The 70430-nt window shown below is 39.1% G+C and overlaps 6 protein-coding genes and 1 long non-coding RNA gene across 10 annotated transcripts in view; 2 read left to right on the forward strand and 5 right to left on the reverse strand.

The window, feature by feature from the left end:
- LOC101736031 (alpha-N-acetylgalactosaminidase) overlaps window positions 1-2365 on the forward strand; it is a 79663-nt gene extending 77298 nt beyond the window's left edge. For all 3 annotated transcript variants that reach the window (XM_038015380.2, XM_012697248.4, XM_062672012.1), the window contains exon 10: window positions 684-2365. In XM_038015380.2, the coding sequence (XP_037871308.1) occupies window positions 684-793 (110 nt within the window). In that variant the 3' untranslated portion in view covers window positions 794-2365. The remainder of the gene's footprint in view (window positions 1-683) is intronic.
- Window positions 1610-9805, reverse strand: LOC101736168 (uncharacterized). The gene is made up of 3 exons (XM_004922777.4): window positions 9567-9805; window positions 5691-6220; window positions 1610-4200 (listed from the first exon to the last, which is right to left on the reverse strand). Exons 1-3 carry the CDS (start codon window positions 9576-9578, stop codon window positions 4086-4088), a joined length of 657 nt encoding a protein of 218 aa, XP_004922834.2. The 5' UTR covers window positions 9579-9805; the 3' UTR covers window positions 1610-4085.
- Window positions 9806-17372: 7567 nt separating this feature from the next.
- Window positions 17373-18936, reverse strand: LOC101736304 (uncharacterized). The gene has a single exon (XM_038015514.2). It carries the CDS (start codon window positions 18774-18776, stop codon window positions 17568-17570), a length of 1209 nt encoding a protein of 402 aa, XP_037871442.1. The 5' UTR covers window positions 18777-18936; the 3' UTR covers window positions 17373-17567.
- A 16006-nt stretch (window positions 18937-34942) lies between these two features.
- LOC101736556 (uncharacterized) lies at window positions 34943-39289 on the reverse strand. Its single transcript, XM_004922779.5, has 5 exons — window positions 39088-39289; window positions 38901-38978; window positions 37849-38017; window positions 36435-36528; window positions 34943-35306 (listed from the first exon to the last, which is right to left on the reverse strand). Exons 2-5 carry the CDS (start codon window positions 38963-38965, stop codon window positions 34969-34971), a joined length of 666 nt encoding a protein of 221 aa, XP_004922836.1. The 5' UTR covers window positions 38966-38978; window positions 39088-39289; the 3' UTR covers window positions 34943-34968.
- Window positions 39290-39639: 350 nt separating this feature from the next.
- LOC101736697 (WD repeat domain phosphoinositide-interacting protein 4) lies at window positions 39640-58030 on the forward strand. 2 transcript variants are annotated; one of them, XM_038015282.2, is made up of 8 exons: window positions 39640-39883; window positions 42561-42635; window positions 46333-46510; window positions 50648-50822; window positions 52067-52278; window positions 52852-53003; window positions 53841-53929; window positions 54665-58030. In XM_038015282.2, exons 1-8 carry the CDS (start codon window positions 39829-39831, stop codon window positions 54692-54694), a joined length of 966 nt encoding a protein of 321 aa, XP_037871210.1. In that variant the 5' UTR covers window positions 39640-39828; the 3' UTR covers window positions 54695-58030. The 2 variants fall into 2 exon arrangements, with proteins under 2 accessions (XP_037871210.1, XP_004922838.1); XM_004922781.5 differs by having other exon boundaries at window positions 53844-53929.
- Window positions 58031-58237: 207 nt separating this feature from the next.
- LOC101736915 (small integral membrane protein 20) lies at window positions 58238-59320 on the reverse strand. The gene is made up of 3 exons (XM_004922782.3): window positions 59025-59320; window positions 58882-58938; window positions 58238-58382 (listed from the first exon to the last, which is right to left on the reverse strand). Exons 1-3 carry the CDS (start codon window positions 59137-59139, stop codon window positions 58330-58332), a joined length of 225 nt encoding a protein of 74 aa, XP_004922839.1. The 5' UTR covers window positions 59140-59320; the 3' UTR covers window positions 58238-58329.
- Window positions 59321-63030: 3710 nt separating this feature from the next.
- LOC105842937 (uncharacterized) lies at window positions 63031-64193 on the reverse strand. Its single transcript, XR_001140284.4, has 2 exons — window positions 63751-64193; window positions 63031-63674 (listed from the first exon to the last, which is right to left on the reverse strand). It is a non-coding gene; the product is annotated as an uncharacterized LOC105842937 (long non-coding RNA).
- Between the last annotated feature and the right edge of the window lie 6237 nt (window positions 64194-70430).

Raw genomic sequence — 70430 nt, forward strand, 5'->3', positions numbered from 1 at the left:
ACATATTCATTCCGTATTCTATCCACTCTCGTTACTCCACACATCCATCGCAACATTCGCATCTCTGCTGCATGCAATCGCCTTTCAGCGTAAACGCTATAAGAACGATAGAAATAAGTGTCCTGGTGGCCCTGGTCAAGACACGTGTGGGAATTTGAAGTCGTCGTGGCCTAATGGATAAGACGTCCGGTGCATTCGTGTTGAGCGATGCACCGATGTTCAATTCCCGCAGGCGGGTACCAATTTTTCTAATGAAATACGTACTCAATAAATGTTCACAATTGACTTCTACGGTGGAAGAATAACATCGTGTAATAGAAATCAAACCCACAAAATTATAATTTGACCTCTTGTGAGTCCGCACGGGTAGGTACCACCACCCTGCCTATTTCTGCCGTGAAGCAGTAATGCGTTTCAGTTTGAAGGGTGGAACAGCCGTTGTAACTATACTGTGACCTTAGAACTTATATCTCAAGGTTGATGGCACATTTACGTTGTCTGAACACAACTTAAGGTGGGCTGTGAGCTCGTCCACCCATCTAAGCAAATAAAATATATAAAAAAACCTTGCCTATTGCTCTCTGGTCACTAGGTGCCATAGTGTTTATAAGTGATCATTTGACGCTGGGCTGTCTGAAAGCTGGTCTTCCCATGATAATTAGATTATCGTATTTATCTTGCAGGTGTGGTGATTTTGAGGGCAGACGCGCAACCGGGCTACGCTTTCAACGCGATAACGACGCGGACTCCGTACACGCCACTCAACGACGTGTTCCGACTGACCAAGAAATAGGTTACAGCGCTACCTATCTCCCGCCTGCGGTACTAAATGAAATGACGCGTGATTGGTTTGATGAGTTACAGTTTTTGATTAACAGAGAGCAGTGATGTAAATTATTTTTCAGATCCGAGTAGGTAGTGCAGTTTTCGTTTTACTTTCTATTAACAATTTTAAAGAACAAATCATTTGAAGTTTACGTGTTTTTACTTTTTTTGTTCAATGTAAGTTTACGATCATTTTTTAAATCAATTAAAAAATTCAAATTTTATTCAGATTTTTAAATAAAATCAATACGGAATTCAGTGCAATCGTGCAAATATTTATGAAAATTATTGACTTAATACAGCGCCATCTAGATAGCGAACGCGGTATTTTTATCATGTAAATTAAATTACAATTAGCGCCCTTTATACTAACGAGTTTGATTACAAACAATTTTGTGAAAACTTTACCATTCAGTGGAAACAAAATGTTATTTTCATTTTAACTCTAAGGCCCATAGCCCAGTGGCATTTTATATTTCTGTCAATCCATAGATCGTACATATAAAGCGAACATGTAGGTATAGCTATACTGCCTATTTCTGCCGCGAAACAGTTGCCGAATTTTACTTTAAGGAGATTAGCCGTTGAACAATAATATATTCGAAACTTTGATCGAATATCCTGAGATGGGCCACCGTGTTAACCTTGATAAGTCCATCCAAAGCCAAACTATAAATGAATGAGTCGAACCGATTCGAATTTCAAATAGAATGCCATTTTGAAAAAATAAAATAATATTTTTTTTGTACACTAGAATCGACGAATGAGTGTATTTTTAAAAACTTGAATGGATTAATCGATATCAGGGTGACCACCGCGGCAATCGTAACTTGTAAATTTTAGAGTCCATTTTGTAATAGTTATTTGACAAGTTAAACGTCAAACTTCGCTTTCCCGCGCTCCGTGGCGCGACTCGACATAGTTACCATCGTCTAACACGTCTCTTGCCTACAAACGACATGTTATTTATATTTCATCCTTATAAGTGTGAACGGTTAAGGCCTAAAAATACTAAAATCGTATGAGTTGATAAAAAAATCAGTTTGTTCATTTTTCTAATATTTATTGGCCCATAATTTGTCCTTAATAATTCACTGATGCTTCTTAGATAATCTTAAATGCGAATAAAACGCTGATGGCAATATAATATAGATAATGCAATTATATTTTTTAAATTACATTAACTTCATAAATAAAATTTTTAAACATTTTGAAGTTCGATGTGACATTTATACTTAGATTGAAGGTTTTTTTAATCACGCTATTTTGAGAAAAAATGGGAAACAAATCATCGACTTGTAGGTATTTATTTTTAAGACGAAGCAAAAATGTTTGTTTTTTGAAAGGAGGGTGGCCATACCAGAAAAAAATATATTTTGTGGTACGATTAGGCCTTAATTCGTATAATATTGTAATTATTTACTTTGCCATTACTTCGTACCTAGATTTTAAGAGTGTACATTTTAGGTACCTACCCGTAAATTTTAAGAATTTTTATGTAGTAAAAATAATAATAAAAATGAATTTGAATTTAAGTACAGTTTGTTCGTTTTATTTTTATTTAACTAAATTAGAATTATAAAGAGATAGATTTTAAGTTGTTTTACAAGTAGATTTAAAAAAATGCTTAATCTACATTAAATTTTAAGTTGATAATGAAGATTACAATTAAGCATGGGATGGTCGACCTCATGCATCAAGGTAAGTGACTTATCGGCATCTTGCTAGGTATACAGGCTTCGATGTCCACGTAAATAAACAAAATAAAAAAAATAACTTAGCGTTTAAAAAAAAAATTTTTATGAGTGCCTATTTAGACGAATCATACGGGATACTTAATGATGAGTGGCTATTATTGGACATCAGAAATGCCAGGGACTAAGCCGAGCCGTCTGATAATGCCAGTTACGAACGAGATAAAGGTTCAAAAAAAAGTAAGTACAAAATAAAGGTTCCGTGTTCAGTTCGTGAGTATAGCTATAATTGCTCCTTAGGCTGAGCGATTAGGAAAGGAAAAAATATTTCGTCGTTTCATTGGACACGGACGCTTTCAGTAGGAGGAGTAGTAATATATTTAATATACATGTCCTGCTCTATTCGAGGCGGTTAGATAGTGCTAGCAGCTTTGTCATGATCAAGACATATTCTTGAAAGTTTACGCTACATTTCGACATAATTGTTAAGTTTTACTTGTACGAGAATTAAGATTTTCTTATTCGTTTTTTAAGTATGGCAATTGGCTTGTTGCGACGCCATTGTCTCCAGTATGAAGCTTATAAAAAATATCAATTATTAAAACTTACTTAACATCGTATTGATTTCAAAATTGAGTTCATTTTCTATATCAGATACCACAACAGATACAATCTGTTTAATTATTTGTCTCAATATTAAGCGCTGTTCATCTTCCATTTCTAGAGACACTATGCACAACGGACAGTACCACTACTTTGAGCTTCTTCCTAAACACTGTGTAAACGGAAGACTACTTAACACTTGAGACTTATCGCGTTAAGTTAACGCTTAACACTTATCACTTCACACTTCGCAAACTGTAAACCGGCCTTTAAATTAAAAAATTATATGAAGCGAAATGAGATGAAGTTGATTAAATTAAGACTTTAAACAATTAGAATGAAATTAAATGAAACGTATTGAGTTGAGATGAAATAAAGTTAGTGTAAAAGGATGACTATTTACTGAGACTTCATTTGATAAGTATTTTTTTTAAGAACCAGAGCTGCAACGTCTAATACATCCGTTTAATTTTGCCATACTTGTTTACTTTCACAGAAGCTAAAAGGTTAACCATGGCTATCACGCATTTAAACCTGTCATAAGGAACACAAAATTAACAGAAAAAAAACAATTCATTTCCCTCTTCGTGCTCCCGCCAAAAAGTTCTACATACTTAATTTAATGTCGTTATCTTCGATCAATTATTGATCGAAGGTCGTTATCCATTTCCGTATGTCCGTGTTTATTGATATAACGAATATCTGGTATACAAAATCCCCCACGGCCCTTGAAGCTATAAAAGCGTCATATTAAAATAACAATCATTTACAGCGAGCGCGCGAAAATTGTAAAGTTTTCAATACGTCAGAAACAAAATGGCGTCCAATAAAAAACGCGAGATTAAATTTAAATGTAATTTTAATTATGCCTTCGACTAAGACATTAATTGGTCCACTGTTAAAAGAACAATGAAGGCTTTGTGGCCCTCGCTTCACATTGTATGACCAGAATACTTGGAAATGTTAAGTATGTACATTGTTGAACGATCTAGTATCGCTAAATTTCATATCCTTTACGGAGATCTTGTAGCTGGGAACGGTGACCGCGCGATTCTCCTCCTCGATAATGTTCACACTCCTGGAAACGAAAAAAATCTAGCTTATACTAACTTATTTTACTGGTAGTAGGACCTCAAGTGAGTCCGCGCGAGTAGGTACCACCACCCTGCCTATTTCTGCCGTGAAGCAGTAATGCGTTTCGGTTTGAAGGGTGGGGCAGCCGTTGTAACTATAGTTGAGACCTTAGAACTTATATCTCAAGGTGGGTGGCGCATTTACGTTGTGGATGTCTATGGGCTCCAGTAACCACTTTACACCAGGTGGGCTGTGAGCTCGTCCACCCATCAAAGCAATAAAAAAAACGGTCAATTAGACTGGCACAGATTTAAGTGAACAGTGCTTTTGGCCTAACGACGCCTATAATTATATTTCAATAGATAGTTATGCAGCTAATTGCTATTGCTGAATTCCATTAACGACCGTGAACACTTATGGCTATATGGTTGCTCTTTTGCCAACATTTAAAAAAAAACATTGATAAAAGTATGATTGTAAAAGCGTTAGTGCAGGGAGTCGTTTAGAGAGTTGGGCCCTAAATTCCATCCCTTTGGTCCACGGTCCACTTCAAAAATATGCGAACCAGTTCCCCATATCTCGCGTCCCCCCTAGGCGCTGGAACCTCGTAGGAGGTTTGACCCCCGGCCCAAAAAAAAGCTATAATTTTAGAAGTGATTTTCAACAAAATATACTAGTCAATTCTTATGTCACAAAAACTAATTAAGCGACTATAAATTTTATATCGTATTTTATGAGTAACAATACGGAACAATAATTACTGTATACATTAACAATGAACAAAGAATCAAATAATATTCCTAGGAACCACACGAATGATTCAACTGTAAACATTAACATTATTTGAAATGATGTGATAATAATTTTAAATTAAACTACTATATATAGCACATGCAACAATGTCATTAGTCTTCTTTCTGTTAGTGTTTCTTGATAAGAATATAAAGAGATATGAGGTCGGAAAGTCAATAGCACGAGCTTTTCTTCCTTCTGATAACAGTTTATACAGTTTGTCGATGTTATAGCCCACTTACTGCTAAGCAGATAGACCCACGTAGATACGTCTATAAGTAAATTAAGATAGACGTCACTATCCCGGTCACCGTTCTCGACGAACCCGTCGCTTGCAACGAAGGGCTCAGCTAGTAAATTAAAACACAGCCCACTGAGTTTCTCGCCGGATCTTCTCAGTGGGTCACGATTCCGATCCGGTGGTAGAATCTGCGAAGCACTGCACTTGCTAGGGCTAGTGTTAGCCACGTCTTCGGATTAGAATCCCGTGAGCTCACCTACTAGCTCGGTGACGCTGGCATAGTCTTCTAAGACTACCAGCTTAGACAAGTGGTATGGCGTTGTGTATAGATATTTTTCACCACTTTTTCCAAACCAATACTATGACGAGCAACGCTGAATCGTATTCACAACAGATAATCTACGACCAAACCGTCGGTGTTGACAATAAATCATTGCACATTTAAATTGATAAAAACTCACCTTTTAAATCGAGACGCATCAAGAAAGAAATCGTTCGCGTCATCGTAATACTCATCCTTATATTTACTTTGAATATCTTCGTTGAATATGAACTCATTAAAATCCAGTTCAGTGCAGTTTTCTGGACAGTCTATGATCGGGAAGATCGAGGGATCTTCGAAGAAATCGTGGTTGGATTTAGGCTCAAACTCGTTTTCTTTTTCATTAATATCCTCCGTCAAGCGATCGGTTGGGTTTTCGACAACGGTTTCTCCATTATACTCCTTAACCACTCTTGCTGTGTTACCAAAATCAATGGCTTCAATTGGACTTAAGCTGTCTTCAATATTCTTGGGGCTCCTTGGTTTTAACACATCACGTGACTCGGCTTTACTGTCAGATTTATTATTGCTTCCTTTTAAAACATCATTAGCATTATCATCAATAATAGTCTCAGTCTTATTCACTTCTCGATTCATGTTCAATTGTGTTTGAAGACCGCGATCGATGACAGCTGCATGTACAGTAAGTGCAAAAACACATATAAGAATCTGTAAATAAATAAAAAACAATTTTATTATTTACTAGGTTTTGCACGCGGCTCCGTCCGTGTGGACCTAGGAATTTTTATTGTTAATTAATAAATACATTAATCGAAATAAAAACCATCCTATCTTTCAAGTTGGATCAAACTGCACACGGTGTGGAAATTTAATTTAAAATTGGTTAAGTAATTTAGGAGTCCATCACGGACAAACAACGTGACACGTGATTTATATATATTAAGATAAGATAAGTAATAAGTATAGATTTATTTATTTAACTTTATGCATCAGGATACAGTGGTGAACTTAATAAGGCTTTCTCTACCCGTCAGCCAAGGGTGGTGTAGAAAGCGCTCTGGGAGACCTTAGAGCATCGGGGCTCGAGGATCGAAAGAATATTGATTGAAAATATATTATTATATATTTATTTATTTATTTATTTAATTTACTTCAGATTTTACATCCATATTACACGTCTTCATTACATTGCATTAACATTTCATTTATACTAAAATTAAATAAAAATAATAACTAATCTCGGACTAAAACAAAAACAATAATAATAATAATAAAAACAAAAAATCAAATAATAATAAAACAAAACGCACACGGTACACATACAAACACCGTATATATAATAATATAATTTACAATTTATACATTCATATACTCATAAATACGTATATAATACATATATGGGTACATATAACATATTATTATTACGTAATATTCTGACAAAAATACACATAGTAGTTATATTGTACAGAAAATTCCAACAATAAGATTTTCCTGCGAATTCGTTCAGAAGGAGTTACCGAACCCTTGTTTTGGAAGCTAGGCTATCATTAAGAGGAACTGAATTCCAAAACTGAAAAGATTGAATTAGAAAAGTCCGACACACCAAAGTAGAGTTGTGCGTATTGAATGAATGAATGAATGATTTATTTTATTTCAGACAACAACAACAAGTCAAAATAATAATAAAACCAATGAAATAAAAAAGATACATTTATTAAAAATAATTATCAGTTGAATACATTTCAAATATTCCATTCAACTGATACTTACTTCGAACCAACCATTATTATTATTATTATTTTAATTTAGTCCGCAAGTGAACTATGATACAATGGTTCAAGTACCTACAGTCATAACGGTCTGTTGATGCTAATTAATTAATGTTAATTTATTTTGCGATGCATCGATACCACAGGTGTATATTATTAATGAAAGAAATACTCGTAAATTTAAAAAAAAGTTTTACTTTCTGCTTACAATATAATACCTAATATTTAAAGTACCGTGTCAAACATGAGGAAGGAGTTGGGCCCGTCAGTATGGAGCTAAGTGTAGTGAGAGCATGTACATTGCGTCGCTGAGGTTATGGGAGAAAAGTTATTTGAGGGTGATAAGTAGACACGTGGTCATACTTGTAGTGTTGAATTTACACTAGGGGCAGTCGGGGCAAGTGACTAGGGCGGCAAAATTTGGAAAGTGGGAAAAAATATTTTTAGTCCTATCAAGATTGCTTAATATAATTATAATAATTAATTCTATTAATTAATGATTTTCTGTTTAATTGATAATTCAAGAAATTCAATTAATCCATTATTTGTGAATTATAATTCTGGCACATTTGGTAAAAATGAATAATCAAAGTGATTTAATCAACTTATTTCCTTGGAGATTTAAAATAATAATCGATTTTTTCTATTTTCTGGAATTAAAGAAATTTAATTAGTTTTTTTTTTTTAATGTAATATAATTATGAGTTACCCTTAGTGCCGAATTTATAATTGTTAGGGCCTGTGCACACCACGTTTTTTAAACGCTTTTATCCCACAGGGCGGTTTGTTGTCGTTTGTATCGATTCAAACGCGATGCCAACGCGCATGTGTGTCGATACAAACGCGCGTTAGCATCGCGTCTATCGATTCAAACGCGTATTTGAATGTGTACAGGTGTGCAAAGGTCTACAGGCTGCGTCTGACTTGCGTGCGTATCGCGTCTGTATCGCTACAAAAGCGCGTCGACAGCGCGTTTAAAAAACGTGGTGTGCACAGGCTCTTAGAAAAAAAACAAATAGTTATTTATATTTTCGGTGTATATATCATATAGGTAATAAAGTTTCTGCAATAAATTAGTTATTTTAATTTTGAAAAATAAAATATATCAACTACATATAAGTTTAAGTAAAGTTCCAGTATTGGGGCGGATTTTTTTCCGATTCCCAGGAGTGGCGTTAAGTTTAAATCCGACTTTTTTTTTATGATTGAAGAATTACCGGTGGCCCGGAGGCCTTTCCAGTTTCACCAGGACAGGTGGGCGAGCAAAGGCTCAGCCAGGAGGGGTGGGATTTGCTAACAGCTACCCGAGCGCCTCCGAAGGAGACCTAACAGCTCAAGAGCAGCTGCTTCGCGAATTTCCGGATCGGAATCGCGACCCGCTGAGAAGATCCGGCGAGAAACTCAGCGAGCTGATTCATGGGTTAGGTTGCATTAAATCCGACTCTGCATACTTGCGTATATAAAAACATTATTATTGATTGTACTTCAATTTTTTAACTGATTGGCATGAAATTTTCTTTATATTATATTATACTAATCGTCGATTCTTGAATTTCTTAACGGCACTAGACTCAATTTCCGATAACACAAGTAGAACTTAAAATTACAAAGCTGTTTAGTTAAAATCTGTGAATCATATTAAACGGTCGAAATTAATTATTAGATGACAAGGGCCAATGTCATTTATTAAATAATACTGATTGCGCGAGTTTATTCAACTTTCAACGATTAGCCTATTGAATTTATTTGAAGTCGTCGTGGCCTAAAGGATAAGACGTCTGGTGCATTCGTATGTAGCGATGCAACGGTGTTCGAATCCCGCAGGCAAGTACCAATTTTTCTAATGAAATACGTACTTGACAAATGTTCACGATTAACTTCCACGGTGAATGTTGTAATAAAAATCAAACCCGCCAGTTATAATTTGTGTAATTACTGGTGGTAGGACCTCTTGTGAGTCCGTACCGCCTATTTCTGCCGTGAAGTACTAATGCGTTTCGATTTGAAGGGTGGGGCAGCCGTTGTAACTATACTGACACCTTAGACCTCATATCTCAAGGTGGGTGGCGGCATTTACGATGTAGATGTCTATGGGCTCCAGTAACCACTTAACACCAGGTGGGCTATGAGTTCGTTCACACACCAAATGCAATAAATAAAAATGTATAATATAACATTATTCGAAAATAGTGTATGGATCTGAGCGTGACATTGAGTGGAAACCATAGTATACTTAATTTAGAACTGAATACAAACAATATTTTAAATAAATGAATAAAACTCACCACAAAATGCATTTTGAAACACACCGCATCCAACGAAGGATCAGTTAGGACTGAGCTTCGTTCAAACAACGTTAACACAGGAATGAATTACTGTAATTTTACGTTCATTATCGGTAATTGATCATTACCCAATCGACTATGAGCATACTAGTTAGTTCGTCATGTCGTGCGAATGTCGCGTTAATTATCTACAATGGTAGTTTATTTAGGGAGTTGCTGGTATAGCGCCTGGGCTTGTATACAGGATGTCCCAGAAAGAATGGATAATCCTGAAACACCTCATAGTAAAGCTATTCGGGATACAAAAAAATATCTCAAGTAGTACCCAAATTACGTATTTAAAAAAAAATAATAATAATATATTTTCCATACTACTGTGCGTTTCTGGAATATACCACAGCTACAAATAAATGAAATCCATAGGCTTTTTGGTGTTATAATATTCTACATGGACTATACTAAGGAATATGCAGGAAATTGTATGAGTAGCTAATGTAATTTTTTATAAAAGTTAATCTGAACATAAATTTTAATCATGAAATTTGGTATTTTTTATTTTGAGTCCCCAATAGCTCTACTGTAAGGTGCTTCAGGATTATTCATTCTCTCTATATATACATAAATTTTGTAATTTAGTCCGTATATGCCGTATTTTAGGCCGAAACGAGATCACGACTTATATTCTTAGAAGTTACCGGCCCTCAAATTACTTCGAGATTGTTTTTTTATGATTAAAAGCTTACTGGTGGCCCGGAGGCCTTTCCAGTTTCACCAGGACAGGTGGGCGAGCAAAGGCTCAGCCAGGAGGGTTGGGATTTGCTAACAGCTGCCTGAGCGCCTATAAAGGAGCCCTAACAACTCAAGAGTAGCTGCTTCGCGAATGAATCTACTACCGGCTCGGAATCGTGACCCGCTGAGAAGATCCGGCAAGAAACTCAGCGAGCTAATGCATGAGTTAAGTTGCACATCGAACTCTTTGTCGAGTTCGACGAGTACGGTTTCCGGGGTTCCTTATCCTGATCCGAGACGGATTACTGTTTGGCGCCAAACTAGGCGGAACGGTGCTATCTAACCGTGCGGGTAAGATCGCAAAAACCCGTAAAATTTTTGTAAGAACATTTAGTATCAATCATTTAATTTTTGGATGAGTGGGTGATTAACCCTCTGCACCCTAGGTTTCTAGTAGGGCTGCCACTTTTGAGTGCGAAACCACACTCCGTTATGTATCGGGTATCGTCTCTACCGAGTTCGGATCGGTTTTAAGGCGCCGGCCACTGGAGCGCGACCTCAAAAATATCGGCGTCAAGAACTGGAAGGAGAAAGCCCTGAACAGAGCAGTCTGGAGAGACATACTGGACCAGGCTAAGGCCCACCCTGGGCTGTGAGGCCTCAGATGATGATGATGATTTAGTATCAAGCACTAACATTATATTTCCCCTGAAAAGCAATCATGCGTTCGTTTGAAGATCTTGTGCGTTCTTGTAGCACTTTAGGGGCGAATCTCAAAATCATGCTGAGGTTACAATAAAGATAGAGCCAAGACAAGTTGGAAAGATGTAGTGCTGAAGGACAAAAGGAAATGCAATATTGCTGACGAGGATGTCGAAGACAGAGCGAGGTGGAGGAGTAGAATAAGGAAAGGTGACCCTACCACCATGTACGATAAACAGCTAGGAAGAGAGAGAGTTACAATCCCGCGAGCAGATACCATATCTTTTCCAAAATATGCACGTTCTTGTCTTTACAAACGACAACCACGATGAAGGTCGGTGGGTCCATCGGTAAGGTAAGACATAATGAAATGATTCAATTGATTAACAAATTTCGCATCATTATAAGAGAAACAATAGACGGATTGTCGATAATCCCATTCTCGCGGATCGCTTGGAACCTCTGGGTCTGCGGAGGGACTTCGGTTCCCTCTGTTTTTTTTTTTTTTTTTTTTTTTTTTATTTTTTTTTTTATGATTGAATGTTTACTGGTGGCCCGAAGGCCTTTCCAGTTTCACCAGGACAGGTGGGCGAGCAAAGGCTCAGCCAAGAGGGGTGGGATTTGCTAACAACTGCCCGAGCGCCTCCGAAGGAGACCTAACAACTCAAGAGCAATTGTTTCGCGAATGAATCTACTACCGGATCGGAATCGCGACCCGCTGAGAAGATCCGGCGAGAAACTCAGCGGGCTGATGCATGGGTTAGGTTGCACGTCGACCTCTTTGTCGAGTTCGACGAGTACGGTTACCGGGGTCCCTAAGCCTGCCCCTAGTATTAGAGCTGAAGGCATCTAATGCAAAGGTTATTGGATCTGATGGATCCGTAAGGACGTGTCTAGGGCGTCGACGGTGACTGGCTCCTGCATGATCAGGATTCGGGGAGTAGTCAGCGGCGGCAACGATAAGGCGATTATCATGACGCATAGCCTTATCGAAGTATCGTTCCGACGCTGACTTCATGTATTTCCGAATTGATTCGAGGCCCAGGTCGTCGTGTAGGTCAACGTTCCTCACGAACCACGGAGCCCCGACAGCTAACCTGCAAAAGCGGGATTGTAGGGATTGGAGGGTGTCTATGTGTGTGCGGGCCGCGTGAGCGAACACCACACTCGCGTAAGTCATGACGGGCCTTATGCAAGTTTTGTAAAGTGTCACCTTGTTCCGAAGGGACATTTTACTCCGCTTACAGATCATGGGGTAGAGTCTACCGAGAATAAACGCGGCACGGTCACGGACTGATTTTATATGCGGGCGGAATGTCATCGATGCATCCAGGGTAACGCCCAGGTACTTGACCTTCCTGGCCCAGGGTATGGGTTGTCTAAAGAGAGTAATCGGGGGTGTGAGATTCCTCCTCCTAATCCGGGAGGAAATCCGTGTGGAGCTTCCCCTCTGAAATAGCACCGTAGTACTTTTCGCTGGGTTGATGTCTATGCGCCATTTTCGGAACCACTGTCCTAGGGCTAGGGCTGCGCTCTGAAGCTTCTTCGCGATTAGGGACTTATTTCTACTAGAATAGTAAACAGTCGTGTCGTCGGCGAATAAAGCTAAATGGGTCGGCGGCGACCGGGGAATATCGTTGACGAATAAGCTAAATAGGAGGGGTGAGAGGACAGAGCCTTGCGGGACTCCAGCTGTGAGAGGTCGTGGGGAGGAGCGGGTTCCCTCGACTCGATATCGAAAAGAGCGGTTCGACAAGAAGTCCCGTATGATGAGCACGAGACTATCCGGCACGCCCATGTTGAATAGTTTGAAAATCAAACCATTGTGCCAGACTTTGTCGAACGCTTTTGCGACGTCGAAGAAGAGAGCTCCCGTGTATAACGGTTTTGGTCGATTAAGCCCCACAAGAATGTGCTCCGTGAGGCGGTGCACCTGTTGAACGCATGAGTGATTTGTACGGAATCCGAATTGTTCATCGATAAGAATGCCCTTGGATGAGACGAAGTCTCTGAGGCGTTTGTAGAGCAGACGCTCATACAGTTTGCCTAGAGACATGAGGAGGCTAATCGGGCGGTAGCTCGTCGGATCATTTTTTGGTTTACCGGGTTTATGTATGCCGATAACGTCCGCTTCTTTCCACACCGCGGGAAAGATACAGTTCGCCATAGCGGCATTGAAAATAGATGCCAACATCACGATGAGTTGGACGGGTAGAAGTTTAATAACGCGGTTGGATATACCGTCGGAACCGGGAGCCTTGCGAGGACGTAGGTCTTTGATCAAGTCTTTAACTTCCATCGGGGTGACGGGTGGTAACGCATCAGAGGGTGGCAAGGAGGCTCTGCGTTCTACCTCACTGTCTACTAATTCTACATGAACAGGGTCCACGGATTGAGTGCTGGGCGTGCACTGGGTTTGCAATGTATCGGCCAGCAGCTCTGCTTTTTCGTCATCATCGAACGCCGCGAGTCGGCCTGAGGGGCCTACGAGGGGGGGCATAGTTACTACCGTATCCGATTTGAGAGTACGAGCTAAGCGGTAGTAAGACCTTTGGGAGGGCGCGAGTCCTTCTAAGAAATCAGACCATCTGGCATCTCGGACTTCGGCGATGCGAGACTTTACGTCGCGTTGTAGGGCACGCATTCGAATACGATTTTCCGCGGTAGGATACCTGTCGTAGGCGCGTATCGAGGCGTTCTTAGCTCTAAGAAGTTCCCTAATATCGTCGGACAATTTGAAGCGGTGAAGGAAGTCCTCCGCTACAACTTGTTTCGATGACCTATCTAATGTCGAGGTGATGTGTGACGTTAAGATGTCTATGGCTTCAGCGGTATCCTGAGGAGACTGGATAGAGTCCGGGTTAAACGGGAGCGATGGTGGATCAGATTCAGCCAGGCTGATGCCCAGCGTGTGCCAATCCACCACAGTCCTCGTGACGGGAACGGAATCGGGAGCGCGACCGAGCTTCATAACGACGGGACGGTGGTCTGAATCTAACTCTGAAACTACTTCGATCGAGTGTAAGCGCAGAGTTACGTTTTTTAATAACGCTATGTCGAGTATATCCGGGCGATGCGCGATATTTAGCGGGTAGTGAGTCGGGGTTAGCGGAGCGACGATATCGAAGGCGAGATCATCGACTAACGCGTCAAGCCGCCTGCCATTCGGGGTTGTGGTGTGTGAGTTCCACCTGATGTGTTTACAATTTAGGTCGCCCGCCAGAATGACAGAGCTCCCCATACCGAGCAGCGCCTCGATATCACTGCTTAGAACGATCTTATCCGGTGGAAGATAAACGGACGCGATAACGATCGGCGCGTGTCCCGTCAGTGAGATTCGGCACACTGATACTTCGATATTAGCGAGCGCGGGAGGATCGAGCGGGACGCAATGCAGGGCTCTTCTATAGTAAATGACGGTACCACCACCACGGGCAGAGAGCCTGTCGTTCCTGACCATGTTATAGTTCGCGATTTTAGGGTCACGGCGCGCGGGCTTAAGTAGGGTCTCCTGCACTAAAAAGATATCAATTTGGTGGTCACGCAAAAAGTCAGAAACCTGATCACGTTGATTTGCGAGACCGTAAGCGTTAAAAAATCCTATCGTTACGGATAGGGGCTTTATTCTACTTATATACGCCATTGATTACCGGCGGAGTGAGGGGAGGACGTACGTATTTAATGACGCGTATACGTCGGCGTATTCCTGCACAACGGCGATAAAGTGTTGTGCAGTGGAGGCAGCGCGAATGGCGTCGCCCAAAGCGTTAACGCGCTCAAAGTTGATCGACTGAAAGAAGTCGATCGCTAAAGCGAGATTGTCGGACGTGGTCGGAGGGCAAGTCGCGGGAGAGGGACGAGTCGCGGGGGCGGGACGAATCGCGGAGGAGGGAGTTGTAGCCGTGTTCGTGTACGGCAGCGGTTTTGCCCAGGCCGAGACACTGGGCACCGCCGCCGGAACGAACGCTGGCTTAGCCTGCGACGCAGAGGGTGCCGAGGCTTTGATGTCTGGGCCGGAAGCTCGGAGGCGGTTTTGGCGGGCGACGCGGCGATTTATTTTAGGGGCTCGGGGGCAACCACGGTAATTCGCGGGGTGACCCTGTGTTCGACACAGGACGCAGCTAGGCGGTTCCGTCGCGGTTTTTTGGTCGCGAGCGCAGAGGGCCGTGGCGTGATCGCCCAAACACTTAACACATCGGGGGCGCGCGTGACAGTTACGGGAAGAGTGCCCGTACAATTGACAGTTATGGCACTGGCTAGGAGTGCCTTTTTTATGGGGGGCTTCGACAGCGATACCAGAGAGCCTACAGACGGTCTGTGTGTTAAAGATTTTCTTACCCTCGGGGGTAGGCTGGAGAGCGACTAGAACCATATTATATGGCTCCCTACCGCGACCGGTGTGCATACGGTGCACAGAATTCACTGGTAGGCCTTGTTCTAACAGGTCGGCTTTTACGAGCTCTACATCTAACTCTTTAGGGATTCCGCGTATTACAACGCGGAGTTCGCGCTCCTCCTGGAGCGTATACGTATGGAAACTTATACGCTCCTTACGGAGGTAAGAAGAGAGGGCCCTATGGTCGTCGGGTGTTTGAACCTTAATTTGAATGCCGTTCGCGAGGTTACGGGCATTCGTGAAATTTATATTTTTGGCCTTAAGGGCCAGGCAAACTCGATCCCAAGCTGCCTTCTCCTGAAGGATAACCGGGGGAGGGGTCTGGGTTTTATTTTGTGCCACCGGACGCGGCGACGGAGTGGCACGGGCTGGGGGCGCAACGGGAGTCTGAGGGCGGGGGCGCGACGCGTTCACGGCTTTGCTAATTTTAGCGGCCGCGGGAGCTCGAGACTCCGCGGCACGCTTCTTACCCTTCTGTACCAGGGTGAATCCATCCGTCGATGAGGCGGGGGCGAGGTCGACCTCCATGTCCGAGTCAGAGTCGGAGCACGAGGAGGCGGGTGCAGGCGACCTACGAGCAAGTGTAGGTGTTTTAGAGGGCGCGACGGAGGCCGCGGATGATCGCTCAGCTGAAACGATGGTCACGGCGGACGACGCAGCAGCTTTTCTCGCCAGTATAGGCGACACGGGAGCGGCAGGCACGACAGAGGCTGCGGTGCTCAATGCAGAAGCTCTGCACGCAGGTACAGGCGACGCAGGAGCAGCGAGCGCGGCGGAGTCCTCGAGAGGGCTCGCAGTGTGATTGGCCTTGAAGGCCAAAAACTCCGAGGCGAGCTGTGGGTGGCGAAGTCGGAGGAATTCCGCGAATACAGCGTCCATGATCGCTGAGTACCCAGGTGGGGCGGCCCCGGGTCTTGAAAACACTCGCCTTGCGGCGAGGCCCCAACTTCTCGGACCTGAGCGGTTCTATTGAACACAGGTGGCAATGCGGCGCGATTACTACAGGACAAAGAAAAAGCACAACAAAACAGAAATTACGAAAAGAAACAAAACAAATAAATACTTGCAGGAAACCACTTTGTCGGCAGATGTACCACGAACACAGAAACAACAAAAGGAAACAAAACAAATAAAAACTTCCAGAAAGAGCACTTAGTCGGCAGATGTACCACAAACACAGGCCGCGCGAACAATGGCCGGGCTAACAAAAGCCGGGCGAACAAAGACCGGGCGATCGAGTGGACGATGAGCACGTCCGCACGTGACGGGTGCCTCTATCGGAATGGTTCCCTCTGTATTTTGTACCGTATGTTACATGGGGAGTGCTCTGAGGAATTGAAATGATTCCATCATCTCTTTTTTACGTTACGTTCATGGGCAGTTTTTTTTATCGGTTAAATGGGTGGATGAGCTCACAGCAAACCTGGTGTTAAGTGGTTTAAGAATATGCGAAGCACTGCTCTTGCTAGAGCTAATGTTAGCAAATTCTCTCAGGTTGAGCTTACCTACCCGTCCGGGGGTAGCTGGAATAGCCTCTTAAGCTACTAGCGAATAAGTAGGAAAAAAAGTATGACTTATGCATTATTATTACAACTAGAGGTCCCGCAGTAGTCGAAATTCGACTATAATTAATTGGAATTGTAAGTTTGTACACTATTATGATTGTATTTTATACTTCTATAATCACAAATTTCGCCAAGACTACACTATAAAAAATATGAACAAACAATATTTAATCTATTCTCAATTTGACAACAGACGCCAAGAACAAAAGTTTGACAATAAATAGTATGCATGCGTGTGTGCGTCAAATACATGGTATGTAGTGTGTGTAATGTTTTCTTTATTGATTTAATGTATCTTTTATGCATTATTTAAAAAAAATATTAGCATTGTGCACTTCTTCTCTATATTCTCTATAAGTATGTAAAATTTCATACTCCTCCGTCCGCGCAATTTTCGTAAAAAGGGATACAAAGTTTTTGCTTCACGTATTAATATATAGATTTATATACTCTTTATTTATATACTCTTACAATTTATTTTTCATACACGTCCTTATAATCATTTCAATAAATAAATTACTTATTTAATTTTATTTAATCTTTCCACTATACATTTTCAAAACCCAATTCAAATTGAACTCAGACCCAAATAAGTCGCAGCACACAATGTTAACTTAACAATCCGGTCACTTCGAATGGTGGTAAATGTGGAATGACTTGCCTAAAGTGCTCCACCGTGCAGCAGAAGCAGATTCCCTCAGATTTTGTTCTAGGACTCCAAGTCAACCATGAAAATTGGGTGTTATTAGCGCATTGATCAGGGCAAAAGATCATCACGCTCTCTCTACTGACGGAACTGTAAAATGGATTGTTGATTCCGACAAATGCTGTACCGCGCTTAGAGCTCGGCTCGTATACGACTTTGTAGAAATATAGCGGTACCGGTATCAGCGGATTGTTGTTTACGTCGTCGTAAAGATGCACGTCCACCGTACTCCCAGAGCTGTTGAGTAGCTCCATCACGCCATGCGTGCCGGTGTAAATAACGGTGTCATAACCGGCTGCGTGGACGCGGTTCCTCAAATCCACTTCCAAAGTGTTCCAATTTCCGCTATTGAAACCATACCACTGCGGGGCGCAGTTGACATAATGAAAGGACGCTCTCTCCCCGAACGCGTATACGAAATCGGTTTTAGCTGCTAAATGTCCTCTAGACAGAAATGATTCGGCGGTAATGTAGTCATTGGCGGCGTGTCCGCCGACACGTTTTCTAACAGCAGCCTCTAAGCCTCTAGGCGAGAATAGTTTGAACACAGACAAGTGACGATACGCGTCGTCTTCAACGAAGTAGGGCCGTTCGACGTGTTGCTGGAACTGAGCGTTATAAGGCTTCTGCGTGTAAACAGAATAAAGGGGGGTGAGACGCCACTCGTCGAAGCAGGTTTCGTAAATTGGGTAGAAATCGTCGCGGACTGGGTAACCGACTTCAAAAATCTTGTTATTATTGTGACAGGTCCGATTCGTACGCTTGCTCATGTATACCGGGGGAATATCACACGAGAAAAATAAGAAGCTGGAGGGCGCTGTGATCCAATCGTTGTTCGTAAACGTATCACCGCCCTGGCACGTGACCGTCGCAACTTCAAAATGCTTGTTCGCGTTTGGATGCCTCACTCTCGACTCTCCGCAGCTTAAAGTCAGAGTTTCCCCATTGTCTATTTCAACGTTTCCGTATTTGTCTGTGGGCTCTAGGAGCCTGCCATTGCGAATAATTACAGGCAGAGGCTGGCCGAAGTCTCGTCTTGAATTCAAAATGCATCTTTGTCCAGGTTTTACGTTAAACACGCACAATATCATCATCAGATATTTTAGGATCATAATTTATTTATTTATTCATTGGTTGATTAGTATTTACTTATCTATATCTCGTTGGATACTTGAAGATTTTGTTATTTTAATCTAAATTTGTTTTTTATGCATTTGAAATTTTTTACGAGAATTTTTTTTGACGCATGTCATAAATGTCAATGTCAAAATGATGAAGGATTTACCATAGACCTTACTTCAATGGGATTTACATATTAAATTGGTAAATTGCATAGACCTTTAAACATACTTCAGTGGTAAATTGCAGTAAATTGATGTTTTTGGTTTAGTTTTTCAAACTTTTTTCAACTAGGTAGGTTGATAGACCTTGACTTCACTATTCGCCGTGCAATTAATCTAGTTTTAATATTTATCATATGGTATTTCTGAAATAAAGATTTGTTATTATTATTATACTATGTTTATTTGAAATCTTATTAATTATACAATTTTTTTTAAAAGGTATTAAAAATACATTTTTTTAAAAACACTAACTTTAAAAAAATAGATTGACGCTGATGGCGGTGGTCTCGCGGGCCAGGTTTATATATTTTATTAATTTGTCCTTTTCTTTTTCTTTTCTTCTTTTTTACCTTTTTTTACTCCTTTTACTCCTTTGGTTTCCTTCTTTTTCTTTTTATTTTTATTATTATATAAGACCTGAAGTTGGATTGATTGATTAGATTGACTACTTACTGATCTTAAAAATGTACGTGTCTAGTCTTGATAAGGCCACCGTTATACTTATTTTTTTAAGAGGCCATCACCAAACACTCACGCAGTGTACAATTATCATCACGTAGAGATTATTTTTCAAGTGATCGCAATTATATTTTTAAACACGTTTCATATTACTTGTATGAAGCCAAATTATTTTGCAAAAATAGATTGGTAGGCCTATTTTTATTTTTAAACGAATTTATTTTAACAAACGTGTAGTGTTCACGAATTCTCATAGTGGCTAGAAAGGCTAGTTAATTTGTCAGCGTTCAAGGTGTCAGACGTTTTTTTTTTCTAAAATGGTTTCTTCTGAATCAAGCAATCGGCAATCTAATTGAAATCCCAGTAGATAATTTTCCACAAGACATGACCAATTTCAAGAGCTTTTTTCTGGTCCGGGGGCTGAACCTCCTTCGAGGTCCCCGCGTCTAGGGAGCGCGCGGCTTATATCGAACTGGTCCGTGACTGCCAACCGCTGGCCCAAGGACGGCAAACCTGGTGTTAAGTGGTTACTGGAACCCATAGACATCTACAATGTAAATACCGCCACCCAGCATGAGATATTATTATGAGTTCTAAGGTCTCAGAATAGTTACAACAACTGCCCCATCCTTCAAATCGAAACGCATTACTGCTTCACGGCAGAAATAGGCAGGATGGTTGTACCTACCTGTGCGGACTCACAAGAGGTCCTACCACCAGTAATTACGCAAATTATAATTTTGTGGGTTTGATTTTTATTACACGATGCTATTCCTTCACCGTGGAAGTCAATCGTGAACATTTGTTGAGTACGTATTTCATTAGAAAAATTGGTACCCACCTGCGGGATTCGAAAACCGGTGCATTGCTACATACGAATGCACCGGACGTCTTATCCTTTAGGCCACGCCGACTTCAATGTGGAACGTTTTAAAGTAAATATATAAACGTACATATTTCCTCTCAAATTCCATTGGACACGTCTAATTTGTTATAAAATATTATTTTCATCGCTATTATGCTGACACGCTCGCGTAGTCTACAATACGCGAAGGTCACGGGAGAATTTGCTGAGAATGTGACAAAAATTCTGATGCACGTTACTAATTGTATAATAAATAAATGAATCATTATTACAAGTGCGATTATGGCATTCTCTCCCTCAACCTATTCGTGCTAGTTCCTCTCTAGAAGTTTTTAAGAGTCAAATGAAGAAATATTTCCTGTCACTTTAATTTTTTTAAATTTCAATAGCTATTTATTATAATAAAAAGAACTAAATAATCCTAACCTAAAAGTACATGTTATTATAATAATAATAATAAAATAAATAATAAAAATCATTTATTGCCTTTCACATCACAGAAAATAAAATGAAATACAAATAAAATAAAAGAAAAGAAAAGAGAAAAAGGCAAAAGGAGGTGGCTCAGCTATTGCTGTTCAATGTTGATAAATCGAACAGCGCTGATTTTCAGTCACCCCCGTTTCCCTTTGGTTCTTTACGGGAATGAAGGCTAATTACGTGTGTACATACCTAGAATATGGTATAAATTAGTAAAACTAGTAAATTATAAAAATTTCAGAAAAAAACAAAACAAAAATAAAATAAAATTATGAACACGAATACAAAACATAATAAGCACACAGTAATAACAATTATCAGCAACATGCTTCTTCAAAAAGTACAATACTTATTTTCAGCTGCAAGCGTCGTCATAAGTCACTTTTTTTTTTTTTTTTAAGAGCTATAATGATATTTGTTATAAAAAAAAGAACACAATATTCCTAACCTAAAAGTACATGCTATTATCCGCAACATGCTTCGTCAGATTACAAAAATAAAGTTATCAGCAACATGCTTCGTCAAAAAGTACAATACTTACTTTCAGCTGCAAGCGTCGTCAAAGTCATAAGTCATAAGTCACTTTAATTGTATTTAAGTTATTGTTTTATGTATTTTTATTTATAAGTATATGTATTTTGCATCTTATATTAGATATATTACGTATTTATTTGTGTCATAATGGTTGTGTTTTTTTTTTGAACCTTAATTTAACAGTCATGCTTTAATACCTTTTATATTGTACACTTTTCCCCTCCTATACCTACATCGTATTACTCTCTGCAAATGGTTTGCTTTAAGAAAACTCATGAATGAGTTGAGCTCGCCTTCGTACATAGTATTTAGACATTCTTTTAAATCTGTTTTTATTGTATTTTCTTTTTTGTGTACAATAAGTATAAATAAATAAACAAATACAATTTGGACCTTCAACTTTGCTGGTAAAATAAGAAGGAACTAGATATATTGTAATTATCGATCTCGGTAACGGAGAATATTATAAATCATTAAATATAATTTATAAACTAAATAAATAAAGGATAAGACGTCCGGTGCATTCGTACCGAGCGATGCGTGTGTGTGTTGTTCGAATACCGATTTATTTCAATGAAATACGCACTTAACAAAAATGTTCACGATTGACTTACACGGTGAAGGAATAACATAATAAAAATCAAACGTGTAAAGACTAGAATGCGGGCTTTTTATGGGCCTGCATGGGTAGTTTTTTTTTTATTGCCCTTGTAGGCAGACGAGCATACGGCCCACCTGATGGTGAGTGGTTACCGTCGCCCATGGACTTCAGCAATGACAGGGGTAAAGCCAAGCCGCTGCCTACAGCTTAATACTCTCCACAAGCCTCGTTTGAAGAAAGACATGTCATAGCGCTCGGGAAACACCGTGGAAGGGAGCTCATTCCATATCCGGATGGTACGTGGCAAAAAAGACCTCTGGAAACGCACTGTCGATGAACGCAGCGGTTCCAGATGATACCGTCAACCAACCTATTTCTGCCGCCAAGCAGTCATCCATATTGCTTTGAAGGGCGGGGTAGCCGTTGTGCTATAGAAATAAGTCTTTGAACTCATGTCTGAGATATTTATGTTGGTGATGTCTATTGACTCCTACGTAATACCAGGTAACTACTTATTAAAGGTTGAGCAGTGAGATCTTCGCCAGTCTAAGCATTAAGAAAAATAGATGTCAGATCTTTACTGGTGGTAGGACCTCTTGTGAGTCCGCACGGGTAGGTACCAACACCCCGCCTATTTTTGCCGTGAAGCAGTAATGCGTTTCGGTTTGAAGGTTGAGGCGGCCGTTGTAACTATACTGAGACCTTAGAAATTATATCTCTAGATGCGTGGCGTATTTACGTTGTAGATGTCTATGGGTTCCAGTAACCACTTAACACCAGGTAGACTGTGAGCTCGTCCACCCATCTAAGCAATAAAAAAAAAGATCAAGAGCCTATATATCCACCAGCAATAGCACTCCAAGGTAATGACGACCATGACCGTGAAAATCCACCGACATCCAAATAGCACATATAAGAGAAACGACTTGAGGACTCCCTGGCTGCGATCACCGCATCACGGAGCGCAATTAGTGAATCTGTTCAAACATCATTAGTAAAATACGGCTACCAGACCAGTCGGACACAGTGCAGATTGAATCGAAGCTCGTATGTGTCGCAGTTTCTCTGTGACTCAGACCTATATGAGAGCGACGGGAACACGGACGTGTTGGTTTTTAATAACCGTAACAAATATAATTATAATAAATGTTTATATTCATAACACTCTTTGTCCGAGAGCTCTGTAAACAATCACACGTGGATTAACAAGCACAATGACGAACAAATTTGTAAGTAATTTTATAAATATTAATTTACTAGCTTTTGCCCGCGACTCCGTCCGCGTGGTATAGTTATTTTGGCTAAATTTTACCAAACTTCATTTACGTAGAAAGTGAAAATATTTTTGAATTATATAATGTTAAGGAGTGTTAAGGAATGTTAAGGAATTTTAAGTGTTAAATGCTGGGAGTCCTCAACAGAGCGAAGAGGTACTTCACGCGTGGACAAAGACTTTTGCTTTATAAAGCACAAGTCCGGCCTCGCGTGAAGTGCTGCTCCCATCTCTGGGCCGGTGCTCCCAAATACCAGCTTCTTCCATTTGACTCCATACAGAGGAGGACCGTTCGGATTGTCGATAATCCCATTCTCACGGATCGTTTGGAACCTCTGGGTCTGCGGAGGGACTTCGGTTCCCTCTGTGTTTTGTACCATGGGGAGTGCTCTGAGGAATTGTCATCATCGCACCGCCCGCCACCGGAGTAGAGTTCACCCATACTACCTGGAGCCACTGCGGTCATCCACAGTGCGTTTCCAGAGATCTTTTTTGCCACGTACCATCCGGCTTTGGAATGAGCTCCCCTCCACGGTGTTTCCCGAGCGCTATGACATGTTCTTCTTCAAACGAGGCTTGTGGAGAGTATTAAGCGGTAGGCAGCGGCTTGGCTCTGCCCCTGGCATTGCTGAAGTCCATGGGCGACGGTAACCACTCACCATCAGGTGGGCCGTATGCTCGTCTGCCTACAAGGGCAATAAAAAAAAGGTGCCATTTAAACCCCCATTTTGAAACATTCTTTATTGGTGCTCCACTTTTATTGGTCTTACCGTGATGTTACATGGTCTATAGCCATCCTCAATAAATGGGCTATCTAACACTGAAACAATTTTTCAAATCGGACCAGTAGTTCCTGAGATTAGCGCGTTCAAACAAACAAACTCGTCAGCTTTATAATATTAGTATAGATGTCACAGCTAATGGTTGTGAAACAAGAATACGTGGGCCATGAGACAGGAATTATGGTGATATCTGACCGTGCCGTCTTCAAATATGTCCTACCATCGATATTTACATAAACTTACTAAACTTTTACTAAAACTTACTAAACTTTTAACTGGTGGTAGGGTTCTGTGTAGAAGCCCGCCCGGGTTGGTACCACCGTCCTGTCTATTTCTGCCGCAAAACAGTAATACTGTGTTCCGGTCTGAAGGACAGGATAGCCGGTGTAACATACATAAGGCTGCCCATCCAGGCCAGGATAGGCAGCGCATCTGAGTCACTGATGTAGTTTGGATGTCTATGGGCGACGGTTATCATTTCCCATCAGATGAGCCGTAAGATCGTCTGCCTATCGAAAGCAATAAAAAAAAAAAAAAAACTTTGTGGTTTTGATTTTCGGTACCCGATGTTATTCGTTAATTCCGGTAGTGGTATTTTCTTAGAGAAATGTGAATTGCCAGTGGTATTTGAATTCTGGCTAGTCACGTCAATTGATCCGGTTACACCGGTTGCCTTATCCTTTAGGTCACGAGAGAACTAAATGTCAGAAGACCTATATAGATCAAATACCCAAATTCCACGCACAAAGATTCATCTAATCAAATTCAAGCTCACAAATTATTGAAAACGTATTTCATCGCGGTTTTGAGGCTTAGACGATGCCCGCCTGGGTATGTACCACTGTCCTGCCTGCTTTTGCCGCTATGACCTTTTTCCTACCTAATCGTTGTTAGCCTAAGGGACTATACCAATTACGCGCGGACCGGTAGGTGAGCTCACGGGGCTCAATCTGAGAGAACTTGCTAACACTAGCCCTGGCAAGAATAGTGCTTCGCTGAATCTACCACCGCGTCGGAATCACGACCCACTGAGAAGAGCCAGCAAGAAACTCAGTGGGCTGTGTCGATGGACTAGGTTGGAAAGCCTAAAAGCACCAATAAGACGTGCTTAAGACGACGTCGTCTGGGATGGTTATATAAATAAAAGCGGCCACGATAAGGGGGTTATCGTGTCGCTCGACATTTTTGAAGAATTCTTAATTCTTTATTGTACACACAGATAATACAATACAATAATTGCGAAAAATTATAAAATGGCGAGCTTAACAATTGAGTTATCTACCAGCTAACCGTTCTTAAAGAGGGAGAGCTTTACATAAATGGGTAGAAGAGTATAATCTAATCAATTTACTTATTGATACAATACACAATAACAATAATAATAATAATAAAACTAATACATAATATATCAGACTATTTACATACACAATCACACACATAAATAACATAAACATACACGTCCATATATAATGAAATACATAAAATAAAGACATATAAGTGATACTAAATCGATAGATAGAGTGCTCCTTTAATCCCTTCCTGAATACTTAAGCAGTCATAAATCCTAGTTTGAGAGGTGGGACAGTTCATATTTAACTTTTATATACGAAATTATAGACCTACTAGCTGTACCCGTCCGCTTCGCTGGGCATTTAAAATTAACATTATTATTTCTCGCCCCCACAAATATTCTCATCATTAACGCCCCCGCAACTGGTATAGGAAGTCTAACACTCATATAAATATTAGCCTATATATTAAGTACATGTATTTTCTCCATGGATACCAAGTTTCAAGTCAATCGGATGCATGGTTCAGTAGTTATAACGGAACATCCGTAATAACCACTGTAGTTTTATATATTAGTATAGATGTTTAATGATGGGACGAATATTTTTTTCTGTACTATTATAATAGGCAACGGTTTGACTGTGTCCCCTTTTATTTGTTTTTTTTGACTTGTTTTTTCCTTTATTGTAAATATTTTTATTTATTTAAAAAAAAAGAAAATATTTGAGAAAAAACAAAAAAAAAAGCTCGCTGAGTTTGTTTCGCCGGTACTTCTCAGGACTGAGGCTTTTTTTGGAACCGGTGGTAGAGTTAACATTGTTATTTGTATTTTGACATTCAACAAGTATGTCATACTGACATCTAAGTTGAAATAAATGATTTTGAATTTGAATTGAATTGAATTTGAATTGTCCAGGTGTGACGGTAACCACTCACCATCAGATGGACCGCCTGCTCATAGCTCTTCGTATGCAATAACAAAACTCAACACATATTTATAACGTTTTTATTTACTATTTCAGATTCTATTACTATTTTGGTTAACCATCATAGTATTACATGATTTCACAAATGCATTATGGATACCACAGATCCGGCAGAATACTATGAATACAAATAATGAATATGTTAATAACAATATGAACTCCCGAGAGCCGTCCGAAGATTACAGAACGTACAATTATTTGATTACTACTTATCTGTAAATTAGCACAGGGCACTGAACTAAGTGTGGAATTAAATTGATAGGTGGTCTGTAAACGTCAATATAATGTAACAATGTAAAGAATGATAAAAACATTGAACGTTTAATCTACTTTATATACCGGAACATTGATACATATTTTTTTTATGTAATGAAATCTACTTTTACGGTTTTAGTATCCCATTTTTGAATGTCATTATATCGAAAGGAAAGGCTATTTGGTTTAAGCAACATTTTGCAATTTTACAGGAGAACCATTTAAAGCTTAAGCTTTAAACATACTTCTTCGGCTATTTGAATGGAGTAAGCTTAATGGAATTTCAGCTAAAAACATCGAACTGTTGATGCTAATACCAAATAAAAGGCACCTTATAGCACATATCCTTTCACCCCTCGATACGTATTCAATTTGATTCACAGATTAATTAATTATGATTTGATTCAGTTATTTCGCACAGCATATAGACCATCACTACATAGTATAAAACAAAGTCGCTTTCTCTGTCCCTATATCTGTCCCATGTATGCTTAAATCTTTAAAACTACTCAACGGATTTTGATGCGGTTTTTTTAATAGATAAAGTGATGGAAGAGGAAGGATTATACGTATTATAACATCCATTACATAGTGGAGAAATCAATAATAAATTACAGTTTCCAAAGCGAAGCGAGGGCCGGTCGCTAGTAATAGATATTAGACGCATCACAAATTAGAGTTAACGCTACAAGTTAAGCTGCTAACAAGAACTCTGCGCAGACCATCGCTTTGGTTGAAAAAATTCGAACTGTATCGTCTTGCCCATTTTGTAAATACTGTGATACTGGTATGAAAGATGCCATCAACTGGATTGCTAACAACAACTGTAATAAAAGTATCAACACAATCAGTTGAACGACCCAAATGGATAGAATAAGTATACAGAAATGTTTTTTTAAGCTATTGCATAGCTTTTATCGCGGGCTTTGAGCGCGGCGACCGAATCAAGAAATTCCGTTACGAAAATAAAACCTAACACCCCCACTCCGCTTATCATGTAGCTCGCGTTCAACACATTCATACGTTGCGCTTGTGCAGTGTTTGTGAATAAGCGCGCGGCGTTACGTTGCACTGCATGCGCATCATGTAAAGTTTGCCCATCTCTCTCTCGCGCGGTCTACCTTATGAGTGTGAAGGGGACAGTTAATGTTTTGCTTTTGTTAATGTTTATAAATATAGCGTGGTCTTATTTTATTATTGTTTTAATTTTAAATTATTATTGTCTAATTATAATTGCATAAAAAATGCTATGCAATAGCTTTACCGCGGCAGTCCCCGAGTGCCACATGTGTGTTTTTTTAATTAGAATAGTTTGGGGAAACATATTATAAAAAGAAAACAATAAATTAAGTATCCACAAAATTATTTTTAATAGGCTATCATCATATAGGTACTTTTTAATTTACTTCAAAAAATCTATTCTTAATTACCTTTAAGTAAGTTTCTGTTAAAAATTCCCTTATAGTTTTACGTGTTTTTCTTATAAATTATGTAGATATAACTTTACACCATAGGCATTGAAAGTTACCATTTTTGAATTAGTTGTTTCTTTGTAACTATATGTCAAACTAATTCATAAATGTAGTGCAATTTCAGATCAGATTTTGTAAGAGAAAAATATAAGAAACTAGCGGCCTGCTCCGGCTCCGCTCGGGTCGTTAACAAAAATTTCAAAGACGTTGTTTTATTTTTTAAAATAAAATAACACTTATTGCGGCATAACTATAATAGTTAGACATATGCTGTCGCTACACTTTTTGTAAATAATAAAGTGTTCTACAAAGTTGTAGTACATTATTTAATCTATCATCAATAGTTTTCGCAGGGCACGCGGTGTAAAAAATATTTTAGATAATTTTTTTACACCTTGGGTTACATTATTGGAGTTTTAGTGAGGATCCCTAATTTTTTTCAAAAAAGATTATAGCCTATGTCACTCGGGAATGGTGTAGCTTCCAAACAGTGAAAGAATTTTCAAATCGGCTCAGCAGTTACGAAGCCTATTCAATACAAACAAACAAACAAACAAATCTTTCCTCTTTACAATAATCTATATCTATATAATCTATAATAACTTTAGTATAGATAAAATTACCATCTATAATCCGACTGAATGTAGAAGTGAAATAATGGATTGATTTTAATTGAATTTTACACACCCAACCAAAGACAAAGTTGAAGCTTGAACACTATTGCATTACATTTATCCGATCCTCTGTTGAGATATAGCACTAGCTGCATGTCGCCGCACTAGTAATGTTGACTTGTTACTATGGATACATTCTCTACTTAATAAGATTGTGTCGTGTGAAGAAAATATAATTGATGATAATAAAAAGAGTCTGCTTATTCTTCCATATAAAATCTTAACATGGTAGCAGACCGCGTGTGCAGTAAGTAAATAAAAATATATTGGGTTGCGATCCACTAGAAATAATATCGGAGAAAATTATTAAAAAAAAAGAAAGATGACAACTGCGGGGTCTCTTCTGCCGATTTTGACTGAAAATTCAAATTTTAGTAATTGGAAATTTAGATTGAAATTACTGCTGGAAGAAAAGCAATTAAGCAATGTATTCTTAAAAGAGAAACCGACGGATAAAGATGACTCACGAGCAAAATCAATTTTGGTACAATGTCTGATGACAAATATATTGACATTGTAAAAAATGCGAATACGACCAAAGAAATGTTAACGTCATTGGAGGCCATATTTGAACGAAAAACAGTCTGTAACAAATTTTATTTAAAACGGAAACTCATAACAATGCGCTATGATAATGAAAGCAACTTACAGCAATATTTCCTAAAATTTGAAGGAATTCTTAGCGAATTAGCGGCAATCAACGTAAACGTCGATGTAGAAGATCAAATTTGCTATCTGCTGTCTTCTTTACCAAAGATATACGATCAAGTAATTACATCAATTGAGACTATGGCTTCCGAGAAACAGCTGAATCTAGAATTTGTTAAAGCAAGACTACTTGATATGGAGACAAAGTTAAAAATGGACAGAAATAGTGAATTTTATGAGAATAATGCCTTCATCACGTGCCACTCCTGCGGAAAACGTGGACACAAATCATTCGAATGCCGAGGATCAGGACGAGGACAAGGGCCGAGTAGAGGACAGTCATTGACACGAGGACGGAGCTATCCAAGATCGCGTGGACGCTCATTTAGAGGAAATTCAAGTTCACGACATACAGCGTATCAACATACTTCAGCAACAGACAGAGACTACAAAGAAATAGGTTTCATTGCTAGCGATATTATTGCGAATGTGGGTGAATGTGGTAACATAGAACTAATCATAGACTCAGGATGTACGGAGCATTTAATAAATGAAAAATATGAAAATTATATGACGGATATTACGTATTTAGATAAACATGTCAAAATATTCGTAGCTAACGGCCAATGTATTACAACTAGTAAAAGAGGTAAACTTAAAGTAAAATATCAAAATACTACGATTAATATTGATGCTCTAATTGTGAAAGATGTTTCATACAATTTGTTATCAGTAAAAAAGATTGTCGAGGCAGGTTTTTTGTCCCGATCAGGTGGCGCGCCGCCTCTACATGGGGGTGGTGCGGTCGATGGCACTATACGGCGCGCCCGTATGGTGCCACGCCCTGACCCGCCAGAACGTCGCCGCGCTGCGACGTCCGCAGTGCGCGATCGCGGTCAGGGCGATCCGAGGATACCGCACCGTCTCCTTCGAGGCGGCGTGCTTGCTCGCCGGGGCGCCACCCTGGGACCTGGAGGCGGAGGCGCTCGCTGCCGATTACCGGTGGCGTAGCGACCTCCGCTCTAGGGGGGAAGGGCGCCCCAGCGAAGGTGTAGTTCGAGCGCGGAGGCTCCACTCTCGGCGGTCCGTGCTGGAGGCGTGGTCTCGCCGCTTGGCGGACCCGTCGGCCGGCCTCCGAACCGTCGAGGCGGTCCGCCCGGTTCTCGCGGACTGGGTGGGCCGCGACCGCGGATGCCTCACCTTCCGGCTAACGCAGATGCTTACCGGCCATGGTTGTTTCGGCCGGTACTTGAACAAGATAGCCGGAAGGGAACCGACGGCGCAGTGCCACCACTGCGCGGACCGCGACGAGGAAGACACAGCGGAACACACATTGGCGCGTTGCTCTGGATTTGACGAGCAACGCGCCGCCCTCGTCGCGGTCATAGGAGAGGACCTCTCGCTGCCGCGCGTCGTGGCTACGATGCTCGGCAGCGAAGCGTCCTGGAAGGCGATGCTCGACTTCTGCGAGTCCACCATCTCGCAGAAGGAGGCGGCGGAGCGAGAGAGGGAGAGCTCTTCCCTTTCCGCACCGATCCGTCGCCGTCGAGCCGGGGGCCGGAGGCGGGAATACGCCCGTACGTCCCGGCCCCTGTAGGTGGCGGCCTCCCCCCGGTGAAGGTCAAGGGGCGACCTGAGAGGGTGAGGCCGCGCGGCGCGCTACCAGCACTCTAGCGCGCTGCCGTGGAGTGAATAGAGCGACCGGTCGACGGTGTATCGCGTCCCGACCCGGCAGGCTGGTTCTGGTCCAGCGGGGTATTCCGAGACACCAGCGGCACCGTCTGGGCGGCCCGACGGGCTGCCGTACCGAGACGGCCGACGTTTCAGAGCCTTCGATTCGCCTCGAAGGCTCCGTCGGCTGGGCGTCCTTGGGGTGAGCCGCGCCGTCTGGTTGTAGTGTTGACCGCGGTAGCCCCCCTACCTCATCCGGGTTCTGACCTCGGAGGGGATCGGACGTCGGGTGTAAGAGTGCAGAGGAGTCGTTTAGTGGGTGGGCTCTAAAATCCTTGGGCCCGCGGTCTGCTCACAACACCATGCAGATCGTTGAGTCTCACATACCCCGCGCGCCCCTTTTTTCGCGGGGACCTCGTAGGAGGTTCGGCCCTCTACCCGAAAAAAAGAAAAAAAAAGGTTTTAACATAAACTTTAATAAATACAATGTTAAAATATTTAATAAAAAGACATTTTAACGCGGCACCGTACAAGGAAAGTTGTATAAGCTACAAACCGAATTATGTAAGTCCGAAGTTTGTAATGTTACTGATGCGACAGATCTATGGCACAAACGTTTAGGTCACTTAAATAGGAAAAGCCTTAATATACTAAACTTACCTGTATCTAATAGAATTTGCAGTCCTTGTATGGAGGGCAAAGCCACCCGAAGCCCGTTCACGCCTATCCCAAAGCCTAGAACAAAAATGACAGCCGAGATGCTTCACACAGACATAGCAGGACCGATTAGACATCAAGGACCTAATGGTGAAAAATATTTTATGACAATTATTGACGATTTCTCTCATTTTTGCGTAGTGTATCCCCTGAAGAGCAAATCTGAAGCAACAGAACGACTGATGAACTATGTATTAAGAATTGAAAACGAAACGGGGAATAAAGTTAAAAGAATTAGATGCGATAATGGTGGAGAGTACACTGCTAATAGTTTGAAACTTTTTTGCATAAATAGAGGTATTAGTTTAGAATACACATTACCGTACACGCCACAACTTAATGGCATATCGGAACGGATGAACCGTACATTATGCGACAAAACAAGGACTCTATTAGCGGAAACCAATTTGCCAAAACATCTGTGGTGCGAAGCGATACAATGTGCAGTTTACCAATTAAACAGATCGCCATCATGGGCCATAAACTTCAAGACACCCAGCGGAATATTTTTTGGTAAAAACGACCTATCGAGATTGAGAGTATTTGGTTCCAAAGCTTGGGCTACTATAGTACCCAAACCAGACAAGTTAGCCAAGAGAGCAAAAGAAACAAGAATGGTAGGTTATGGAACTGTTGGTTACAGATTATGGGATCCAGAAGAAGATAAGATAGTTATTTCCAGAGATGTAAGATTTGATGAAAGCGACATTAAATTCAAAAATAACGAAGAAGTGAAACAAGTAAGATATGTTCAAGACAAAGAAGAAAAAATCAATAAAGAAAAGGAAGATATTGTAGAACAGGAAGATGAATTTAAAGATGCAGAAATGAACACTGATCAAATTGAAGAAGCAATAATCAGACCCAAAAGAACGATAAATCCTCCTGCTTATCTTAAAGATTACGAGACGAATATAGAAAACATAAATGAAACTAATATTGTTATATGTCTGAGTGCAAATGCACCAGAAACTTTCGAAGAAGCTATAAAAGAACCAGAATGGAAAAACGCAATCAATAAAGAGCTAGATGCACTCCAAAGACTACAAACGTGGGAAGAACAAGAAATAACCGATGGAAGAAAGCTCATAGATACAAAATGGATATTTAAACAAAAAGAAGATGGAACAAAAAAGGCAAGACTGGTAGCTAGAGGCTTCCAACAAAAGAAAGAAGATATTTTTGACAGCGTTTATGCACCCGTTGCTAGACATTCAACCATAAGAATGATCTTATCAAAAGCTGTACAAGATGATTTAAAGATTATTCAGCTAGACATTCCCACTGCATTCCTAAATGGAAAATTAAAGTCTGATGTATTTATCAAAATACCCCAAGGATTAGAAATAAAAAATAATAATACAGCATTAAAACTAAAGAGAGCATTGTATGGATTGGTTGAATCACCAAAATGTTGGAATGAAACAATTGACGAATTTGCGAAAGCTAAGGGATTCCAAAGATCAGAATATGATTACTGTTTGTATTACAAAGAAAATTGCTGGATGCTGATTTACGTGGACGATATCCTAATCATTGGAAACGGGGAAGATATAATTAAAGCACTTAAAGAGGAGTTTAACGCAAAATATATGGGCGAAATGAAGAACTTTCTCGGAATGGAAGTTAAAAGAAATAAAGATACATTAGAACTGAAACAAACTAAAATGATTGAAAAGATATTGACTAAATTCAAAATGGATGAATGTAACGGAATTAAAACACACATGGAAAGAAATTACAATATAGAAATAAAGGACAATACAGAAGTTTTGGACGTACCGTATCGAGAACTAATAGGAAGTCTAATTTATCTTACTGTAACAACAAGACCGGATTTAACATTTGCAGTGTCATATCTGAGCAGATTTTTAGATAAACCGAACGAAGAATTATGGAAAGCTGGAAAAAGAGTAAGTACGTTATTTGAAAGAAACAAAAGAAAAAGGATTATTATTTAAAAAGACAAATGACAATAATTTATACGGATTTTCTGATGCCGATTGGGCTGGAGATAGAAGCGACAGAAAAAGTGTTAGCGGTGGTATTATTCTACAAGGGCAAAACCCCATTGCTTGGTTTTCAAAGAAGCAACAATGCGTAACTTTATCGTCTGCTGAAAGCGAGTATGTAGCCGCCGCATCATTAGCACAGGAAATCGTTAATTTAAAAGGCATATGTAAGCACCTAGGTTGTGATGTAAATGCCGTGCTATTTGTTGACAACAAAAGTGCAATATCAATGGCCAAGAATTATGAGAACTCTAAGCGTACAAAACACATTGATATACGGTTTCATTATATAAAAGACTTGGTTGTCAATAAGGTGATCAGCATTGAACATATTTGTACCAATGAAAATTTAGCGGATGTTATGACTAAAAGTTTGAGCACAGACAAGTTTTATAAATGCATTAATAAGTTTTTGTGCTAATTCATAATTAGTTAGTTTACTGTTTGTTTAGTTAAGTTAGATATAGTTGTGTATTAAATAATAACTGTAAGCCATGTTATCATTTAGGAGGAGTGTTGAGATATAGCACTAGCTGCATGTCGCCGCACTAGTAATGTTGACTTGTTACTATGGATACATTCTCTACTTAATAAGATTGTGTCGTGTGAATAAAAATATAATTGATGATAATAAAAGAGTCTGCTTATTCTTCCACATAAAATCTTAACATCCTCGACGAGTCGAAATACACTTCTCCGATGCAGAAATAATTGACAAGGCCGTAGTACCTACCCTACCTACCCGTGTGGCACAGGCTTCCTATACCAGTAGTTATGCAAACCTTAGGTTTGCTTTAGATATTACGTGCCTTTATTCCTTCATCATGGAAGTCATTAGTGAACATGTGTTTAGTGTGAATTTCATTAAAAGACTGCAAGATTTGTACACGGACATTGTCGCATCGTTCAATACTTTTTCATTTTTGAGAGGCTATGTCAGCGTAACCCTAACGTGTAGGTGAGCTCTCGGGGCACAAGCCTGGAGACATTGCTGGCATTGGCCCTAGCAAGAGCAGTGCTTCGCAGAATCTAGCACCGGATCAGAAACGCAACTCAATGAGAAGATCCGGCCAGAAACTCGGTGGGCTGTGTCTCTGGGTTAGCTTACTCGCCGAGACCTTCGTCACAAGCGATGGGAACGGTGACCGGTCGTTTTCAACGGACGCCTTATCCTTTAGGCCACAACTACATGTCTTGATTTAATAAAACAACCAACAATTTATCTTCTCTTTATTAAAACACTCAAACGCAATTATCGTCCGCCCTACGTCTGGTCGAAGGCATTGGCTCTTTGTACCTCTGCATCGACCTCCAGCAAGCCTTCGCCGATGCGCTATACGTGTCCATGTACTCAGTCCTGCCGGGAAACTCAGAGAACCAAGTCTTTATCGACTGCGGCGTGACTCCAGTGTGGATCGGTGCCGGAGGATGAATCGAAGGCCTGACTTTAGGAGGGTTCTCGGAGAAATGAGTAGGATCTTTGTAGCAGCGAAGGAGGCCAAGACGATTCGACTCCACAGGAATCGGAGCTGATGATTGCGACGAGGCCATGATAGTTCTGTAATCGGCTACCGGGAATGCTGTGGAATTTAATGCGAAGAATGTGGAGAAATCTTTACTTCTAATCCCTGTATCTGTTTTAATTAATAAAAAGTATATTTGATGATGTTTTGATAAATTCACTCGGTCACATTTTAACATCGATATTATCATTTCAATCAAGGTAGGCAGCGGCCTGGCTCTGCCCCTGGCATTGCTGAGGTCCATGGGCGACGGTAACCACTCACCATCAGGTGGGCCGTATGCTCGTTTACCAAGAAGGGCAATAAATAAAAACTTGCTAACTTAAAGTGAATTTCCTTTAAATTAACTTTTATTACTGGCCCTGAGGCCGATAAAAGCTCCTAAGAACAACAACAACCACTACCCTCTTTGTTTATCCCGCGATGCGGCTATGCGAACCGGTTTCAAGAGTGAAATCCCCGTTCAAATACAATGAAGGCTTTCACGTCATGTTTCGACGTGATTGGTGGTGGCCTTACACTTGTTTTTTTTATTGCCCTTGTAGGCAAACGTTGGCCCACCTGATGGTGATTGGTTACCGTCGCCCATGTAGTTCAGAAATACCAGGGGCAGAGCCAAGCCCCTGTCTATCGTTAATTACGCTCCACACGTCTCGTTTGAAGAAGAATATGTCATAGCGCACGGGAAACACCGTGAGGGAGAGCTCATTCCAAAGCCGGATGTTACGTGGCAAGAAAGATCTCTGTAAACGCACTGTGGATGAACGCAGTGGCTCCAGATAGTATGCATAAACTCTACTCCGATGGTGTTATGACCATACGTTCAATGATCTTAGCATCGGATGAATTCATTTCACCCTCTTTTTGCTCTTATCCCACATTATATGGGGTGGGCGCAACACGTCCTCTTACCATGCTCCTTAAGGATTTGGCATGAGGTTTACGCCCGGTTGCCTGTCAGACGTCATCACTCCTTGGGTTATATCTCTCGTGCCATAATGAGGGGCTTATCTGTTTTCTCCTTCGAGGTTTCTTTTGCTTCATCAGTTTTTTAAGTCTGTGATTCGCATTTTACTGTCATATAAATATTTAAACGTTATATAAAAACGTTTATCCTACTACATACCGGTACACAAACTGACCGAAAAACTGATTAAGAAAGGTTCAGTTAGAGCGTGAACTTACATCTCTTCTTGTACGTGGCTTGATACATCGTTGTCATCTTCGAGTCCAGGTCGTCGCAAGGATGATCTAGGATGTCATTTGTGACGCTGACCATCTGAAAAGTTCATTAACGGCTCTCGTATCTTGCCAAAGACTGGTGATATGAACGGCGGTTAAGATACGTCAAATCTACCATTATTATGTAGTCTGTTAACCAATACTAAGAACATTCTTCTAAAAAGCGGCGTGTAACGACAATCCCCCCTTATCGTGGCTGCCTCTAATATTATAACCGACCCGGAGGCCGTGGCAACGCGCAGCCGCCATCACCATCAATACGTCCTATCGGTTCCTCCTAATGCACTCTCGTTGCTTTTAGGCTTTCCAGGCACCAGTCATCATTCTAGTCGAACTCGTCGAATGTTTGACGTGCAACCTAACCCAAAAGCTCAACGCAATGAGTTTCTTGTCGGCTCTTCTGATCGCGATTCCAATCCGATGATATATTATGCGAATCCTTGCTCTTGCTAGAGTCACACGGGCTCGCCTACCAAACTGAACGTAGCTGGAATAGCCCCTCGAAGCTACGAGCTATTAGGCAGGAAGATCAAATCCTAATAAAAAGGTAAGCAACTCGCAAACCATTGTTAGTGGTCACAATCGTTAAACAACTTGAAAAACCGTAAAGTCATTATTATGAAGGGCAGAGGTGCTCAAAGCTTCGAATGTTTATGATAACAGCTGTCCCACCCTTCAAACCTACCACCAGTAAATACCAATTGGCAAAGAGGAACGCTTGCATTTCAAAGTGGGCGGCAGTTTTGACTCAGTCATGTCTATTGACCCCAGTAACCAGCGTCAGGTGAGCTGCGAGCTCCACACCCGTTTATGCAATAAATAAAGACGCTGCCGTTCTCTCTCCGTTGGTCCCTTGGTCCCCTTTAAATGTCACCCCCCACTCGTGGTAGGACCTCTTGTGAGTCCGCGCGGGTAGGTGCCACCACCCTGCCTATTTCTGCCGTAAAGCAGTAATGCGTTTCGGTTTGAAGGGTGGGGCAGCCGTTGTAACTATACTTAAGAACTTATATCTCAAGGTGGGTGGCGCATTTACGTTGTAGATGTCTATGTGCTTCAGTAACCACTTAACACCAGGTGGGCTGTGAGCTCGTCCATCCATTTAAGCAAAAAAATAAAAATAAAAAAAGCTTCTCTAGACGCGAAGCCGGATGACGGGCTAAGTGATGTCGGTCTACGATCGACATAAGGAAGATTATCCATCGCTCGGTAAATTGTCGCTGCTAATGTTATTTTTCCGAACTTCCTACCACCAAACGAACTACGCAAAATATATTTTTTTCGAGTTATTTAATAAAAATTTTGCGGGTTTGATTTTCATTACATGGTGTCCTTCACTGAAGTCGCTCAAGATAGGTACCTGTTTCCGCAGCTGTTCATAGTCTTGGCATAATTTCTGTTCTTTTTCGAGCAGCTGTTTGTATTGTTCTACTCTCGGTGAATAGGAATGAGCATCACAATGACAGTAGGGCGCAACTGGAGCTCGTTGAGCGGGTGGAGCTCCTGACGGCGTTGGAGGTTCGCATGGTCTAGTGTTCAATTTTTTGTATTAGTTTTTTTTTATCGGTAGTATATTGCTCGTCAATAGCACACGGCTCATCTGATGGTGAGTGATTACCGTCGCCCATGGACTTCAGCAATGCCAGAGGCAGATTTTTTTTTTTTTTTTCCTACCTAAGCTGATAGCCCTAGGGGCTATGCCAGCGTAACCCTAACTTTAGTAGGTGAGCTCACGGGGCTCAAACCTGATGATGTTGCTAACACGAACCCTAGCAAGAGCCGTGCTTCGCAGAATCTACCACCGGATCGGAAACGCGACCCACTGAGAAGATCCGGCGAGAAACTCAGTGGGCTGTGTCTAAGGGTTAATTTACTCGTCGAGCCCTTCGTCGCAAGCGACGGGTTCGACGATAACGATGACCGATGCTTGAGGTACCTAGAAGCACCGTTAGTGGATCGGGAGGATCCGATATGACGCGCTTGGGGCGACGTCGACTGCTTTCCATCCTGTCCGCAGGATCGGGAATGTAGTTACCGGCGGCCACGATGAGAGGGTTCTCGTGTCGTACCGCTTTATCGAAGTGGAAAAGGCCGCTGCCTACCACTAATATATAGAACTTCCACTAATCTATAGACTATAGAAAGAGGACGCGTGATAATAGAAGCATTACGGTATTTTTCAATCCGAGCTTTATAAACCCACACAATACTGTCAAGAAATATTACCCATATGGTCTATCTCATATTATTCTGGATAACACCTTCTGACAGTCTTCATAATACGAGCTTAACGCGATAATTCATTGCAATTAAAGTCGAATGGTTTGTTTAAACGTTAGCAAAACTTCAAAGCATAGATAAACGTTGTACTATAATTTTGCGATTAGCTTTGAATAGGCGCAAAAGTCTTACTTTCCTACGATAGGCTTTGGAAACGGCCACTGGTAGTCATTATGAGTATTCGTAACAAAATCCATCTTGATTGAGATTCTGAAAATAGCCATGTGAGATATTAAATAGTTTCAACAACAAAACATTTGGGTAAATAATGCACAAAAATAGCTACTGCAATAATGTGTTTGATTGCACGTAACATTACCTTAGTTTATCAAGTTTATATTTTTTAGATTTATTATAACTAATCTTGCTATTTGACACCCTACATAATTTAAAATAACCTTTGAAGCTAAAAATTTGAATTGAATAAAAATTTCTTCGAAGAGAGAAGATAAATTAATCATTTTTGAAGTCTAGTTGCCATTTTTTTGTTTAATTACGTCTTCCGTCAAACAATGAAAGTGAACAGACTGTATTTAGATTTGTTACTGAGATTTTATGATAAAAACTTGTGATAAGTACAGCCATTTCATTTTTTTTTTAGAGAATTATCACTCACTGGTTATTAAAATACTAAAATGATTTTGGCCAAACTGATTTTTTTAAATGTTCCATTTAGTTTTGTACAGATATCTCTTCGAAAATAAAAGCAGAATTAATTGAGAATAATAATAATCACATTGTTGACTGATTAAAATCAAAGAAATACTCAAAATTTTGTTAATAAAAAATCATTCTCAGCAAGAAACAAAAAAGCAAGTTTAATTTCTACTAAAATGGATCGTTTGACTTATTCTGGCAGCATTAGAGAACTTGTTTGGTGCTTGCCGCTGACAACACAGTTGTTTTTGTGTCATCCGTCATCAAATCAGCTGTGTACAACACACAGGGAGCATGTAACAATAATAAATGTGCGTATTAAATTATTGAAGTGAAAATGTCCAAAGTGAAAATATTCAAAATATCAAATCAATGTTTATGATAATTTCACGGCGTCGAAGACATGGCGCGCCGGAAGAGCAGTGGCATAACGAGCTTGAGTTTCAATCAGGACCAAGGTATGCGATACTTCCTAGTTCGTCAACCTTAGGTCTTTGTTCTCAGGTGCGTCAGCGTGGAGAACGCGTGGGGTTTCGATCCGGGGTGATCGTGGACAAGGCTTTGTGTTGAATGTTTTTGAATGACCGTGTACGCGGTATAGTTATCACGGTATGATACGATGCGATGCGGACCGCGCTTTTTCCACGTGTTGTTTATATTTTTAGTAGTGCCCACGCGCTCTTTTCATTCTACGTGGTTTCACTATTATCCGCTCGTAAGATTGTTTGGCCTCGACCCACGTCCAACACTTTCGATTTGAAACGCAATTTTCATTAAACAAGTCGAATGTGGCACATGCTATTTGTTTTATACACATAAATTTTAAGAAATAATGTTGTTACACTGTAAACGCACAAAGACTGATAAATAATTACATTGTACTTGTAAGAATTTTTTTTTATTGAGAATTAAATGTTTGTACTTTATCTGGCTTTAGTTAACAATGAACAGAAGTATAATATGTAAATTAACTTTTATAGGTTTATGCCTGGAAAATTACTATAGTTTTTCTTTCTTCTAAATTATTTAATTATTCTATTCTAAATCTAGTAACTACCAGCATCTTGCTTATTTCTGCCACAAAGTAGTTATAGCATTTTGAGGGGTGGAAAACTTGTTGTTCAATGTGATTGGATATTGACATCATATTTCGAGTGGTAACATTTCCCTGGTATCTTGTTACCAATCACACCAGGTTAGCTATGAGTGTGTCTCGTATGGTATTAATTATAATTTGATGTTGTACTTAGTATGGTTGTTTAGTGTTGGTGTGTATAATGTAATAAATTAGTATTTTATACTCTGTCTCGGTGTCCATCTATTTACTTAAAGCAATGATACACATAAATGAGTCGTCTATTATCAAAGGTGGCAATCTGTGCATTTGGACAAAAAAATGTTATTGATATGTCAATACAGATTGATTTGAATATAATAGTCTCCTTCAAAGAATACGGTTCAAAACCTGCATTAAATAAAGGTTAATACTTAACCTGTTATTTATCTAAGATGTCGTTCAGAAGAGTTTTGTGACTGCCAATGGAATACAAAGTCAATAATTCGTTTTTCTGATTTACCAATAATTGTCCAAAAGTCACATTGCCGGCTTTGATAATAGTCGACTCAAATATTAGAATGACTAAAATATATTATATAATGTCTATTAATTTCAATTATTAGATTGCAAAAATACATCAATTAACTAGCGACTTCATTAAAACAAATTGGTTTTGAAAACTCGTTATGTCAAATTAACATTTTAAAATTTCATAAATCACTCGAAGCTGACCTTAGTAAATGTAATGTGCTCGGTGCCTAACCCAAAGCAGGGATATGAAATTTCATGCTTCTAACATTGGAAACAGACTTCTAGAGATATGTATTTATCTCTAATTGCGAAAAATCCTTGAATGTCCCAGGCAGGGCAGGGCTGTGGCAGGCAACACGAAAGTTATAGTTTTAAGTTGGTAGTCAAAACGAATCTGTCAGCCAATCAAGAATAGTAATTATATTCTGCTCGTTCAAACTGCTACTGACAACAAAACTCGTTTGTTTGTATTATTACAACCCTCACCTTATTCTCTTTTTACAGCATAACGATGCCTCCAATTGACACTACGCTAACTCCAAATTCGTAGGTTTACAGGAGGAGCGTTTAAACGAAAAAAGTTGATAAAATCTTTATTATTGCAGATATATTTATGGTTTTTTTGTGTAACTAGCTGATTTACTCTTGCTTCGAACCCCACAATAATGATTAATTGTAATACTTTTAACATAGTGAAGTAATTTGCGTGAAAAACGAACATTTCAAAATTTTAAGTTAGAGTAGTGTTCATTGGAGGCATCGATAAGATAAATTCAATAACCTCCAATTGCTACCTTGTGTACAAACAAGAAAGGTTCTGACATTGTCCTTATCTTCATTTATTTCTTAAATTAATTACCAGATAATGACCAGACACTATAACCGCTAATGATGGTTTGCGTAATCTGTAACCTTCATCAATAAACACAGCTCATATAAATTACACTAGTTTTGCCGGATAAGATGTAGACAACTTAGTTGAGTCATCTAGGATATTGATTTGTTTCTTTTTCACAGATCACGACATACATAGTTTCTTTAAGATCAACTCCTTGTATTTTAGTTCTAAGTATTGCGGTAGTGAGTGAACCAATACAGATTGGTACCAGAATCCTGATTTTATCTTCTGTATAGCAAAACCTATTCTGGCTATTAATTTAGGATGCCTGGATAAGATTAGAGTGTTATAAAAAGTTTTTTTTATATACATAAGTATTCGTAAATACTTATATTCAATAAGAATGGATTACGCCATTGCATTGTATATATTTTTGCACTAGTCTTAAAAACTATATGAACCACTAAGTGCTTATTATTAGTTAGTGCCCCTGACTGCTGGGTTGACAGTTGTGGGTTCAATTCCCACAAGTCACCCATAAATGTGACGAACAGGTTAGTGAGCCCTTCATCTGAGTGCTTAGTACATCTATAAGCACATAATTAAACGTATTTCAGTGTCTGTTTCCCATAGTATAGGCAATTCTAATTTGGGGCCAATTGTGGTTTATCTGTCCTCGGGTCGTTGACTTATAATTTGTAATTTGCAGGCTGTTTCACATGCTGTCTGAAGACTGGCCTGCGTGTCTATAATGTGGAGCCCCTGGTCGAGAAGGCGCATTACAGTAAGTATTATCCTACCCCTAAATCATATTATATACTGATGGTAGGACCTCTTGTGAGTCCGCGCGGGTAGGTACCACCACCCTGCTTATATCTGCCGTGAAGCAGTAATGCGTTTCGGTTTGAAGGGTGGGGCAGCCGTTGTAACTATACTGAGATCTTAGAACTTTTATCAAGGTGGGTGGCGCAGGGTACGCTGTAGACGTCTATGGGCTCCAGTAACCGCTTAACACCAGATGGGCTGTGAGCTCGTCCACCCATCTAAGCAATAAAAAGATAATATTATAAAGTATATCGAGGGGAGAAAGGCTATTTGGTTTAAGCGACATTTTTACAACTTTACAGGAGGGCCATTTAAATTTATAATTTGGAAAAAATATCATAACAATATAAACTTCATTAGCTATTTAAATGGAGTAAACTTAATTGAAGTTCAATTAAAAATATCGGACAGTTGATACTAATACCATATAAAATGCGCCTTTAATTACAAAGATATGTAAACGTCGCGTATTAAGTGAAATCACGCTTAAATCAAATAGCCAAATCGGTAGGCAGCGACTTGGCTCTGCCCCTGGCATTGCTGAAGTCCATGGGCGACGGTAACCACTCACCACAAGGGCAAAAAAAAAAAAGAAGCCTTCACCCCTCAAATAATGGTATATGTGACGTGTGTAATACTTGGGTTAAAAATGTTAAAGTTTTAACTTTTATATCGAATTCATTGCGAATAGCACACGTTGTTCCGTTGTTCATACGTTTGTAACGCACTCGCGTGCTTATTTTTAGCGTTTAGTTAGACTTGACCTAAAAAAAATTAACCAAGACCAAATTGGGCCTAGTGCCAATTACGGAGACACGGATTCGTTAAAAAATTGAAAAGCGTTGTTCTGTTATATGCGAATTTTGTTCGAGAGCTTAGAAGGAGATATTAATGTTGCACTTTTAGTAGTGGAATTCATTTTTTACACTTCTCCCCACTTCGATAAAGCGGCACGATACGAGAACCCTCTCATCGTGGCCGCCGGTAACTACATTCCCGATCCTGCGGACAGAATGGAAAGCAGTCGACGTCGCCCCAAGCACGTCATATCGGATCCTCCCGATCCACTAACGGTGCTTCTAGGTACCTCAAGCACCGGTCATCGTAAATTAGCCCTTAGACACAGCCCACTGAGTTTCTCGCCGGATCTTTTCAGTGGGTCGCGTTCCCGATCCGGTGGTTTCTTCTGCGAAGCACGGCTCTTGCTAGGGTTCGTGTTAGCAACGTCATCAAGTTTGAGCCCCGTGAGCTCACCTATTAGTTAAGGCGACACTGATATAGCCTCAAGGCTATCAGCTTAGGTAGGAAAAAAAAACACTTCTCCCGGTTACCGTCCTCGCCGAACCCGTCGCTTGGGACGAAGAGCCCGAGTAGATTAACGCATAGACATAGCCCACTGAGGTTCTCGCCGGTTCTTCCCAGTGGGTCGCGTTTTCGATCGCGAATAAAAAGCGTGGGGTGCATGGTATCAGTAGTTATAAATATTTTATGAACAGATATGAGTAGAAGAAGGGTTATTTTGATAATATCCTGAAAAGCAACCCACGCTTTTTTTTAACAATAAAATAATTTTTTCTTACACTATGTTTAATTCAAATTTATTTTCTATTTTTTAGTTGGATTTTCTGTAAAAGCGTATTTTGTTAGTTTTTTTAAACTATTATTTAATTACCATATAACGTTTGATATAATCAACGCGTCACATAAAGTCAAACCGCACATTGTTCTGATTCAATCATCGGACTTATTATTATGCAGCGTGCGTACGAATTCAGGAAGGTCGCTATTGTATAAATATTCAAACGTATTTTCTTGTTTCGTTACTCGTTCAATTACTTGAAAACTAAAACGTAATAGCTTTTAATATGTTAAGACCGCAATTAAAATAGTGACGTTTTAATTCAAATACACAACAAAGAACACTCGTTAGTTGAGCTTCAAACAAAGCCGGTGTCCGTAGAGTCGCTGTTTAAATAATTAAAATATTATACCATACCGTACCGTACCTACCATACCATACCGTACCTTACCTTACCTTACCTTACCATACCTTACTTTATTTCACCTCGCCATTTTTTGCTCTTTTAGGCAGACTAGCATACGGCTCAACTATCGGTGTCACTGACTTGGTGAGTGGTTACCATCGCCCATGGACGTCACCAATGCTAGGGACAGAGCCAAGCCGCTGCATACCGTTGAATACTTAAAGTAGTCACAACGTTACAAATGCAGACATGTGAGTTGTCGTCTTGTCGCGTTGGTAATAAATACCACTACCCGGGTAACCGTACTCGTCGAACTCAACAAAGAGTTCGACGTGCAACCCAACCCATGAATCAGCTCGCTGAGTTTCTCGCCGGATCTCCTCAGCGGGTCGCGATTCCGATCCGGTAGTAGTTTCATTCGCGAAGCAGCTGCTCTTGAGTTGTTAGGTCTCCTTCGGAGGCGCTCGGGCAGCTGTTAGCAAATCCCACCCCTCCTGGCTCTGAGCCTTTGCTCGCCCACCTGTCCTGGTGAAACTAGAAAGGCCTCCGGACCACCAGTAGTTCTTCAATCCTAAAAAAATAAAATAAAATACCACTGTGATGAAGTGGATTTTAATTTTTTTACATCAATCCCATTAATTACGTTTAAATCACAATCTAAATAGCGATTACCCTATCTTGGTTGTGTACAGAAGACGTCTGTGTGAATAATGCATCAACACGATAAAGCCAAATATATGTTCACGCTGTTAATGGCGTAGCGTCTTTATATCACATTGAGAGAATTTATTTCGATTTAGTATATGTAGTACTTATGGTAGAATAATAATTGTAAATAGGCATGCTTTAACAAAAATCGACTTCAAATAGAAAAAAAAAGAAGATATTCCAAAACAAATTAATATACACTAAAAACAATAATCATCGAAATCGGTTGGCCTGATATTGAGTTATACATCTATTTATCGCGCACGTACTTAATGCAAATTTAAGACTTATATGGTTATCTCATGGAAACCATTATCAAAACTGGACTAAATTGAACATTGGACCAAAAGGAAAGCGTCAGCTTTCTAATAAAAAAAGAATCATCAAAATCGATTCACGCAGTCAAAAGCTATGAGGTGACAAACATAAAAAAAAACATACAAACACAGTCGAATTGAGAACCTCCTCCTTTTTTGAAGTCGGTTAATAAATGAAGACCAGTGGACTGATGAATACATAAGTAACTTTTTATAAGTATATGTCGGAGCAAAGTCGTCACTATTTAACTAACTAAATGTAGTTAAAGTTAGCTGTTTTAATGTTACGCAGGTCAACAGTTTTTTACGACGGTATTCAAGAGAATTCATGACAAAGTTAACCCCACTTTCTACTTTAAATACGAGTGACGGTTGTCGCACAAAATGCGCACTGAGTTTCTCGCCGGATCTTCTCAATGGGTCGCGTTTCCGATCCGGTGGTAGATTCTTCGAAGCACGGTTCTTGCTAGGGTTCGTGTTAGCAACGTCGTCAGATTAGAGCCCTGCGAGCTCACCTACTAGGTAAGGTTACGTTAAAATCGCCTCTTAAGGCTATCAGCTTAGTAGGGAAAAAAAGGTGACGCGTTTTCCAAAGATCATCGACGAATTTATGTACAGTAAGTTCTCATTTCTTAACTACCCTCAGGCAAAGAGGAGCTGGGCGAGGTGTCCCTATGCGAGATGGTGTTCCGCACCAACTGGCTGCTCGTGGTGAAAGCTCGGAAGCCGTACAGCCTCCTCCTGCTGGACGACCAGCAACGTGCCTTCAAGGCTGAGGTGGTCTTCAAGTCGCCGATACGAGCGTTGCGGGCCAGGAAGGATAAGTACGTTGCGAAATGTTATTAATTTATTAGAAAACCAAACCACCTTAAATCATTACAAGAATACAGAGAAAAAAAAATGGCGCCATGATTTTGTAGGTCTGTATTGACCATCGCTTGGCGATTGAGAAGCAGCGGTGTCGTCGTCTGCTGCAGTAGATAATACGAAATAACCATTGATATATAAAAACCCAAGATGCACAGTCTCATACAAAATTAGCACTCGAAACTGACCCCAAACACTCACCAATTATATCTACGTAGTTAGAGTTCTATAAACATATCTTTTGCATATTCAACCTTACGCGCATTGTTTTAAGTTGTTAATACTAAGCAGTGTACAATAAATAACCAATCAAATTTTACGACCGAAGTTAGCCGGCAGGACAGGACATGGTGTGAAGACGAATATTTGTATATTTTTTTATTATAAGACATTTAGTTAGTATTTTAAGAGTTAGTTCAATTGTGTTCTATACCCATAATTATACTTTTATGTGATCGATTTAATTTAATTTTATTTATTTATCTTTTTTTAATACATCAATGGAAATAACTAATGAATAATCACGATACAGAATTATTGTACAAGCAAACGGCTTGCGATTAGGTTTGTGAGCGCCAATCAAAACTTGACCTTCGCGGTCCGTAATTCGCTAACTAGGCACTGGAAGACGGTCAGTGTCATCCTTTTTGGGTTGCAATGTTGTTGTTGTTCGCGTAATTCGGTAGCTGACTGATACAGTCTATTAATTCAAATAGGATTAGTGAATAGCATAATTAATCAATAAATACAGGGTGTTTAAATTTGAATGAAACTAAAACTCGCAATATATTCATCTAAAGTAAACAGAAAAAAATATGTTCGTTTACAAAAACTAGTATTCGTCCAGTTTTGGTCGAAATTCGACCATAACCTCTCACATTCAAGATTCCGATTCATTTAATGTATTAATAGAAATTATAATACATATATCAAAGCTTATACGTATTTTAGTGTAGGACCCGTAGAAAATCTATCAAAATCGCTGCAGTTGTTTGGTTTTTAAATCGACTTAAAAAAATGTTTTTTTAGGCAAAAGGATGTCACGTATTACGCTTTTCTTTTGTAAGACGGTAACCTAGGAATGGCTTCATGTAATTTATCCTCTTTTAAAAAAAAAAAATACAAATCGACAACCCATAAACAATACGTCTAGACTTTTACATGAATATTTAAATACGATATTTCCGATTAGATAACGACGACCTTCACCTAATACCCTGTATTGAATACACGTCGTACTCTATCAGTCAAATTGTACTAAAAGCACTGGCTTAAAAAAATGCGTAGCCGTTTTAGTATCGTGCTGATAAGCAGACGGGTCACAGCCTAAGCGACTCCCAGTCTGTAGACATCACATATGAGGACATCAGCGCAAAAGTGGCCACAAATTTTTTATATTCAAACTTATTTGATGTATATTGGTATTTATTTAGAATATAATAAACTAGCTGACCCCGCAGAGTTCGTAGTGCCTCAACCGATAAATAAATACCTAAACTTTTGTATAAAGTAAACTTAAAACAAATAAAAAGAATTCGTCCGACGTAGAAAAGATCAAAGGAAAAACAAAATTGTTATTTTTATTTAATTACGAGCATTTTCATATTTATTCACCTTTTAAACCTTCTCTAGACTTCCACAAATAATTCGAGACCAAAATTAGCCAAATCGGTCCAGCCGATCTGGAGTTTTAGCGAGACTAACGAACAGCAATTCATTTATATATATATATAGATTTTGATGCAAAACCGGCCTATCCATAGTTTCACCCGTAGATCACAGATAGCATTGTAAACATTATTTTTGCGCGTATTGTTTGTTTGTTTACTCAAATTCAAATTCATGAAAATTCAAACCTGATTGCCTCCATACTAACTATGGTAATCTTAGGCCACTTTTGCGCTGACGGCCTCATATGTAATGACATTCAAACTTTATACCCTGAGATATATCCTTCGCGGTAAGAGCGTTTATAGTCGTCGTGGCCTAAAGGATAAGACGTCCGGTGCATTCGTGTTGAAGCAATGCACCGGTGTTCGAATCCCGCAGGCGGGTACCAATTTTTCTAATGAAATATGTACTCAACAAATGTTCACGATTGACTTCCACGGTGAAGGAATAACATCGTGTAATAAAAATCAAACCCGCAAAATTATAATTTGCGTAATTACTGGTGGTAGGACCTCTTGTGAGTCCGCGCGGATAGGTACCACCGCCCTGCTTGTTTCTGCCGTGAAGCAGTAATGCGTTTCGGTTTGAAGGGTGGGGTAGCCGTTGTAACTATACTGAGACTTTAGAACTTGTATCTCAAGGTGGGTGGCGCGTCTACGTTGTAGATGTCTATGGGCTCCAGTAACCACTTAACATCAGGTGGGCTGTGAGCTCGTCCACCCATCTAAGCAATAAAAAAAAAAAAAAAAAAAAAAAGAGCGGCATTTTCCCGTGCGGGAATTACTGCCTTATAAAAGAACTATGTAGTTAGGGTAAGGGATAAAACAAGAATTGGGGAAAAAAGCCTGCAAAATTATTTCTGGATCTATGTTTCCACATAGTTCAGTACTTGAGGCATGGTAAGTTACAGATGTTTTAATCTAAGCGTTTGATTCGATCGTTCTAATCGGTCTCCGACCAGGCAATACGTCCTAGAATTCTGTGCACGCACGTGGTCCTTGGTTCTTAAAACTTGATCACTATTTTGTCGTCGTCGTGGTCTAAAGGATAAGACGCCCGGTGTATTTGTATGTAGCGATGCAACGGTGTTCGAATCCCGCAGGCACCCGCCTGCCACCAATTTTTCTAATGAAATAATTAGGTACCTACTTAACAAATGCTCACGATTGACTCCCACGGTGAAGGAATAACATCGTGTAATAAAAATCAAACCCGCAAAATTATAATACGTAATTACTAGTGGTAGGCCTGCCTATTTTTGCCGTGAAGCAGTAATGCGTTTCGGTTTGAAGGGTGGGGCAACCGTTGTAACTATTCTGAAACCTTAGAATCTTAAAGTCGGTGGCGGCACTTACGTTGTAGATGTCTATGGGCTCCGGTAACCACTTAACTCCAGATGGGCTGTAAGCTCGTCCACCCACCCATCCAAGCAATTATAGCATGAATATTACAAAAAGTTAAGTTTTTTATTTTTTACACAGTTCGCCAGCTTAAATTGTTGTGATGGTTGTAGCAACTACAACTTATTTTATACAAACAATGGATTTACCACGAAACAATTAATTATATTTAGCTTAATATTCAAAACAAATATTTCAGTGAATTTTATACGACTCCCAAGTAATTTATTTTACATTTATTCTTCGATCAACAATAGTAACATTAACCCATCTAGGCAATAAAATAACGCAGAACTGAATTTGTTCTTCGTTGATTGCAATAAGAATAAAAATTATAAAAAAACTTCAGAGGTGTCAAGGGACACCCGGATTGAACGAAATTCCTTTCGATTAATTAGTGAAGGAATTGTAATTTTTTTTAAGTTATAATAATAAATTACGGCATTATGAAGAAGAAAAAAACAATACTATGAACTAAATTACTATTGTTGAAACGCTATCTCGAGAAACTGTACTCATTACGCGGACCAATCGGATACGAGCAATGTCACGCGATAAGCGTCTACACGTTGATTGGTCAAAATGACGGATCTAAAAAGTGTCGTGACAACTTTTCGTAAGAATTTTTTCCGTCTAGTCCCCTTTCACAACGCGCGACAAGGAACTTCGTTCCAAAAATAAATAACAATAAAAAAGTGTGTGTGTGTGCAAGTCACACACGGTAAAAGTGAAACTTATAAATAAGATAGATAGATGTAGATATACTGACTATCCCACTACACAGGAGCATACATATGGAAAATGTTTAGTAGACGATAGGGGGGATGCTACGAAGAGTCGCACAAAGAGGAGACCGAGAACGTCTAATGTGTTCTATCTCATTCTCTCGCCGGCTGAATCCTATACGTTTATGTGTTTGTGTCTCTATGGACTTATTTTTTCGTTTTATCGAGTTTGAAATCACAACGATTCTAAAGAAGTTTCACTTCAAAAAGATAGTCACAGTAGAGCTGTGCGTTTCAGGGTGGCCGTTGTCCTGACGTCCAGCGTACAGGTGTTGGCGTTGCCGACGTTCCAGCGGGTCGCGTTGCTGCGGACGCCGTCCTCCGCGAGGCCGCTGTGCGCCATCGCCACGGAACCCAACGCGACGCAGATACTGGCCGCGCCCGCGCACCGCACCGGATCCCTGCAGTTGCTCGTATGTCCTAAACGAATTAGCTTGCCACTGAGAGAGAGAGAGAGAGAGGGAGAGAGAGTGACAGAGTATGCTTTATCTATATACTAGCGACCCGCCCTCGCTTCGCTCCAGAAACTTTAATTTATTATTGATTTCTCCACTATTTAATGGATTTTTTTGTACATATAAACCTTCCTCTTCAATCACTCTATCTATTAAAAAAAACCGCATTAAAATCCGTTGCGTAGTTTTAAAGATTTAAGCATACGTAGGAATGTAGGGACAGGACAGAGAAAGCGACTTTGTTTTATACTATGTAGTGATAATATATGAAAATGAATTGCTGTTCGTTAGTCTCGCTAAAACTCTAGAACGGCTGGACCGATTTGGCTAATTTTGGTCTTGAATTATTTGTGGAAGTCCAGAGAAGGTTTATAAGGTAGATAAATATGAAAATGCTCGGAATTAAATAAAAATAACAATTTTGTTTTTCCTTTGATGTGTCCCCCGTCGGACGGGTTCCTTTTGTTTGTTTTAAGTTTATTTTATACAAAAGTGTAGGTCTTTTGTTTATCGATTGAGGCACTGTGAAGTCTGCCGGGTCAGCTAGTCGTAAACAAAAAAAAATATGCAAAACATTCAAAACAAAAAGGGTCAATAGGCGATCTTATCGGTAAGACCGATCTCTTCCAGACAATCATCAGTTGGACAAGAGTCACTGTGAAATAAATTAAACGCGGTGTGTCTATCTATTGAAATATGTATATTATGTATGTATACGCCCACACACACATTAACATATATTAAAAGTGTATGTAAATGAGCGTGAATGAATTGGCGTTTTTTTTGTTTTGGTTTTGACTTCTCTGAACGACCTCACGGCTCACCTGGTGTCGAGTGATCACCAAAGCCCATAGATCTACATAGATTTAAGAAGAGCGGAAGAGAGGCCGTCCCAGAAAAACTTGGCGTCGCTCAGTAGAGTAGGAGGAAAAATTACGGATTTCCTGGGTTTTTTTTTATTGCTGAGATGAGGAGACGAGCTGGTGTTAAGTGGTTACTGGAGCCCATAGACATTTACAACGGCTGCCCCACCCTTCAAACCGAAACGCATTACTGCTTCACGGCCGAAATAGGTAGGGTGGTACCTACCCGCGCGGACTCACAAGAGATCCTACCACCAGTCAAAATTGGGCTTGGCCCGAACGGTAGCTAGGCCCATCGGTGGTCGTTCAACGTGCTAAGAGCTGTGTGCGGTACGGTAGGACGTGTCGAGCGTGCACCGCGACGGCGGCTCCAGCGCGCCCAGCGTGGTGCGCTGCCACCGCTCGGCGCTGGTGTGCGTGTGCGTCAGCGGCAGTGGCACCCGGCTCGCCACGGCGTCCGCGCGCGGCACCCTGGTCCGCCTCTGGGACGCCGTCTCCAGGCAGCTACTGCACGAGCTCAGGCGGGGCTCCGACTACGCTGACGTCTACTGGTGAGTCCTTTGTAATCGAATCATTAGTACGTAGCAGAGGACGGTCTAGTCAATGGTAGTTGTGGCTTAAGAATTTCATTTAACACGTTGACTGCTGTGTAGGTCACCGGTGCCCTACGCGGCGCACTGAAGTAATTATGTCGATTTCTCTCTTCGATCTTCTTACTAAGGTGCCAGAATTTTCACAATTTCTATGCTGAATCATGGATAATGGAAAACCTACCTACTCATATTGTGATCAAGTTCCGATTTTTTTCTCATGTGTGCATGTGTTAATTTCTGAAGACAGTGTTTTGTCTTAATCCGGTGACACGAAAGATTATTCATTTGTCTTTGACTTTAACACTATTGCATCTTTTGACTAACAATCAGTTCCTTTTAATATCGTAAGCTAGTCGTGGAAGCTACAAATTGGGGGTACTCGTAAAGTACACCCTGTATAGAACTGGTTTTATCTGTTCATTGCCACCGCCGGCTGATCGGCTTACGGATCATCAGTACTTAACCGGTCGCCGATGGACAGCGGCAAGGTTAAAGCCAAGCGACTGCCTACCTCGTTGATTATTGTTCCAGTATAAGTCTGAGCGCTCAGGGCGGGCGCGCGGTGTGTGTGTCGGACAAGGGCACGGTGCACGTGTGGGCGCGCGGGACGCACGTGGCCGCCGCGCGGGCGCCGCCCGACACGCGCGCCCTCTGCGCCCTCACCGACGACAACAGCGCTGTCGGTCAGTACCGCATCACACTACTGCACGGCACTACCGCATTACACTACCGTACCACACTACCGCATTACACTACCGTACCGCACTACCGCATTACACTACCGAACCGCACTCTCGCGTCACACTACCGCATTACATTACCGTACCGCACTCCGGCATCACACTATCGCATCACTATTGTTACTGGTGAATGTCTTGTGAGTTCGCCCGGGTACAACCACCTTTGGGGGTTTAACGACGAAGGAAAGATCTTCCAACGAGCCGGTGATGTTGCTCAGTAGACTCGACGACCCGAATGTTGTTGTTCGGGACTTGTATATACAATCAAATATCTTGTGTTATGTGATGATTACTACCACATACCACTGCCCTGCCTATTTCTGCCGTGAAGCAGTAACGCGTTTCGGTTTCAAGGGCGGGGCAGCTGTTATACTGCTAAAACTGAGACCTTAGAACTCATATTTCAAGGTGGGCGGCGGCATTTACGTTGTAGATGTCCATGGGCACTGGTGACCACTTATGACCAGGTTGGCCGTGAGCTCGTTCACCTTTTTCACCACACCGCAGTTCAGTGTTAAAAAAACTGTTATAGTTCGGATAACTTTGTCTTACAAAGCGCTTAGTGCGAGTTTTTTAACTTTCTCGATAGCGTAAAAGTTAACTTAAATTAGTATGGATTTGGAACGTTTGCTTACGTTTGCCGCTAGAGGCGCTACAAGTTAGATTAACTTTTACGCTATCGAGAACGTTAAAAAAACTCGCACTAAGCACACACAGATCTAGGAATGTATGGAAGCGGCATTTTGTCTGCTTGACGTCTCTAGTTTTATTTTGTTTCAGTAGTGATATGCGAAGACGGCACCTTCCACAAGTTCACGTTTGCTGCGGAAGGAAACTGTCATCGGTCCGACTTTGAATATTTCTTGCAGGTAATCATCGTCAATTGCATTAACTTTTTTTTCTAATCGAAATATATCGAAGTCGTCGTAGCCTAAAGGATAAGACGTCCGGTGCATTCGTATGTAGCGATGCACCGGTGTTCGATTCCCGCAGGCGGGTACCAATTTTTCTAATGAAATACGTACTTAACAAATGTTCACGATTGACTTCAACGGTGAAGGAATAACATCGTGTTATAAAAATAGAACCCGTAAAATTATAATTTGCGTAATTACTGGTGATAGGACCTCTTGTGAGTCCGCACGGGTAGGTACCACCACCCTGCCTATTCCTGCCTTGATTCAGTAATGCGTTTCAGTTTGAAGGGTGGGGCAGCCGTTGTAACTTATACTTGAGACCATAGCACTTATATCTCAAGGTGGGTGGTGCATTTTCATTGTAGATGTCTATGGGCTCCAGTAACCACTAACACCAGGTGGGCTGTGAGCTCGTCCATATTTACTGATTGATATTTGCGTGATTGTGAATGGAAGCGATTTTTTTCTAATCTGCCGACCGTGACAGATCATCTTACGGCTCGATATTTGGTTAATGTTAACCGTCGCCTGTGGACATCAGCAAAATCGTGCCCCGTCTGCAATAAACAACATAACCGATTTCAAGCGTAAATGACATAGTCTGACCAGATTTCGTTTGTACTTGAACTAATTTTTACTAGTTTTACTTAATTTTAGTTTTATTGTGAGTAATTGAACATATTTCAGGTTGGAGACGACGACGAATTCCTACAATGATGACTGCTGCACAATAAAATTCACTTTATTCGAACTTTAATAGTGTTACAAGTGAATTAAAAAAGAAATATACAAAAACACAAAAAAAAAACAATCGTATGAAATGTGATCGTAATAAATAAATAAACATGCAAACGTCTTTTACAAATTGCAAACGTTAAATTTGACTAAGTAAGTGTCGAATAGTAACGCATGTTAAAATAATAAAGAGTGATAATACTTGTGTAAATTAGGTTTTAAGGAAATTCTAAAATTGAAGAAAACTCGTTGGCGCGGTTTGAAAGAAAAAAAAAAAGCAATTTTTGACGTGAATTCGAAATTTTCGTTATATTTTTTCAGAATTTTTCGTTCGTCAATGTCGCGAATGATTTAAAATATGTTAGTTTGTAAGGAAATTCTAAAATTGAAGTCGTTAATGCGGTTTGATAAAATAAATCAAAAACTTTTTTTACGTGATTTCGAAATTTTCGTAATAATTTTTCATATTTTTTTCGTGCGTAAATGTCGCGAACGGTATGTTAGTTTTTATGGAAATTCTAAAATTGAAAACAATGGCGTGATATGAATGAAGAAAAAAAATCCATTTTTGACGTATTTCGCAATTTTTGTAATGTTTTCGCGCGTCAAGTTCTAGTGATAAATAAGTTTTTATGAAAATTCTAAAATTGAAAAGGTTTTAGCGCGGATTAACAAAAAAATTATATTGACGTGTGTATGTAATTTCGAAATTTTCGTAATATTTTGTCGCGCGTAAATCTCTAGTGGTAACGTAACCTCTAAAGGAAATGCTAAAATTGAAAATGGCGGGGGATTGATAAAACAATATCCCCTTGATTTCGAAATTTTTATAAAATACTTTTTTATGATTTTTCGCGCGCAAATTTTGTAGTGTGAGTGAGCTAGGTATATCAATAAGTCATATTAAGTTAGAATAACCTCGCAGTTCGGATCAAAGTTGCATGGATAGTTATTTTTACAACTGAAACAGAAGTTGTTTCGTTGAATGAGCAAGCAAGATTATGCGAGTCATTTTATAATCATGTTAGACGAATAGCAGTAATATTATAGCGTAGTCACAATCTAAAGGCTCTTTGAAATAAAACAATACTTAAATGTGCTATTATAATAAGGTTTGCATGCGTAGAATTTCTATTAAAATAAATGTGAATTTTTAAATGCAAAAGACAGGGCACCAATTGCATTTTTACGTATGTATTTTTTTTAGAAATTGTATTTTTTTTAGTTTTATTAACTTATAGTTTTATTGATCGATGCTCGTAAACGCATATAACATGACAAATTTACTTAAAAAAAAGTTTAAGTAACAAATTCCACGATATTAAATTACGAACAGCGTTATAGAACTAGTAAGAAGGTAAAAAAAAAACTTTATTTACGTCCAAAGTCAATCAGGTGATATCAACCAAACACAATTTGTTGTGATGTCTTCATATATTATGTACTAAAGAAATATTATTTAACATTATAATATATCATGTTAAAATAGAAGTAAATTATTAATATTTGTATTGAATGTATTGAGGCTGGGTTAAGTTTGAGTGGTGGAGCTTAGTATAGCCGCGACCTCCGACCAGAGCAGACCTGTTGTATGAATCAGCTCAGAAAATATTATCATTATTGTATCAAAAAAAAAATGCATGAATGTTTATTTTTTCTTGTGTTGTATTACGTTTAGTAAATTACACGATTAAAGGAAAGGAATTTGTGTAGTTTTTATTAAAATATGAACCGTAAACCTAAATTGCTATTTGTATTGTATATTTCATTCCCTTTTTTACTTTTTTATTTATTTATTCAAAAATATATATTGTCTTTCTAGTTTGTTTAATATATTTCCATTAGAAAAAATATTGTAATTTATACTCTTCACCTCGTTTACATAGAATATATAATAATATATATTTAGAACATTTTAAAATGTATATTTCAGATAGTTTTTTTTTAATACTGATTTCCGAAGGTACTTACAATATGAGTATATATTTCAACTGTCTAAAGGTGTCCTCCATTTATAAATTTCGGCCAAAAAAGAATAAGAATTTGTAAAATTAATAATATAATTTGTTTTGAAAAATGTAGATGTGATCAATAAATCAATAAGTACCTTTGAAAACGCTCAATAATAATAATAATAATAGTAAATGGTTTTCAATAAACAAATTTAAATAAATTAAATACTAGATACACTGAACTGGCACTCAATTTTACATAGCATAGAATAATGTAATAGAAAAATGTCCTTTCTTTAAGCACATTTTAATTATCAGATGGTGTAGATTAGTAAATTTTAAACTACCTACACTTTATCTTCTTATCATTAAATAAAATGTCAATTTTTACATCGAACCTTCGAATATTTCCAACTAATCAGAGTGAAAGAAAAAAATGTAGAAATTATCTTAATAATGTTTGATAGCATCCAATTCCAAATTTTACAAAGACTTCTAATACAATATATATTTAGAAAAATTAAATAAGATCATCTCATTAGTTGTACATAATGCGTTAACACTGCCTAGTTCTTGTAGTACTTATTACGGCTCGCTTATGCCTCATATTAACTTGGTCGATTTTACATTGGAAAAAGGTAACAAAAAAACTTGGAATTGAACTTGAAATTGAGCTCGAAATTAGAATACAAAAATAGTACAAAGTATGTATATATGTAATAGCTGTTTATTATTAAACTGTTCAAAATTCAAAATTTATGTAACGGTTTAGACTAAAACAAATTTAACTATAACGAGGTTTGATAGGTAACGAGTGTGGAGTTGCAAAAATATACAACTCCACAGAAGAACCTTTTAAAATTTCAATTTTGGAAAAAATATCATAACAAGAAAACTTCTTTATATATTTGAATGGGGTAAACATAATTGATGTCCAATTAAAAACATCAAATTGTTGATACTAATAACAAATAAAACGGGCCTTTAATTACAAAGAAAAGCGTTGCGTATTAAGCATTTTAATGTATTAATGTTGCTTAAATTAAATATCCTTTCACCACTCGACATGGTTTCAAAAGGTACAACTAGAATGTAAGTAACGATGCATCCATAGACCAAATTAATATGAGGCAGCTTGCTTATATTTCCACAATATTTACTTACGGCGATATTGAACTATTCGTGTACGATATTCGCTTACAGTATAGTTTATGGAAAAAATCACATGTAAATATCTCGACGGATATGACAAAATTAAATATTTTTATATAAAAGTGCTCCACTGTTTTATAAGGCTTTAAAGTATTTGAAATTCGGCGAATATATCGCGCTATTTGCAATTTCGAAATTAAATATCTATACACTGTGTTATGTTTTATTACTTTTCTAAATATACACCAAATCGGATGATTAACATCTAGATAGATTCTTCCTCAATCTAGACAGATAGATGAGATCCATTGTACAATACAATTAAGATCTATGGGATCTAGATATCATCTGCCGAAGAAGCAGAATCTACAACATACTACAAGAATCGAAAGTACAAAAATAATAATGAAAAATCTTAAAAGATATATTAACTCAATTTTATTGTTTGAAAGCTTTTTATTTACAATACTAATTAATAAAGTCAATCTGACAACTACCTAAGGTGAATTTGTATCAATCATGCTCCGGTTTCTTTCGTTCGAATGGATCGGACCATACTTTCATATCTGTAAAGACAGAGTACATTTTCAATGTTTTTCATCTTCTGTTTTCTTTTTTAGATTGGATGAGCTCACAGCCCACCTGGTGTTAATTGGTTACCGGAGCCAATAGACATCTACAACATAAACGCTGCTACCCACCTCTGTCAACCATGTCAAATATAACTAACTATACCACTAAGTTTATCATTCACAACTTTGCAGTTACTGGTTTAGTTGTTTATATATGTGATTGGAGCTCACATGCACAATATATGCTTAAAAATCACTATAAGCTTATTCTTTTTTATAAAGTTAGTTACCACTTTAATTACTATACAATTGAGATAAACAACTAAGTCCCACAGTTAATTACAACGTCCATGTGTTATCTGAGGGTTCCGGTAAGCACTCACCACCAGTTGGGTCGTGAGCTCATTCATCCATCTATACAATAAATACAAAGTTTCTAATTATATTTCAACTCTATTACTAAAGTTTCCATGGCAATAGCTTTTAAACTTACTTCCAGGTTGGATGTCTTCTTGTCGTATGTTTTTTCTAGCTTCTTTTTGAATCTGTTCTGAAATTAAATTGAACAACAGCCAAGTTAAGAAACAAAGTAGTGAAAAATGAAGAAATCGTAATACCAGTAATTTATTATCTTACTGTATTCAGAGACATCGATCATCGGACTTATTGCTATCGGATAAAGAGTTAATCCTAATAAACCAATAAAACCGCCGATAAAAGCTGTGTAACGCCAACCACGAAATATAGCCATTTCAAAATTTTATTTTCATGAAATGTGTACAGACATTCAGAATTATGAGTTTTATCGATTTTGATAATTTGTATTTCGACTATAACCATATAACAAATAATATCCTGAACTTATATTATTGATAACCAGCTGATTTTCAAATGACATTTTTTTTTTTTATTATTGTCCACTAAGAGTAGTAAAAGAAATATTTCTCATACAGCCTAAGCTAAATTTTTTGGAGTGGGAGATAAATAATGTTACCTAAACCAAAAATTATTTTATTAGAATTATGTAAAATATTACAAATTTACTGGAACTTCAATTGATTTTTCTAAAGAACTGGGAAAGTATCCGCAACAATTCCACAACTTTCGGGTGATCAGTCCGATTGCCCGTGTCATTGATATTGATATGAGTTTCTGTATCATCCTCCACGTCGCTTATTTTTTTCTTTTGCGCTCTAGTAATTACTGTTAACAATACTGAGTTAATACATTTTAATTCGTCCGAGTTTGTTGGTAACCTAGACAATGCATCCGATACGCAGTTATCTTTTCCTTTAATTTAAGTGATATTAAAATTGTATTGTTCTAATGTTAATCTATGTTTTAGCAATCTACTTGACGGATTTTTATTCCAAACAAATATATTACATAACGGTTTATGGTCAGTTATAATTGTGATTTTTTTACCAAAAAGATATGGCCTAAAGTACTTTATTCCCCACAATTGTATGCATTTCGACAAATACCAAACAACCATTAAGAAAATACTAGTTTACTGAAATAAGGTCTAAAACGCCTCGCTATTTTCCTTACAGTAGTCTAAGACATACCTAGACTTCTTTATCGTACGCATTAACTTCAATTTAGTGTAGGAAAGAGATCAAAATATATTTAGGGTGTAATAATACATATAACAAAATGTCCGCTGTGAACGTATCAAATACCACGCTACAATAACACGCTCTGATCAATAAATAGTACCTCAGGATGTCGCAAATTTACCAGAGACCAGTCCAGATACATCCTATTTCCTATGAATAGCTGTGTTTAAGAGGCTTGTATAGTCCAGTCATTAAAAGGGGTTGATCTCGGAAAATCGACCTACCCAGTATATTACCACATGAAAACCTGTATTTTGGCATCCTAAAACTATTCTACAAATTCACATATAATTGGATAGCCGCAAGTTTTAAAATCAGGGATCAAGGGTACAAAGTCGATTTTTTTCACATTTTTTGCAAATATATCGTTTTCTATGGGTTTTACGCTGTTTGTATTTATTGTTAATATTGTAGAGAATTAAATTCTCCACAACTTTTCTATTTGACATTTTTTTAAACTCTGTAATCAGAATATGAACATTAGAATTATTTTGTAATATTGTAATGGTAGCACCTAAGTTCAAAGTTGCTAATTTTAAGTTTGGCGCTTGGCAACTCTCTCTTCCGTTTCAGCCATATAGGCCTGTGCATGGCAAGTTTTTATTTTATTAATTTAAATTACATTAAATTAATAAAATAAGAATAAACGCAAATATTCAATATACGAGCCTGTATTTTATTTATACCTAGTCAGGTCATAAATTCTGTCACATGTTTAATGTAAAATAATTGAAACAAGTTTATTCATTATGTAACCATTCATATACCAAAATGAACTTAACAAAACATAGATTCTTATGACACTAAAGTTTATTCAAAATGACCTCCGTGATTTTGAATACAGGCCTTCAATCTGCGCGGCCAGTCGTCTATCGCAGCACGAACGAGGTCCATGTCAATATCGGCGGCTGCCTTAATCAAGGATGTCTTGAGTGACTCCAAATTGGGATGAGGCTTTGAGCACGCCTTTTCCTCCAAGTGTTGCCATATCTTGTAATCTAACGGATTCAAATCTGGACTGGAGGAGGGCCAGTCTTCGTGCCGGATGAAGTCGATTTCACGCGCCGCCAGCCAGTCTTGTGTGCTCTTCGCTCTATGAGCTGGCGCCGAATCTAGTTGGAATACCCAGTACCTGTTATTGAACATGGTATGAGAAACAGGTTCCACAAGGTTCGTCAGGACTGTATTTTGATACACAACTGCATTCGTTTTTACACCTTTCTCACAAAAATGTACCTCTGTTAGGCCCCAATAAGAAACTCCCAACCATACCATGAGCGAGGATGGAAAATGACCTCGTTGGACACGCGGAATACGGTTGCTCGCTTCTTCACTACTGTGTGCGTACACCTTATCATTTTGTTTGTTGTAGCTCTCTTCTACGGTAAAAATTTTTTCATCCGAAAAAAGAATTTCCCCATATTTTTTTCCCGCGTACCGCTTCAACAAAGCGCGGCATCTCTTCAGTCTCAGGTCCATTAGACGAGCATTCAAACGATGTCCTGTTTTTCTTCGATATGCCCGAAGCCCTAAGTCTTCATTTAACACCCTTTTCACCGTGGTTCTGCTTAATCCCATCTGAAGGGCCAACAGTTTCTGCTTAAGTTTGGGATTTCTTTGAATTCGCGCCTTCACAGCTTTTATCACTGCTGGAGTCCTAACAGACCGAGGGCGACCACTTCTTGACCTGTCATCTACACTAGAGTCTTCATTGTATCGTTTGATGGTACGACAAACGAATCGTTTGGTTATATTCAAAATTTTCAGTATGTTAAAAATTTGAATTGGCGCGTAACCGCAACGATGCAACGCAATAACTGCAACACGGTCTTCTTTAAGCGTCCACTCCATATTTAAAAATGAGTAAAATTCTAAAAGTATACATTTTTATTTTCATGAACAATTCGAAATTCGAATTCAATAAACTTTTTTGTGGCCAGCATTCTAAAAGAAAAGTTTTTACTGTGTGACAATACTTATGACCTGACTAGTTACATATACCCTGAACTGTTTTCGAGATAGAGGGCGTAGAGCGCGCGGTCAAAGAATTATCTGAGGTCAACTGGTAGTCTCGATCAAAAACTCATAATATTAATGTTATAATTTAACAGTAGGCAGCGGCCTGGCTCTGCCCCTGGCATTGCTAAGTCTATGGGCGACGGTAACCACTCATCTTAAGGTGGGCCGTATGCACGTCTTACTGCTAAACCTAAAATGATTATTTTTTATAAACTTTTAGATTAAATTCAATTTTTTCGTTACTTATCTATTTATAATTAAGTGTCAATTTATTTAATAACACATCTTACCTGTAATTAAGAAATTGTTGAGGAAAATACTTAAATTGTATTTTAATTCTAATCTAATTTATACTAATGACTTTCTATATTAATGAAGAAGAAAAGAATTAAATTTTTAATTAAGGTTTTTATTAAAATAATTTTTTTGAGAATAAGTTCTAATTTCAATTTTCTTCTTTTTCTTATTCATCTTCGTCGTCATAGTCCCTCTGCTACAGAATTTCAAATTCCTCTTCATTACCGTCTTCAATGACATTTGTCTCCAAGACATTCATAATTTCTGGATCAAATATTCTATCATCATTAATATCCGTCTGATATGGTACAGCATTAGGCCCCAAGCTAAAGAGCATTGCAACCCCAATTTCCTGCGTCCATATCTTGAGCCACAGCCACTATTATATATATACATTTTGAGAATAGTTTTAGGATGCCAAAATATAAGTTTTTACGTGGTAATACACTGAGTATGTCGATTTTCCCAGATCCTAATTTGGCCTAAAATGACTGGACTGAAGTGCGAACCCGGAGACTAGCAAGACTGACTGCGAATAAACTCAGACTTCTCTGACAAATCGAGAACTAGCCCATGTTGCATACCGATGACAAAGTCGTGTGCTCATTTCCACACCACCTTTGAGGTAGAGCACTGTTGGCGCGTTTTTTTTATAGTGGTATCCCCTGTAGGCCTAGTCCACTTTTTTTTTAAATAATACACAGAAAAACAAACCAAGAATATACTCACATGTGTCAACGTCTGTCAATGCAAATGCTAAGGCGAATTCATGTAACATAACAGATACACAAAAAATACATCAGTTAAAAAAATACATACATAAAACATTTATCAATTTTGTAACAAGACAAAATTGATCGCGCAGCATAAGTAACAATGTTAAACACAGACACTGTTCACTAAATTTTCAAGTCTCTAAATGATTCACTTTTAGGATCATCAAAAATAAGGTCACGAATTACTGTAATTAATCGAACCAACGTTAAACAAACAATGCCTATGTTTAGCAAATAGTAACACAATAAAGTACACAATAAAATTCACCATAATTGTCTTAAAGTCTTAATATTTCGTAACCGGACTAAATTTTGCGATATAATTTGATTTCTATAAAACATCGAACACTGTTTGGTGCGCCATTTTGATTCTTCAATCACAAGATGGCGGCAATATACCGGTTACGAAACATCGCACAGTTCTTGAACAAAATGTATACCTCCTAAGAGATTCCTAACACTTCAATAGAATGTTCTCAGCCGTACTTCCTGATTTTCTTTATTCTTATTAATCTTTGAATTCTCATATTATCATCCAATCGATTTAGATCTGATGTAATTTTGAGCACAGTCATCTGTTGGAGAAGAAAAAAACGGATAAAATGAAATGAAACATAATTAATATTTCAGCTATAAATCTAAGAATCTTACTTTAGAAGCCAGGGATACTGTAGAACAGTGGACGATTGCGTAACTCTGAAGCGACCAGCTCGGGATGCGGTGCGGCGTCAAATGAGGCCCGCTCGTAATTCAGAATTCAGAGGGAATTGCGAGATGCTCTGCGCATGTCACAAAATTCACAGGGTTGAGTGGTGAGAGGTATTATAGATCGACCACACCCTGTTGCTTGCAGTGCGTGATGAATACAAGCATTAAAAGGTCATCCATGCTGGTCATATTGTACAAAACACATAATCAATTTTAGATTTAATCTAATTTAATTTTTACTGGTTGTAGAACGTCTTTCGAGTCCGCATGGGAAGGTACCACCACCCTGTCTATTTCTGCCGTGAAGCAGTAATTCGTTTTAGTTTGAAGGGCGGGGAAGCAAGTGAGACCTTACAACTCATGTCTCAATGTGGGTGGCGGCATTTACATTGCAGGTGTCTATGTGCTCCGGTAACCACTACACATCAGGTGGGCCGTGAGCTCGTCAACCTAACTAAGCAATAAAAGAAGATAAAATTAAGTCGTGTCTTAGGTACATCATAAGTCATAATATATCATAAGTAAAGTAACTACAAAATTAAATAGTTCATAGAGGCTGCGGGACCTGCTGCGCATGTCATGAAATGTACAGAGAAAATAGTCTATTGATCGACCATCACACAAGTTTTTCAGATGCTGAGCTAATATTATCAACATCTAGAATATTCCGTGAAGTTGTCTGCGACAAATTTTCTGTTTTTTACCTATTAAATTGCTGAGTATAGTTAGTGTCCGTTGTTACATGATTTTTAAAATATTTTTCGTTGCCGACATAGGCAGAGCAAGGCATACCAATAGATCTCATAGGAAATATATCTCATCTCATAAATCTCTCATCGACACGGGATGTTATAACGGGAACGCATTACTGCTTTACTGCTGTCACAGGTAGGATATAGATATCGACCGAAGCTCTCAGGATATCTTAGCAGTATCACTGACAGAATTCAAGGTAGAATTAGAGATAATATGTCAAGTCGTAAAATTACAGATGATGGCAAAATAATACTACAAATATCTTATGTACAGACAGACTGTTCGTTCATTACAATAATGTAAAATCCTTATCTTAGCAGCTGACTTCTTAATAGTTACTGTCCCAGTTATATTAGGCTCGTGGTAGATGTTAGGTATGCAACATTATATCTCGACTTTTTTAAACTTTTCAGTGTTCGTAGTGCGCGTTTTTTAATGTTCTCGATAGCGTTAAAGTTAACTCAAATTTGTATGCAGTTGCAACAGCGCCCCTGTCGGCAAACGTAGACAAACATTCCAACTCCGTAAAAACTTTCACTAAGTACACTGTACTTGAGTCTCAGCATCTCATCAGTAGAATCTATTAAAACTTTCATAATACAACAGCACATCACTGTTACTTTCCTATATTGTCTTCTAATTCTAGCGAGCGCGCATGGATGGGTATCCACAGCCCACGGAGTTACTCGCCGAATCTTCTCAGCGGGTCACATAGAGCTAGTGTTAGTAACTCCTTAGGCTGGAACCCCGTGAGCTCACCTATTCGCTCGAGCTTATCATATTAGGTAGGAAAAAAAAAAAGATTGGTATCACCATCTCGTTGGCTGCAGAACTTTTGTGCGTTCAGGTATAAATTAGCTATGTCAACTGTATTGATACATACCCCGAAATTATTGAGGGTAGTCACTCTATTACCTAAACGACATGTAGGTAGGCACATCGGACTGATCAATAGCTAATCTTTTGATCTGTCTCGGTACAACATATATATACAAATTACCGATTAAGGTACACGAGACTCCATATTCGAGTGTGATCATTTCGTAAAATACCTACGTTGAATTTAAAACGTAATTTTGAAATCCATCGTCGACATATCTAACGAGTCCCAAGTTGTTATAAATTAAATGTATAATCTATGGTATAAATTATGAAACGATTGCTTTATTTAGAATATGTACGGTTTGTTGATTTTTTTTGTACATTCTGGCAATACTTTGTGGCGCGTTCAAAACATAGCACAAGTATGAGGAATTTCAATTATGGACATTTATATATACACCCCTATTTTTTAATTAGTACAAAAAATTTAACTGGGCTCTAAGTATCTTTAACTAATCATATTTGTGTAGTTAAAAAATAAAAAACACTAAGTCTCAAAACTGTCCACAAAAATACGTAATAACTGGTAAATGCTAAATAATTATAAAAAAATCAATCAATGACCGATAGTAGGTACGGGCGGCGGGGTTTGGGTACCTACGGGGCGCTGCTCCATTGATAAATTCCGGGAAACTCAAGTCGAAGCCCACCAACCACCCCTTGTCCCTCTGCGCCCGCGCCGTGCTCCGACGCAACAACGACAAAAACAGTGCTAAATTGTTATCGGAAGTGTGCGCATGCTTTTTTTCGTTGCAACAGTTGTTTGTTTAAGTTTTCCCTGACGCGATGGCTTATCAGTTCACATCACGGGAGTATGTAGCTATGCTTCGTGCGTACTTTTTGAGTGGAGAAAACGCGAGTGCAGCTGTACGTATGTACAGGGAAGACACCCAAACGCTCGACAGCCAAATGTGCGAACCGTGGTAAATGCTTACCAGCGTTTACTAGATCACGGTTCATTCCACGCACGGTCACCTACGTACGTCAACAACGAGGAAGACCGGCGTTGTCACAAAATCTGTACGACGATGTACTAGCGTATTTTGAAGAGGATCCCCGGCGGAGTACAAATAACGCTGATCGACGGTTTAACATCAGCCAGTCATGTGCCTGGAAGATTATTAATAAGGCTGGATTACATCCATATCACTACAGGAAATCTCAAGAATTAACGCCCATGGACTTCTTTTTGTGGAGTGAAATTAAGAGACGTGTGCACAGAAGCGAGCGAATTAGGCTCGAACGATTAAAACAGCGCATATTGGACGCTATTCACGAAGTGAAAAGACAGAGAAGCGTACTTCTCTCGTTAAAAACAATTTAATGAAACGAGCCCGTCTGTGTATTAACAATAGTGGCGGACATTTCGAAGGACAATTGAAATACTTGTAAGTTTAGTAAATAATACCTATGTAAATAATTATTGTAAATAGCACCTGATTCTAACTTCATAAATATGCCAAAATTTCTCTTTTCTTTTAGTACGGAATACCTTATTTTATTGTAATATTTGTTTATTGTTTTCTAATCACATACGTATTTAATTAATTGTAAAAAGGTAATTTTGCCGGTACTAAGCCCGGATGAATATGAAGGAGAGGTTAGAATTTAGAAAATTAAATAAAGTAGGTAACTACATCACATGTTCTTTTGTTTCATTTTATTGTCTAAGACCATCTACGTCACAAGTGCGACAGTACGAATGCGAATGAGTAGGATGGAATACCATCAATGAAGTTCAATGAACTAATGAATGGATTGTAAAGTAATATGTCCATGATTTCAGTGAGATTTTTTACAATAAACAAATGATAATAACTTTGCTATTTAAAGGTATTATGAGATTTTTCCGTCACATATATGATAATAATGTCTTCCCTAATATGTCCTTAAAATTTTTGTACTAGTTATAAAATAATGGTGTATACTAACTGACCCGGCAAACGTTGTTTTGCCATATAAATTATTTCTTGGAAAGATAAATAAGCCATATACCGACTGCAGCGCTATCTGCCGCGCTGATTTGTGAATCTAAACCATCCAGGGCGCCATCCAAATGCATACAAAAAAAATCATCCAAATCGATCCAGCCGCTCCAGCCGTTTAGGAGTTAGGAGAAATATATATATAGACAAGACATAAAGATGTGTTTAGGAAGATCGGTAGAATTATTTTTTATATACTTAAGAAAAATGGCAACGTCAGTCATCGAAAGTTGCGATCTTTTCGTGGTGTGCGCTGAATGTTTAAATAGTTTAAGCAAAAATAATTGACGCTGCAACTATGAAATTATGTTAAATTTCGCATCCGATTCAAGTGCAGACGGGACCACGCCCGTTCCGAAGCTAATCAATGCACATTCCTGTAGAATTCAGGACATGCGCAGACTTCGACGCTACTGTTGACTAAAAACAGGATTTTCTGATTGATAATTAAAATGAAAAGTCCTTTTCATTAATGCACACAATAAAACCGTAGAATCCAGTGTGACTGTGCATTAAGAAAATTAATATGAACAGCAAGGTGATTGCTATAAATGAACAATAGGACGTAAACAAGTCATTTTGAGAATTCTTTTCTGTTCACGCTTATACCTTTTTTCCCTATCTAAGCTGATAGCCTTGAGAGGCTATTTCAGCGTAACCTTAACTAGTAGGTGAGCTCACTGGGCTAAAACCTGACGACGTTGCTAACACGAACCCTAGCAAGAGCCGTGCTTCGCAGAATCTACCGCCGGATCGGAAACGCGATCCACTGAGAAGATCCGGCGAGAAACTCAGTGGCGCTTATACCGCTGAATGTGATTTTGTATGGAAATAGTTTCAATCCTGGGAATTGAGCATGGATCTCCACTCACGCGTTATACGGTGTAGTCTATATAAACCAAATTTCGAATCATGACTCTTGAGCATCGTGCTCTTAATACAAAACAAAAATAATTCTTAATTATGGAGCTGGGTATGACGAACGAAAACGAAATTTAAGGTATCGGTAGAAGTCCCTGTTGGAACCGCTCAGTTTAAATGTCTTATTTATTACTTAAATTTCTCGTGACGTGGCGTGAGCTTTGAAAGTAACACATGAAAAATTCCAGACTCTGCTATTTCAACTGCCATTTTTCTATTGACATCAATCTATATTATTCTATATTTCTATACTAAATATATAAATCTACAGTGGTTTTTACGGATGTTCCGTTATAACTACTGAGCCATGCATCCGATTGATTTGAAACTTGGTATCCATGTAGAAAATACATGTACTTAATGGATAGGCTAATATTTATATGAGTGTTGGTCTCCCTAATAATAATGACAATAAATAATAATGTTAATTTTAAATGCCCAGCGAAGCGGACGAGTACGGCTAGTCGTATTATACCTACGACCCAACTAACGACGAGGTGTCACAGGTGGAACAGCAGCAACGTCAGCAACTTAAGAACGTGTCAAGGCGTTACTGTTTTATAGTTGCAATTACTTTTATGGCTATTGCTCTCCTTGCAGTATACAAAATTTAAAGAAAATTTAACAAACAGACATATGATGGAATTTTATTTTATTTTTAAATTATTACATTGTTTTAACTAATTACGCGCCCCGGGATATGGTTCTGTAGAAAGAATCGTTAAAGCGCTATTAAAATTGTTGAAAATGGCTGCGATCATAGATCTGAGCAGAATAGTCTGGGTGTGGTCATCAAATTGAATCGATCAATACTTGCATTTATGCAATTGCGCAGTTTAGGTGTGGTCTTTAGACGCCACACCTTTATCGGTGCACTCGACTACAAGCCAATAATCTCTTCCGAATTCAATATGAAATAGCTGAACATGAAGCCGTCCAAGTGGTAGTTTTCATCGGCCTTCGCGAGTCGAAGACACGATCAAAACTTCTAACTGTATCTTTCTTGTTTCGTACCCTTCACAGCTTTCGTGATTACGGACGAAAATGCTCTTATGGATAGACCTTTGAACGTTGTGTTTAGTTTAATTACCGTCGAATTGTTTTAAGTAAAGTAGTAAAATAAAGTTTAAAAGCGACAGATTAAAATCGTAAAAATAGTTTTACACCATTCGAGTAGTTAGCAGATTCGTGTAAAGGTAGTCGTAAAATCGAACTTCTTGTTGCTTTCACCAGCGGTAATCACGTCACCAATATCCGCTTTCGATTTCTGTGTCGTTCTTCTGTGACGTAGCTAAAATTTCCATGTTAACCGATTTTGCCAGTTCCCCTTCCCGAGAGGGGGTGTCTGCCATGACATTATCTTTCCCATATATGTATATATAGAAAACCCGCTGCGAATCGGGGTATAAAATCTAAGTGGCGGAATGGACGGAGCGTCTATCTTCGACAAAATGCCGAAAATACCGAATAGCTAGGTATTAATAAATATAATAAATAAATATTTACTAACAATCACGCCACGTCAACTGGTCCCGTGATAAGTTCGTAAAGAACTTGTGTTACAGGTACCAGATAACGGATATAAATGTAAGATTTTTATTATACACATACATATATTTAATATACATCCATAACCCTGGAGAAGACACTTTATATTTATCATACAAATATCTTCCCTTGGCGGGATTCGAACCCGCGACCTCCTTGTGTAGTGACCATGTCACTTACCACTACACCAGACGGCAGGTATATCGCCAGAAATTCCCGATCCTAAATTCAGTGTTTCCTGTGGGCTGAACCCTGTTTAGGACTGAAGAAAGCAGACGACTGCCCTTCTTTATTAACGCGTTGCTTATATTCCGCCGATAACAGTGTCCGATTTGCATCTGCAACAAGGGTTAAGTCTGTGACAATATTCGAGTGTGCTAGGAGGGTAGCATCATCAGGTTTTGTTTGCAGTGTTGAGAAGCCCTTAGCGTATCACTGGCATATGCCTAGGAATCGCGTTTGTTTTCTGACGGTTTTTCGGATGGGGAGCTGTTGAATCGCTTTAACCTTGCTTCCATGCAACTTGCCTTG

Source organism: Bombyx mori, chromosome 14, assembly GCF_030269925.1.
Source record: "Bombyx mori chromosome 14, ASM3026992v2".
Taxonomy (NCBI): Eukaryota; Metazoa; Arthropoda; class Insecta; order Lepidoptera; family Bombycidae; genus Bombyx; species Bombyx mori.

Excerpts from the sequence above, each read along its gene's own strand:
- LOC101736304 (XM_038015514.2), bottom strand. The coding sequence starts at position 18,776 with ATGATCCTAAAATATCTGATGATGATATTGTGCGTGTTTAACGTAAAA.
- LOC101736697 (XM_038015282.2), top strand. The coding sequence starts at position 39,829 with ATGGCGCGCCGGAAGAGCAGTGGCATAACGAGCTTGAGTTTCAATCAG. Across the intron at positions 46,511-50,647 it reads TTGCGGGCCAGGAAGGATAA|GGTGGCCGTTGTCCTGACGT; the intron begins GTACGTTGCGAA and ends TGTGCGTTTCAG. Across the intron at positions 52,279-52,851 it reads GACTACGCTGACGTCTACTG|TATAAGTCTGAGCGCTCAGG; the intron begins GTGAGTCCTTTG and ends TTATTGTTCCAG.
- LOC101736556 (XM_004922779.5), bottom strand. The coding sequence starts at position 38,965 with ATGGATTTTGTTACGAATACTCATAATGACTACCAGTGGCCGTTTCCA. Across the intron at positions 38,018-38,900 it reads CCAAAGCCTATCGTAGGAAA|ACCATGCGAACCTCCAACGC; the intron begins GTAAGACTTTTG and ends ATTGAACACTAG. Across the intron at positions 36,529-37,848 it reads ATGAACAGCTGCGGAAACAG|ATGGTCAGCGTCACAAATGA; the intron begins GTACCTATCTTG and ends TGAACTTTTCAG.
- LOC101736168 (XM_004922777.4), bottom strand. Across the intron at positions 4,201-5,690 it reads GATGCGTCTCGATTTAAAAG|GAGTGTGAACATTATCGAGG; the intron begins GTGAGTTTTTAT and ends TTTCGTTTCCAG.
- LOC101736915 (XM_004922782.3), bottom strand. The coding sequence starts at position 59,139 with ATGGCTATATTTCGTGGTTGGCGTTACACAGCTTTTATCGGCGGTTTT. Across the intron at positions 58,939-59,024 it reads GATCGATGTCTCTGAATACA|AACAGATTCAAAAAGAAGCT; the intron begins GTAAGATAATAA and ends ATTTAATTTCAG. Across the intron at positions 58,383-58,881 it reads AGAAGACATCCAACCTGGAA|ATATGAAAGTATGGTCCGAT; the intron begins GTAAGTTTAAAA and ends CTGTCTTTACAG.